Below are 72,089 nucleotides of genomic sequence, written 5' to 3'. Positions count from 1 at the left end.
GTGATAGATACTTATTTACTTCGGGATGTGGTTTAACATTTAGTGTAATATTCTAGTGTAGTTGTAGGGTATTCCTTGTATATTACCAATAGTGAGAATAATAGAGAATCCCATGACCTTCCCGGTCATGCACAGTGTAGTGAAGTAGTGGCATCCCTGGGCCTGAACGGCGCGGACTGAGTTAACAGTCGGGATGTAATAGCGTCTGCCCCGTATAGATCTATACATGTAGAGTCGTCTCCTGCTGGAACACTCCGGGCGTAGTGAATAGTGAATAGAGTATCTCATAGCGGGTTAGTGTATTATTGTTTGTTTAGTGTTTTCTCTGTTGTTATAGTGTAGAGATCTTTTAGTATTGATCATAGCGTATTCTCTTAATAGTGTACCATCTAGTAGTAGTGAGTATTATAGTGTAGGTAATAATAACCTTAGCGAGTAGTAGCGGTAGTGACCCTAACCATACCTATTATGGTTATTTAGTGGAGATGTTCCTTAGCACGTTAGTGACTTTAGCATTAAGTGAAAGCAGTGATATTCGTATCCCATACTGATATACAGATTATATAAGTAAGAAATCAACGACAGTCGGACGGATAACTACTACCCTAAGCCCACAATCAAACAAGAACAAGAAATAAGGCGAGGTATCGGTCCTAAGTCCTCCAAGTCTTATTTATATAAATATATCAGAGTGGTTACTTTTTATAAGAAAATTTATTTAAGTAAAAGTATTTTTCCAAAGAACATTTAAATTATGATTCACTGTTTAAAAATAGTTTGAAAAGGGTAAAACCCGTTTTTAAGGCATAGGGGCAAATCACATGTGATTTGAACTAAGAGTAGTGAATCGCATGTGATTAATCCTTGTAACTCGGAAATCGTTCTGTAAAACTTTGCATAAACATTTATAAGCAACTTGTATCTCCCCCCTAAAACAGTTAAAACATTTGAAAGGTTCATTAAGGGGTATGAACTCACCTGAAATCGCGGAAATCGGGTGAATCGGGTAAATCGGGTAATAGTGTTGATTGAGCGTTTGGTACCAAATAACCACTTGTGCACCTTTTAGGACCCTAGTGTCATATGAAATATGTATTTTGCAAGAAGTTAATCATCTTATGCTTTTCATTATAGAATTTGGACATTCTAGTGTCGTTTTCGGGGTTTTAAGTCCTAGAAAGGATTCCCGGGAGTGGTACAAGGCCATGAATGATTTACGGGAGGGTCCATGAGTTCACTCTTTTAGAGTTTATGGCCTAAAAGCCATTTGTTGGGAGTTTACGGCCGTAAGCCCCCTAGGCTTGGCCGTAAACTCTTGTGACACTCCCAAAATGTGTGTTTAAGGCCTTATCTCACTTCCTTGATTTAGTGGTGTGTGTTTTGGACCAAGAGGGAAGGATTAACATCTAAATTGGTGATATTTTTGGGGAGTTTACGGCCAAGACTTGTTCTTGGGCCGTAAACTCCTATAAGTCCCTCTAGATGATGGTTTTACTTGTACAACATGGTCCCAAATGGCTTAGAAAAATCCTAGAAGGCCCTATAGTGAGTTTGGAACAATTTGGCTTCAATTTTTGGGGAGTTTACGGCCCAAGAACATCCTTGGCCGTAAACTCTTCATTTGGTGTCAAAATGAAGTGTTTAATGGTACAACACACTTCCATAGGCCTTAGATAAATTCCTTTCATGCATTAGGGTAGTTTAGGGGCTTGTTTGACACAAAAGTTTGGGTGTTTACGGCCCAAGCTTAGCCTTGGCCGTAAACTCCACTTTTTATGTTCAAATGATGATGTTTAATGCCTTTAAGCCTTCCTTGTTGTCAAGTCTAAATTCCTAAACACCCTAGAAGTGTTGTTGGGGCTTAAAACATGGATTTGTGGGGTGTTTGAGGTGTTTACGGCCTAAGCACATGCTTGGGCCGTAAACTCCTTTTTAATCCTCATTTTCTTGTGTTCTAAGGTCCAAACCCTTCTAGTTAAAAGCCTTAATTAGCATACTAACATACAAGAAGGAAAAACATGGCCTTGGGCATGAATTTGGGGGTTTACGGCCTAAGGAGCTTCTTAGGCCGTAAACTCCTCTTTGAACCTTGATTTCTATGGTTTTTGGCCCTCAATTTCAATGAAGCATGTCTATAATAAGATAGGGGATGAGTACTTACGTTTGGAGGTCGGAATTTAGCGGAATCGGGGCCGATTTCAAGTCTAGAGAGAGAAAGTAGAGAGAGAGAGTGGGTGTGTAGTGAATGAGTGTTCAAATGATGTGCACACCCATTGCATATGTCTTGGGAATCGCACCCGATACACGGCTACCCGATGTTTAAAGTTAACTGGGTTAAAACTTTTTACCCGGGTGAAGTGGTTGAAAAGGTAAAACAACTCTATTAGGTTAAGCGGGGTTAACACATACGAGTTACCTTTCTTTTAATAATATCAAACCATGCTTAAATTTAGATATTCGGATATTGACGATTTCAAATATCACGTAAAATAATGTATAGTGACGCTTTCCGTTAGTGAAAATGGAATTTTTAACGGAATTAGATTTGGGGTTGTCACATCATCCCCCCGTTAGGGGAATTTCGTCCCGAAATTTAGAATACAAACAGATACGATATTACAATACTACTAAGCGAAGAGATGAGGGTATTTGAGTTTCATTTGATCCTCGCGCTCCCAAGTGAATTCCGGTCCTCGCTTGGCGTTCCACCGAACCTTCACAATTGGAATGCGGCTTTGTTTCGTCCGTTTTACTTCACGATCCAAAACCTCCGCAGGCTCTTCCACGAAGTTGAGGCTCTCGTTGAGCTCGATCTCGTCGAGGGGAATCACGAGAGTCTCGTCAGACAGACATTTCTTCAAGTTTGAGACGTGGAAGGTCGGATGTATGTTACTTAGCTCGTGGGGTAAGTTTAGTTTGTAAGCTACAGGGCCGATTCTGGCAACAATCTCAAAAGGCCCTATGTACCTTGGGTTTAACTTTCCACGCTTCCCGAAGCGTATCGTGCCTTTCCAGGGCGAGACCTTCAGGAGGACCCGGTCTCCGACCTGGAATTCCAAGGGTTTCCTTCTTTTGTCGGCGTAGCTCTTTTGTCGATCCCTAGCGGCTTTTAGTCGTTCACGTATCTGTACAATCTTCTCGGTCGTCTCTCGAATGATCTCTGGACCAGTGAGGGCGCTATCAGGAACTCGTCCCTTAGCTAACTGAGTGTCTCCCACCTCGGCCCAGCACAACGGGGATCTGCATTTTCGGCCGTAGAGGGCTTCGAATGGAGCTGCCTTGATGCTCGTGTGATAACTATTGTTGTAGGAAAATTCCACCAGAGGTAAGTGTGTATCCCACGATTTCCCGAAATCGATCACACAAGCTCGCAGCATGTCTTCTAATGTTTGGATCGTCCTCTCACTTTGTCCGTCAGTCTGCGGATGGTAGGCTGTACTCATATCCAGCCTCGTCCCTAGTGCCTTTTGTAATGACTGCCAAAATCTAGAGGTGAATCTACTATCTCTGTCTGATATAATAGATATAGGGACGCCATGCAACCGCACTATTTCTTTTATATAAGTCCTAGTGAGCTTTTCCATTTTATCCGTCTCTCTTATGGGTAGGAAGTGGGCGGATTTGGTCAACCTGTCAACGATGACCCATATGGTATCTAATCCACCTGCTGTCTTGGGCAGCTTGGTGATAAAGTCCATTGTGATTCGCTCCCACTTCCATTCTGGTATTTCTGGTTGTTGGAGAAGTCCTGATGGCTTTTGACATTCTACTTTGACCTTCGCGCAAGTAAGGCACTTACTTACAAAGGTAGCGATCTCTGCCTTCATGTTTGGCCACCAGTACAACTTTTTGAGATCCAGATACATCTTATCTGAACCCGGGTGGACGGAGTAACGAGTGTTGTGTGCTTCTCTCATAACCAAATCTCTGAAACCTCCATGGCGTGGAGTCCAGATCCGGTCCATAAGGTAATAGGCTCCGTCACCCTTAACCTCCAGATTTTTATCCATTCCACGCAGGAGTTCTCCCGTCACGTTTCCAGGCTTTAGAGCTTCCAGCTGAGCCTCTTTGATCTGCGTGGATAGATGTGAGTGTATAGTTATTGACAACGACTTAATTCTTCGTCCGGAATATTCTTTTCTGCTCAGGGCGTCTGCTACTACGTTGGCTTTCCCCGGATGATATCTAATTTCACAGTCGTAATCGTTAAGTAATTCGACCCATCGACGCTGTCTCATGTTGAGTTCCTTCTGGTTCAGTATATGTTGGAGGCTTTTATGATCAGTGTACACCACGCTCTTCGTCCCATACAAGTAGTGTCTCCAGATTTTTAGTGCGAAGACGACCGCTCCTAACTCGAGGTCGTGAGTAGTGTAGTTCACTTCATGGTTCTTTAGTTGTCTCGAGGCATAGGCGATAACCTTGCCTCGTTGCATCAAGACACAACCGAGCCCCTGATTGGATGCATCACAGTATACGACGAAATCTTCTGTCCCTTCGGGAAGGGATAATACTGGTGCGGTGCATAGGGCTCGCTTCAGGGTCTGGAATGCCTTCTCCTGTTTCTCCTCCCAGTCGAATGGTACACCCTTCTGTGTTAACGTGGTGAGAGGTTTCGCAATCCGAGAGAAATTTTGGATGAATCGCCGGTAGTAGCCAGCTAGGCCTAGAAATTGACGAATTTCCGTAGGCGTCTTTGGTGCTGACCAGTTCTCAATAGCCTTAATTTTGGAGGGGTCCACGTGGATTCCTTCCTTACTGACCACGTGTCCTAAGAATTCAACTCTCCGGATCCAAAACTCGCACTTGGAGAACTTCGCATACAACTTCTCGGATCGCAGGGTTTCCAGGATTAATCGCAAATGGCTTCTGTGCTCTTCCTCGCTTCGAGAGTAGACGAGAATGTCGTCAATAAAGACGATAACGAACTGATCTAGGTATGGACGACACACCCTATTCATCAAGTCCATGAATACTGCTGGGGCGTTAGTCAGTCCAAAGGGCATCACTACGAACTCGAAATGCCCGTAGCGGGTTCGGAAAGCTGTCTTTGGAACATCTTCCTCAAGCACCCGTAATTGGTGATACCCCGATCTAAGATCAATCTTGGAGAAGTAACTGGCTCCTTGGAGTTGGTCGAATAGGTCATCGATACGAGGGAGAGGATAGCGATTTTTGATCGTGAGTTTATTGAGTTCCCTATAATCGATGCACATCCGAAACGACCCATCCTTCTTCTTCACGAACAAGACCGGAGCTCCCCAAGGTGAGAAACTCGGTCTTATGAAACCCTTGCTAAGCAGTTCGTTGAGTTGACCGGATAGTTCTTGCATTTCAGCGGGCGCTAGTCGGTAGGGCGACTTAGCTACAGGGGTAGCTCCTGGGATTAGGTCGATTCTGAATTCAACCTGTCGTTTAGGAGGTAGGCCTGGGAGATCCTCCGGAAAGACATCAGGAAAATCGCATACTACTGGAATGTCTTTTGGATCTTTCGATTTCTGGTTAGTGTCGACGACGTGAGCAAGAAAGGCGCGATATTCCTTGCGTAAGTATTTCTGAGCCTGAATACTAGAGATGATACGAAGGTTTGTACTTGGCTTATCTCCGTAAATCAAGAGGGTCTCTCGATTCGGAAGGTTCAGGCGAATGGCTTTCTCGGAGCACAGAATGTCGGCGTAGTGAAGGCTTAGCCAATCCATACCAACAATGGCATCGAAATTTTTGATTGAAACTGGTATAAGATCGATTAGAAATGGGTGATCATCTAACGTGAGAGTACAACCTATATAGATTTCATTAGAGCTTTCTGTCTTCCCATTAGCCATTTCTACAACGAATGTTTCTTTTAGTGGTTGAGGGGTTTGTTTGAGTAAGTGTTTAAAGTTTTGATTTATGAAACTTCTTTCTGCACCACTATCGAATAAGACACAGGCATAAGAGTTGTCGAGGAGAAACGTACCCGTGACCACCGTGGGATCGGCTACTGCTTCATTGTGACCGATAGCAAGTAACCTTCCAGTTCCCCCAGCATTTGCAGCCTTCGGACAGTTCTTCTTAAAATGGCCCGCTTCACCGCAGCCATAACACGTCGGGGTCACTCCTGCACCAGGAACCTGTGTAATAGGTTTGGGAGGGGCCTTGCAAAATCGGACAGTATGGCCCTTCCGACCGCAGTTGGAACACTGCAATTCACGGCATGGTCCGTTGTGGTGAAAAGGGCACTTGGGACATTTAGGCAAGTTCCCACTATAAGCTTTCGGTGGGGCTGGAGCAGCTGGTACGGCCGGGGTGGTGGCAGCATGAACCGCCACAATTTGCTGATCCCTGGAGGCGGTTTGAGTTTTCTTGCCTTTCTTCTTATCCCATCGTTTCCTCTTTCTGTCGGAAGATCCCGATGGTGCAGTGGTTGTTGTGGTTGTTGTTGCTGGAGTGGAGGAGATTTCGTGGTTGATCAGACTCTGGGCCAATTCCTTGGCGCTGTCGAAAGTGGTAGGGCGTGAAGCCAGAACATTTCCTCGATACGGGGGCACTAAACCCCAGATGTAACGTTCAATCTTCTTGCTTTCAGAGGGGATCATGTTGGGACACATAGCCGCCAAGTCGCAAAACCTGGCCGTATAAGCTGTTATGTCGGTCCCCTTCATCTTGAGGTTCCAGAGTTCTTCCTCAAGCTTCTGAACTTCGCCCCTAGGGCAGTACTCTCCTCTCATAAGATCTTTTAGAGTGTCCCAGCCCATGGCATTGGCGGTGACCAAGGAGAGTGCGTTGACATGGCCATTCCACCATGACAAAGCCCTATTAGTGAGGGTAGCAGTAGCGAACTTGATTTTGCTCTCTTCGGGGCAAGAGCACATTTCGAATACAGCTTTAGTTCTTTCGAACCATTGGGACAATGCCAGAATTCCTCCGGTCCCATCAAAGAAAGTAGGTTTACAATTCATGAAGTCTTTATAAGTGCATCCCTGCACTCGTTGGTGGACTTCACCAAATCTAGAATTTCCACCGCTCGCATCACCCGAGTTCATCTGGGCCATGGCTGCTGTTACAGCCGCAGTCACAGCCGCTTGGAACAACACCGGATCGAACTGCGGAGGAGGAGGTGGTGGAGGAGGGGTTTGAGTTTCAGGTCTTCCTCTGCTGGGACGCTTTCGTGGAGGCATCCTTCACTGGAAGATCATAGAAATGATAGCAATAGTAAGAGCCTATTGCGAATATGAATAGTGTGACTCATGGATTAAATCAACATAATCCAAGATCAGGGTGAGAGTTATAGCAATAGAGAAATCATCTGCCAATATACTGGTATTAATGATGCAACAATAGTTCATGAAAATTGACCTAGCAGTAGGTCTTACATCATACCATAGAGAAATGTTGGCAGTTTAGTGGTTCAGCTAGAGTACTTTTAAGCTAGGAATGTTTACAGACAAGAGACCTACGGAACATAGAGATAAAAGGCTAATCCTTTAAACAAAAGAGTGAGGTAACTAGATGTCTTCTACTGGCGACGGCTGCTTGACGGGCGAATCCTCAGATCCTCTAGTTGACGCATGACTTCTTGAAGGTGTCGATCTTGAGCCCTTTGGTGTGCTCGGAGTTCCCTAACTTCAGCTCGGGATGCAGCCAGTTGATGCTGCAAAGCCTCGTTGGTCCTCCTTGTCCTGTCCATGGCTTCTTCGAGTTGGCGGATGCGAACAGTGTTGAGGTTTGAGTTAGCATCCACTTCTACAACTCGGCCAATAGCTGCTTGACCTTGCTCAACATTCCTGGCAATTCTTCGGATCATGATGGGCAGAACCCGATCTGCTGATCCTCCTTCGCTTATGTTATAGAAACTTCGGTCTCCATTGTAAGGTAAGGGCTGACCCTGCTCCTCGCTCCATCGACGCAAGGATATTGCCCACATAGGAGTGGGGCCCTGAAATGCGGGTCGGGGGTTAGGGTTCGGGGCATCAGGAGGTTGGTTGTTGACTTCTGGCTCGGAGCTCGAGCTATCCGAGAAGCCTTCAGCATGATGATCATCCAAAGGAATAGGGTGATCATCGTCTGACTCCTCTTCGAGCCATCCTCCATTGCCCTGGTTCGGAAAGTACGGATCACCGGGTAGGTGGAAGCCAGCCATGCTATCTACGCGAGAAGGGGGAAAGAAGATTAATAGACGCATTATTCTAAGATACTTATAGGAGGAATCATTACCAGTTGACCCAGTACTTGCATAGTGCATACCGATTACATGTAACCGAAGCAAGATAGTCCTTCGAATAAACCACCCTAACTTCAGACCCCCAATCAAACAAGAACAGGGAATGAAGCAAAGGCTGCAGATTCTGAGTCTATAGCGCCCCAATCACATGTAATCGTGGTGTATCCACTTAGCAACTATTGTCCTACTAGTAATGACCGTTTTTGTGAACACATATGTATAATCTAGAGATACAGAATACTCCTATAGTATTCTTATGGTAGCGTTATTGTGGTATTGTTGGTAAGTTTTAGACTTGTTGCAACATCACAACCGAACTTAGGCACATGCTAGTCACCCTCAGGAAAACGTAGTTGATCAGGCTACATCAGCCTGATTGTGACTATATGTCTCTAAACCCAATTGTGCTGCCCAACAATCTTAATACTTTTGTTTTGTTCTAGGATGATACTGATTCCTGTGTTTCATAGTGATGTGTGTATGTATATACTTAGTTAGATCTTTTAGATACTTAACAGTATATATTTTTGGTCAGAGTGTTTTAGTCCCGAAGTGTTTATAGTTTCGTATATCTTTTATAGGTTGATATACTTGATTCACTATAAACAATGCTCTGATACCAATCTGTCACACCCCAAAACCGATAACGGCGGAATACGTTTCGGGGTGGATGACGTAGTGAACAGTATCATCACAATTGCATAATAGTAAATACAAGAAACATACAACCAAAGCATTACATAGTGAAATTAATTACAAGAGTGTGTAGTAATGTTTAACAATCACCCAAAAGTAATTCAAAAATAAGAGATGGGTCTTGTGTGCTCCACCTTCTCCAAAATGTTGCGTCTGTACCTGTCTATCTTTGACCTGAAGATACAAGTTATTTTGAAAACGATTATCAGCATAAAGCTGGTGAGTTCATAAGAGTTTAGTGTGAGTTTTTGTATACAAAACATTAGTGTTAAAAATGTATCCTTTATGTTCATAAGTAGTAGAAACTCAGAAAATCCCATATTTTCCAGGAAATACATTGTAAATGACAATCTGTGAAAAGTATGCATTCTTTATCTCTTTGAAAGCAATTTATTGTAAAAATGCTTTAGCCAATTTCCAAATAACAAGTATGACAGGATAAGTTAAGCCCGTGATCCATGATAGAGGTGCGAGCTTCCTTTAGTGATAGATACTTATTTACTTCGGGATGTGGTTTAACATTTAGTGTAATATTCTAGTGTAGTTGTAGGGTATTCCTTGTATATTACCAATAGTGAGAATAATAGAGAATCCCATGACCTTCCCGGTCATGCACAGTGTAGTGAAGTAGTGGCATCCCTGGGCCTGAACGGCGTTGACTGAGTTAACAGTCGGGATGTAATAGCATCTGCCCCGTATAGATCTATACATGTAGAGTCGTCTCCTGCTGGAACACTCCGGGCGTAGTGAATAGTGAATAGAGTATCTCATAGCGGGTTAGTGTATTATTGTTTGTTTAGTGTTTTCTCTGTTGTTATAGTGTAGAGATCTTTTAGTATTGATCATAGCGTATTCTCTTAATAGTGTACCATCTAGTAGTAGTGAGTATTATAGTGTAGGTAATAATAACCTTAGCGAGTAGTAGCGGTAGCGACCCTAACCATACCTATTATGGTTATTTAGTGGAGATGTTCCTTAGCACGTTAGTGACTTTAGCATTAAGTGAAAGCAGTGATATTCGTATCCCATACTGATATACAGATTATATAAGTAAGAAATCAACGACAGTCGGACGGATAACTACTACCCTAAGCCCACAATCAAACAAGAACAGGAAATAAGGCGAGGTATCGGTCCTAAGTCCTCCAAGTCTTATTTATATAAATATATCAGAGTGGTTACTTTTTATAAGAAAATTTATTTAAGTAAAAGTATTTTTCCAAAGAACATTTAAATTATGATTCACTGTTTAAAAATAGTTTGAAAAGGGTAAAACCCGTTTTTAAGGCATAGGGGCAAATCACATGTGATTTGAACTAAGAGTAGTGAATCGCATGTGATTAATCCTTGTAACTCGGAAATCGTTCTATAAAACTTTGCATAAACATTTATAAGCAACTTGTATCTCCCCCCTAAAACAGTTAAAACATTTGAAAGGTTCATTAAGGGGTATGAACTCACCTGAAATCGCGGAAATCGGGTGAATCGGGTAAATCGGGTAATAGTGTTGATTGAGCGTTTGGTACCAAATAACCACTTGTGCACCTTTTAGGACCCTAGTGTCATATGAAATATGTATTTTGCAAGAAGTTAATTGTAACAGCCCAAAATCTCAAGTATTGTTAAATTGCATTTTGGGGTGTTTTAAAGGGGAGACTCGGCGAGTTGGAGCAAGACTCGCCGAGTAGGGTCGCAGATTTGGTCGCGGGTTCGCGACTGGACTCGACGAGTCCAGGTATGGACTCGGCGAGTCGACGCTGTTCAGCGGAAACCCTAGCCGTTTCGTATTGGGTCGTATATAAGGGTTGTTATGTCGTCATTTCACGTCTTTTGGCCGATTGTGGAGAACCCTAAACGACTGTGGCATCTAGAGCAAACTTGAAGGCCATTATTGACTTTGAAGGAATTGTGGTGCAAGAAGAGGAAGGATTTTGGCCAAAGGAAGAGCAAGGGGGGTCGAGTTCTGAGGTTTGGGGACACAGAGAGTACGTTTTCAGGTTATGTTTCGGATCATTCCTGTTATTTTGATGTGTACACGAATTTAGGGTTTATGAAACCCATTTGGGATTAGATGGATTGTTGTGTTACTATCCAACGTTTATAACCCTGTATTAGTACCCCTTAGAGGTCCAGAAGGTCCTATGTTTGTGTATTCGGAAAATATGTATCTCAGGAAGCAGTTTGATCGACTGCATGGCGTGGACTCGCCGAGTCGGATGATCAGACTCGGCGAGTAGCTTGAAGATTCACTGGGACTCGCCGAGTTGTTCTTCAGACTCGGCGAGTGGAGTCGGGGTGGCCCCGTGATTCTTCCAGGAGTGACTTGTCGAGTCAAAGAGGATACTCGACGAGTAGAAGGGGAATCTTAGAGGATTGAAGGACGACCAGACTCGCCGAGTCGCCAGGGAACTCGCCGAGTCCAGTCGAGCTGACAATGGACTGTTGACCAGAGTTGACTGGTGTGATTTCTTAGGGTCAGTTAACATGGAAGATAGAAGTAATAATAAGGGATATATGATGTTACAGGGAGCTTGTAGCTCGGAGGATCAAGTGCAAGGGATTTTAGGAGTTGCTATCTTCCAGTGTCCGCGAGGTGAGTCTTCTCACTATACCTCACCCAGAAGGGTTGGATTGTGTGACCGGAAGGTCAAGTATGTTATGTGTTATGTTTATATGCTATAAATGGAAAGTTAGCTGCTACGCGTGATATACATGCTTATATATGGGCCGGAAGGCAAGGTATTATGTGACAGAAAGGTCAGGTATGATATATGGTGTATGTGCTCTATGTGTTGGAATATGTTACGGGCCGGAAGGCAGGTTGATATATGATATATGTGCTTTATGTGTTAGAGTATTTGTATTATGTGTTATATATGTGTGTATGGGCCGGAAGGCAATTATCTTATGGGCCGGAAGGCAATTATCTTATGGACCGAAAGGTCCGGGCCGGAAGGCAATGTTATGTGGACCGAAAGGTCCGGGCCGGAAGGCAATGTTATGTGGACCGTAAGGTCCGGGCCGGAAGGCAATGATATGTGGACCGAAAGGTCCGGGCCGGAAGGCGTATGTGCGTAAGGTATATTGGGGAACTCACTAAGCTTCGTGCTTACGTTGTTTATGTTATATTGTTTCAGGTTCTTACAGTAACGCGGGATGGCAACGGTTCGATTGTACACACCGAAGAAAGAGTTGTGTTTGGAGGATCCTGGTCTTCTGTCATAATGAAAATGAATCTATGTTTTGTAATTCGAATGTGAATAAGGTTCTAAAACAAGTGTTTTTAATGTTAAACTGATTATTTAAATAAAAATTTTGTTTTTGGAAATCACGGTGTTACAAATTGGTATCAGAGCCTTGGTTTGAGGGATTCGGACGCGCCTACGGGTAAATCTGGACTCAAACTGAGGAGGTAAGAAAACGTTTTCCAAATAAATGGTTTTCTAAAAGTGAATAAGAGTTCAAAGAGAAAGCAAGAAAGAGCAGTGTGTACAATCAGCCAGAGCCAAACGGTGATTTCCCAAAATACCCTTACTTTTGTATTATGGAATATCTATTATGCACTTTATGAGACATTATTGCATGCTAGAGACAGGCTAGGTATTTCACATCTTAGGACTAGAGTGGCCTGATTTGTGATGCCTTAGTCTAGGGTTTGCTGTTATATGTGCGTTATGCTTTTGTGTGTATGTGATGAGTGAGAGTATCTAGTTAGAACGCACAAGGGGTAAAGCTACGGGGTACAGAGGTACTTCCGAGGATGAGCCGAGAAGGTGGAGCTACCACAGATGGGGAGTCCTATGTATGCTTCAATGCTCGAATGCTGCTTGCTTTGTGCTTTGTGGAGTTATCGATGATGGGAGTCAGCTACCAAGTGAGTATGACGATACTCAGGAGGTAGAGGGCTGGCATCATTAGGAACTCTTCAGCAGCTGATAGCAAAGAAGTGGGAGGACAGCAGAAGGGACTAGGAAGTAAACCTAGCCAGATGAGTGCGCTGGTAGAGTAGAGGATTTCGCTGGAAAGCGAGCACGCGCGATGAGATGGGTGAAAGAGCAGGTTTATCAGCTACTTGGGAACTCTGGGATGGTCCGTGTGGAAAGTATGGGTAGATGTGGCAGGTAGTATGGGCCCGTACTACTGAAAGCAGAGGACCCATACTTGATACAGGGGGCATTTTGGAGGTCCTAAGGAACAGATTGAGGAGTGATGTTATGGTTCGAATACCATACATCGGAGCGGATACAGAGTGATGTTATGGTCAGGGCACAATACATCGGAACAGTTTGAGATAGATGTTGTGATTCGAGTGCTATACATTGGAGCAGATTGAGGAGTGGTGCTATGGTTCAGGTACCATACACCGAAGCATGTTGAGGAGGGATGTCATGGGATGAGTACCATGGTTCGTAGTGGATGATGCTTGTGGCTATCTTGTTATCCGGTTATCGATCGGACGAGCACGAGCGAGCGGGATGCGAGGATTCGCGAGATCCGGCGTGATGAGGTTGCTGCATTGTTGCGGGCTGAGTCGCCAGAATTGTTTGGGTCGATCAGGACCACTATGATTGAAGTAGTTTGATGAGCGATATGCGGCTTTCGCAGAGACGGCTGCCGCGGCTGTTACAGCGGCTGTAGCAACGGCAAAGAAAGGGGCTAGTCGGGGTTTTCAGTATCGGGATTTCTATTATGCGAAGCCTCCCACATTCGATGGAGTTCAGGACTCGATTGTTGCTACGAGATGGTTATCGGACATGGAGGGGTGTTTCTCCGCGAGTTATGCCCTGCTGATCAGAGGGTGGGGTGTGCTCTGAACCTGTTGAGGCTCGGGGCGAAGGATTGGTGGAGATTGACCACGAGGTCATTTTCCGATGCGCAGAGGGCTGCGGTTTCATGGGATCAATTCAGAGGGATGTTCAGTACTCGCTATGTTCCGCGGGATGAAAAGGAGAAATTGGCTCGGAAGTTCCTTAAGCTGAAGCAGGATTCGGAGTCGATGACTGAGAGCACCGGGATGTTTATTGAGAGGGCGATGTTTTGCCCTGAGTTCGCTTCGGAGCAGGCTCAGATGTCCCGATATCCGAGTACGCTCAAGGGGGGGTATCAGACAGTTCGTGCCTGCGCAGAGGCGCGAGACCGTGTTGGTATCGCAGGAGGCCGCCATGTGGCGTGAGTTAGAGGTTGAGTTGCAGTTGCGTGAGATGAGGCAGGCCCCGATGCAGTCGCAGTCGGCGCCGAAACGGTCCATGACCGTAGACGTTAGAATGGGGGATCGGAGCGGTCACACTTGTGGGAAGTGTGAGAGAGATGGCACCGGAGCTTGTTGGCCCAGTGGTGCATGCCGCAAGTGCGGAAAGGAGGGGCACTGTGCACGGGATAGTTGGCAGTCAGTGCCAATTCGGGATTTGAGGAGGACAGGATGAAGCGGAGCCCCAGAGGGCTCAGGTTCGTGTTTATCTGCGTGCGACAGAGGGAGACGGAGCAGTGCCGGAGACAGCTGCGGGTATGATGCTTTCATGATGTCTTAATTGTCTGGCATTGATTTGGCGTATTGTTTGTGCTGGTATCTTGTGTGGATTTCGATGCGGTATTCGTTGTTTCGCGGGTCTGGCATGGTTATGGATTGGTGCTTCAGGTTTTTTCTCTTTGGCATTCGTTATTCCCTGATGGTTGGGTATGGTTATAATTGGTGTTTTAGTGTCAGTAGTCTTGTGCGGTTTTCGATGTGGTGTTCATCCTTTGGGCAGATTGTGGGTTTGGTTATGGGTTATTGTCGAGGATTCCGTTGGTTATCGTTCGTGAGGGTTGATAGTGGAGATGCGGCACTGGGTTGATTGTCGAGTAGCATCTACAGTCGGGGAGTGGATGATTGAAGGGCTAGATTCTTGTGAGTGGGTTGATCAGGGAGGAGGTGTGTTTTGCTGAGGGTTGCTTGTGCTTGTGGGAAGCAGTCAGTGTGTAATTGTTCTCTTTGTACAGGATTGTTCTGTAAGGTCGTTAATGACGACCGGTGGCAGTTAGTCAGTGCTTTAGTGGGGGAGAATTGTAAAATTCTCCGGGAGATCGATGAGTATGTGAGGGTGCTTAGCTGTTGGGATTCGGCAGTGTTTGTCAGCGCAAAGTATAGGCCGACGAGAGCGAGTGTTGGGTATGCGGGGCGAGATACAGACCTAGGACATTTGATTATGGAGGCCTGAGAGGAGGTCGGGATCAAGCTTGAGTAAGTAATCGGAATTTTGCGATCAGAGTATTGGTACGTTTGAGGTACGTGATGGGTTGTACTGCATTAATCCCACGGGATTATGTTGTGCATGTTTCTAGAGCTGGAACCGGAAGGTTCCCAGAGTCAGAACCTGAGGGTTCGCAGAGTTTGGGTGTACGGACCCACAGAGATATAGCCTCGAGTGGCTAGTATGTGTTATGAGAGTCGGTCCAGTCATACTGGAGACTCTGTTGGTATTGCTGGATTAGCTTATGTTGCAGTGTGATTGCATTGGAAGGTCTGGCCCCGGGTTATTGATCTTGTTTAGCGGAGGCAGTGATTTTGATTAGTGGAGAGAGTGCGTGGGATTGAGAGCCCCTGCAATGAGAACCAGAGTATGTGAATAGCAGTTACGCAAAAAGGGTGGTGTCGCTTGGGGCGAGCACCGTGGCACCGGTTGGAGTGGCATTAGGTTCAAGAGAGTTCCGTGGAAAAAGGAAAAGAGGAGGGTATGTAACTCCGAAGGGGGTGCAAGTTCACGAAAGTGAAAGCTGCCGAGCAGAGTTATGGTTAGAGTATTTCGAGTATGGTTTTGAGCATCGTGTTCGCGGCAGTGGAGTAGGAACCCATCCGGTTGGGATGTCTGTTGAGGCTCAGAAGGGATGCATGGAGAGAGAAAATCTTAAATTCTCAGTGTGAATCTGATCAGAGTGTAGGGTGGATGTAGTGGTTCATCTTGGGAGATGTTCGAGGATATCATCAGTGTAATCGGGTCTTTCCACCTGCGGGTGTTGGGACTAGTTCAGTAGGTGTATGTGATGGCAAGAGGGAACTTGTGAGAGTTGATCTGAGAGGGAGGACGGATCTCTCAGTCGGTCCGGAATGGGCAAAGTGGGCTTTGGATCGGGGATCCGGTGGTTCAGGGTTTCCTAACCCTTATGGGTTGAGTGATCGTTGAGATTTGGAGCAGAGTGCATCGTGGGTAATTTCCGGTTACAGAGAGTGATGAGCAGTTCAGAGTTCGTACTTTAGTTGACAAAGCAGACTCAGCAGGTTAAAGAGAGTTAGTGATCATCTGGAGTTAACAGGAAAGTTATGCAGGCAGACGCCGTTGCGAGCATGTGATTCAGGTCAGCGACTTCGTATTTCTGATGGGGTGCTTCGATTTAGGAAGAGGGGTAAATGGGGGGCCCCGGTATGTTGGGTTTTTTCGTGAAGGTGCGAAGGTAGGAAGGGTGGCCTATCGTTTGGAGTTGTCAACGGAATTGGAACGGATCCATGACACTGGTAGGTATCGCAGTTGGAGAGGTGTATAGCGGATGAGGCAGCAGTGGTTCTACTAGAGAACGATTAGGTGGATGCGAGCTTGTGTTGCGTCGAGAGGCCAGTGGCTGTCGGAGATCGGAAGATCAAGGTTCTGAGGAACAAGGAGGTACCTCTGGTATTGGTTCAGTAGCGGTCTCGGGAGAGATCGGTAGTGTCTAGGGAAGCCGAAACGTGAGATGCGGGAGCAGCAGCCAGAGCTATTTTCAGAGTGAGACTTCGAGGGCGAAGTCTAATTCTAGTGGGGGAGAATTGTAACAGCCCAAAATCTCAAGTATTGTTAAATTGCATTTTGGGGTGTTTTAAAGGGGAGACTCGGCGAGTTGGAGCAAGACTCGCCGAGTAGGGTCGCAGATTTGGTCGCGGGTTCGCGACTGGACTCGACGAGTCCAGGTATGGACTCGGCGAGTCGACGCTGTTCAGCGGAAACCCTAGCCGTTTCGTATTGGGTCGTATATAAGGGTTGTTATGTCGTCATTTCACGTCTTTTGGCCGATTGTGGAGAACCCTAAACGACTGTGGCATCTAGAGCAAACTTGAAGGCCATTAATGACTTTGAAGGAATTGTGGTGCAAGAAGAGGAAGGATTTTGGCCAAAGGAAGAGCAAGGGGGGTCGAGTTCTGAGGTTTGCGGACACAGAGAGTACATTTTCAGGTTATGTTTCGGATCATTCCTGTTATTTTGATGTGTACACGAATTTAGGGTTTATGAAACCCATTTGGGATTAGATGGATTGTTGTGTTACTATCCAACGTTTATAACCCTGTATTAGTACCCCTTAGAGGTCCAGAAGGTCCTATGTTTGTGTATTCAGAAAATATGTATCTCAGGAAGCAGTTTGATCGACTGCATGGCGTGGACTCGCCGAGTCGGATGATCAGACTCGGCGAGTAGCTTGAAGATTCACTGGGACTCGCCGAGTTGTTCTTCAGACTCGGCGAGTGGAGTCGGGGTGGCCCCGCGATTCTTCCAGGAGTGACTTGTCGAGTCAAAGAGGATACTCGACGAGTAGAAGGGGAATCTTAGAGGATTGAAGGACGACCAGACTCGCCGAGTCGCCAGGGAACTCGCCGAGTCCAGTCGAGCTGACAATGGACTGTTGACCAGAGTTGACTGGTGTGATTTCTTAGGGTCAGTTAACATGGAAGATAGAAGTAATAATAAGGGATATATGATGTTACAGGGAGCTTGTAGCTCGGAGGATCAAGTGCAAGGGATTTTAGGAGTTGCTATCTTCCAGTGTCCGCGAGGTGAGTCTTCTCACTATACCTCACCCAGAAGGGTTGGATTGTGTGACCGGAAGGTCAAGTATGTTATGTGTTATGTTTATATGCTATAAATGGAAAGTTAGCTGCTACGCGTGATATACATGCTTATATATGGGCCGGAAGGCAAGGTATTATGTGACAGAAAGGTCAGGTATGATATATGGTGTATGTGCTCTATGTGTTGGAATATGTTACGGGCCGGAAGGCAGGTTGATATATGATATATGTGCTTTATGTGTTAGAGTATTTGTATTATGTGTTATATATGTGTGTATGGGCCGGAAGGCAATTATCTTATGGGCCGGAAGGCAATTATCTTATGGACCGAAAGGTCCGGGCCGGAAGGCAATGTTATGTGGACCGAAAGGTCCGGGCCGGAAGGCAATGTTATGTGGACCGTAAGGTCCGGGCCGGAAGGCAATGATATGTGGACCGAAAGGTCCGGGCCGGAAGGCGTATGTGCGTAAGGTATATTGGGGAACTCACTAAGCTTCGTGCTTACGTTGTTTATGTTATGTTGTTTCAGGTTCTTACAGTAACGCGGGATGGCAACGGTTCGATTGTACACACCGAAGAAAGAGTTGTGTTTGGAGGATCCTGGTCTTCTGTCATAATGAAAATGAATCTATGTTTTGTAATTCGAATGTGAATAAGGTTCTAAAACAAGTGTTTTTAATGTTAAACTGATTATTTAAATAAAAATTTTGTTTTTGGAAATCACGGTGTTACATTAATCATCTTATGCTTTTCATTATAGAATTTGGACATTCTAGTGTCGTTTTCGGGGTTTTAAGTCCTAGAAAGGGTTCCCGGGAGTGGTACAAGGCCATGAATGATTTACGGGAGGGTCCATGAGTTCACTCTTTTAGAGTTTATGGCCTAAAAGCCATTTGTTGGGAGTTTACGGCCGTAAGCCCCCTAGGCTTGGCCGTAAACTCTTGTGACACTCCCAAAATGTGTGTTTAAGGCCTTATCTCACTTCCTTGATTTAGTGGTGTGTGTTTTGGACCAAGAGGGAAGGATTAACATCTAAATTGGTGATATTTTTGGGGAGTTTACGGCCAAGACTTGTTCTTGGGCCGTAAACTCCTATAAGTCCCTCTAGATGATGGTTTTACTTGTACAACATGGTCCCAAATGGCTTAGAAAAATCCTAGAAGGCCCTATAGTGAGTTTGGAACAATTTGGCTTCAATTTTTGGGGAGTTTACGGCCCAAGAACATCCTTGGCCGTAAACTCTTCATTTGGTGTCAAAATGAAGTGTTTAATGGTACAACACACTTCCATAGGCCTTAGATAAATTCCTTTCATGCATTAGGGTAGTTTAGGGGCTTGTTTGACACAAAAGTTTGGGTGTTTACGGCCCAAGCTTAGCCTTGGCCGTAAACTCCACTTTTTATGTTCAAATGATGATGTTTAATGCCTTTAAGCCTTCCTTGTTGTCAAGTCTAAATTCCTAAACACCCTAGAAGTGTTGTTGGGGCTTAAAACATGGATTTGTGGGGTGTTTGAGGTGTTTATGGCCTAAGCACATGCTTGGGCCGTAAACTCCTTTTTAATCCTCATTTTCTTGTGTTCTAAGGTCCAAACCCTTCTAGTTAAAAGCCTTAATTAGCATACTAACATACAAGAAGGAAAAACATGGCCTTGGGCATGAATTTGGGGGTTTACGGCCTAAGGAGCTTCTTAGGCCGTAAACTCCTCTTTGAACCTTGATTTCTATGGTTTTTGGCCCTCAATTTCAATGAAGCATGTCTATAATAAGATAGGGGATGAGTACTTACGTTTGGAGGTCGGAATTTAGCGGAATCGGGGCCGATTTCAAGTCTAGAGAGAGAAAGTAGAGAGAGAGAGTGGGTGTGTAGTGAATGAGTGTTCAAATGATGTGCACACCCATTGCATATGTCTTGGGAATCGCACCCGATACACGGCTACCCGATGTTTAAAGTTAACTGGGTTAAAACTTTTTACCCGGGTGAAGTGGTTGAAAAGGTAAAACAACTCTATTAGGTTAAGCGGGGTTAACACATACGAGTTACCTTTCTTTTAATAATATCAAACCATGCTTAAATTTAGATATTCGGATATTGACGATTTCAAATATCACGTAAAATAATGTATAGTGACGCTTTCCGTTAGTGAAAATGGAATTTTTAACGGAATTAGATTTGGGGTTGTCACAATTGAGGTCCCCATTGAGTGTATGACCTCAAAAAGAGCTTGGATTTGCCTTTTGGAGCTTGTAGGGCCATGCATGCACATAAAGTTTGCAACTTTACGTGATAAGCATGCCCTAGGAACATAGATCTATGGTTTTGAAGCGTTGCATGTCTCAGATTTGGTCTATATGGGAAATCGGTCGAAGGGACTCGGCGAGTCCCAAAGTGGAACTCGGCGAGTTCTATGAAGATGGCCTTAGACTCGGCGAGTTGGATGAACAACTCGGCAAGTCCTATGAAGATTGCCTGTTACTCGACTAGTTATTCTTCAAACTCGGCGAGTCAGATGAACTGTTACTGAGTAAGAGGGGTTTAGGTGTTGAAGGTCCAACCCTTCGTATCTGCACGCGGAATTAGCAATTTAACGTGTAGCAATAGTCCCAGAAATCCAAATCCTCATAAAGGATGCTCTGGTGAGGATTTGGAAGCGAGTAGGAGATCTACTTGTATGGACTCGGCGAGTTGTTCTTGGACTCGACGAGTCAGATCGCGAGCCGGTTCTATCGTCCCAAGTAGTGAGTTAAGGCTGACTCAGTGAGTGGGATGAGGGACTTGTAGAGTAGGACCGGGTTAGTGGGAGAAGGACTCGGCGAGTCGGTGCCATGACTCGGTGAGTCCAGTCAACTAGAAGTTGACTTTGACCAAGGAGTTGACCTTGGACCAGGGGTAAGTCAGTCATCTGACCTAAGAGTGTGTATGAGTGGCTAATCTATGTTTATGATTTATAGCCGGAGGATTACTGATTCAGCAGTCAGGCGCTTAGCAAGCAGACATTCAGCAGCTACTTTTCGAGGCGAGTTACCTTCCAGTAGCGGTGGGTCTAAGGCCACAATGCCGGCCCACCAGTAGGAGACGTATGATAGATGATTGTCTTTGTGATATCATCTAGGTTTTCTACTACCAGATATGTTATATGCTAGCATGATATGCTGTATGTGATAGTAGTAGAGTTCGGTTGTTAGGACCGAAAGGTGGTCAGACACCCCCGGTACGTCTGACAGTATGTGATGATATGCTTGCATGTTGGCTTGCTATGTTATATGCGATAGAGGTAGTATGAGGCGACCAGTCGCCGAGGTTCGGTTGTTAGGACCGAAGGGTAGTCAGCACCCCAGAATGGCCGCACGGGTAGGTCGGCACCCCAGAATGGCCGTACCGGGTAGGTCGGGCATCCCAGAAATGCTTGGCAGTATGTATGTGACTTGATTGTATGGTATGTGGTATGATGGGGGGGACTCACTAAGCTTCGTGGTTATAGTTTTCAGTTTTGGTTTCAGGTACCTCTTCAGCGAAGGGGAAGGAGCCGGCGTAGTAGCGGCACATCATACACACACACATTGGATTTCCGCATTATGATATGTTCTGGGATTGTGCTCTGACATTATTATTATTTTCATGTTTTGGGTTTTCAGACACGAGATATGTTTTTATGAAATGATATGATCGGATGATGGTTTACTACAAATATTTTACAAACCACTTATTTTAAATGAAATTTTTGGGAGTGAAAATTGGGTCGTTACAAATACCAACTTGTAATGTACCAAAATTCAAGCCAAAGTTTTCATTTAAAAATATAAGTAAACCATTCCAAACATTTTCATAAAATACTAAGTAATAAATTGTTTCCAAAACATCATCATATCATAGTGCAAAAATGAATTAAATCATCATACCAGTGGAAGTCTAAAATTAATAGCGATGTGTATGTCGTACAATCAAGTTGGTGCCTTTCCCCAAAAACTACCTGTAAACCTAAAATCAACAACTGTAAGCATAAAACTTAGTGACTTCCCTAAAATACCACATACCATAATACACAAGCAATGCATACCAATAAGGCTCTGACCTCTAGTGCTAATTTACCATACAAACGAAGGCTCTCGGCTCTAGTGTCGATTCGTCTGGTCAATAGCTCTCGGTTCTAGTGATGATCCACCATCAACCTTGGGAATCTAGGTTCTCAACTCCAATGTTGATCCACCGTCAACCCTAAGTATCTAGGCTCTCAGCTATAGTGTTGATCTACCATCAACCCTTCTAGATGATACGTCGACATATCATACAATCAAACAATAAAAAAAATCAACAAGTAAAAGGCTATATTAGCCTGCTTACCTAATCATCATACCATAATACATCTAAATCCTATCGCATAAACGATATATATTGTAACATATAGTATCGTTAGAGAACTCACTTGAATTAGAAACTGACAAAACACACTAAGATGCTCGAACATGCAAGAATCAGTCTCACAAACCAACTAGATGACAAACAGGGCCAAACCTCAGTTTACAACTCGTTCTTTAAAGTTACCCCAAACCCAAACCCAAACTTCAGTCTAGGGAAGACTAGTTGACGAGAGTATGTAATATGATAGTATATGTTATGTGTTTATGTTACCCACGCCCAAACTTATTCATGCACCTTGTAGGTCCTAAACAAGTCCAAAATTCACCCAACATGAACCTAATGGTTATAGAGTTCTCCAAACTCCAAGAACTACACAAAATGGGTCAAGAGAGATCAAAATATCTCCTTGAGTCTAGATCCAAGCATAAATTATTGAATAAAGTATGAAACTTTAGCTTTTACAGTGCAAATAGATTTTATAGAAGGTTGCAACTTCAGTTGGAAATCTCTCCTCTTAGCACCACAAGATTCTTCCTCTTTAACTCAAATTAACGAAATCCTAAAAGTTAGCACTATTGTATAGGGAGTAATACCTGGGATCTAGGGTTTTAGGCAATTGAGACACCATGTTGTGACCAGTATAAGGCCACATCACTACTTAATCACATGCTACGTACTGCTTATATAAACCTCTTGTCATGAACTGCCCAAAAACCCCAAATCTCAATCTTATCTTGAAACAACACAAAAACAAATCATACCTTCAAAACGGATGTAAGGTCTCAAAAAAATATAGAGAAAATTTTGTTCATAAAATAGATTTACTAATTAAAAATTTTGATTCAAACCATACACTATCAGAGTTATATTTACAAAACCACAGAAACGGATATCTTTGATGCGTGTGTATAGTCCCACCGAGTTCTTCTCATGAATGACTTGAAAAACATTTAACCCACAACTATAAGCATAAAGTTTAGTGAGTTCCCCAGTATACCACATATTCCATTATACATACAATGCATCCATATAAAGTTATCGACTCTAGAGATGACCTAACATTATACAAACAATGTACATATCGGTATAGAGCGTGTGAATGTTATAGTCCTCTGATAGTCTTACAATTACTCATTGTTGTAGTCCTCCAGCAGTCTCAAGTTCTATTGTCCTCTCATAGTCTTACGTACGGTTGCCATTGTCTTCCCATGGTCTCCTCGTAATGCCAATTAGCCACCACCTGAATACCATCACATGTGACGAGGCTCAGATAATCCTTCGAGTAAAAGACTCGTCCCCACAACGGTTAGACTCAGACGAGAGCTGCGCAATACGGCCAAATCTAGCACTTTGAGATTATTCAACCCTGATCACATGTGATGTGATGTATTCACCTAATGGCTAATTCCCATCACTCAGAGTCCCACTAAGCACAGAGAAAGCAACATTCGGATAAAGGAAACATACTCATGCAAACTATTCTCACAATCAAGAAACTGTACTAGCATACAATGTTGAACTCATACTATCAGGCATAACCTAAACAGGCTATCCTACTGCTGTCTACTCAATACTAGCATGCAACTCTCATAAGGCTGAAACATATAAGCAGGCACATAAGGCATCCTCCTAGATCCTTAGTCCTATACTAGCATGCTGCTCTACTGAAACTGAAACTGAAACTGAAACTGGAACAAAAACTAAAACTGAAACTGATAATCATAAACTTGTATGGGTAATTTGGGAGTACCTTCTTGAGCTCGGTTGATTTCATGCACCACACCCTTTTTCTCTTTTCAAGTTATTTTCCTTCTTAATATTCTTTTCGCTTTTTCTAAAACTCTTTTCTTTTCTCAAAATCCTTTTTACCAAAAATTCCTTTTGAAAAGGTTTTTCTTTTGAAAACTTTTTTCCCGTTTCCTTAGTTTGAGTCCAGACACACTCTCAAGTATTTCCGAATCCCTCAAACCAAGGCTCTGATACCAACTTGTAACGACCCAAAAATCACGACTAAAAATTTCTTTTAAAAACATTACTAAACCATATTTATAAAAACGCATCATAAATCATAACATAATTTCTGTGTATTAATCCAAAACATAATCTTATTATCAAAGTAAACATTCCCAGGCTAACTGACTATGGTGTGTGCATTGTAACCTCTCCGAGCTCCTCTTTGGAAAATTGAGTACCTGAAACCAAAAACTGAAACCGTAAGCACGAAGCTTAGTGAGCTCCCCCAAACTACTACATACCATACAATAACATATAAAGCACATACTGGGCCATGCCCACTGCATCGGACCGAGGTTCGGAAACTGACTGGGACCTTGTCCCTTGCATCAGACTGAAGTCCGGACTAACTGGGGCCTTGCCCCCTGCATCAGACCAAAGTCTGCAAACTGACTGGGACCTTTTCCCCTGCATCGGACCTAAGTCCGGACTAACTGGGGCCTTGCCCCCTGTATCGGACAGAAGTCCAGAAACTGACTGGGTCCTTGTCCCCTGCATCGGACCAAAGTCCGGACTAACTGGGGCCTTTCCCCCTGCATCGGACCGGAGTCCGGAAATTGACCGAACATAGCATAACATAAACATATCAACTAGCATGAACACATATACTGCATACTGCATCGGGCCGTAGCCCGGAACACATAACACATAAATACTGTCTGAGCCACGAAGGCATCAAAAATACTAATAACTGCATCGGACCAAAGTCCGGAAACTACTACTAGCTAAACGGGTCAGCATTGTGGTCTTAGAACCGTTCCTACTAGAAGGAAACTCACCTGAACTGTTGTGCTCTGTTGATAACCCTCTGGCTTCTAACCGACAACCCTCTGAGGCGCTGCTCCTCTAGCTCTCCGTGCTACCAATATCAATATAACACTTAGTCTGACAGTCCTCCAAAAGTCAACTAAGTCAACTCTTGTCAAAGTCAAAGTCCTGGTCAAATTCAACCTTCCAGGTTGACCCTACTTGCCGAGTCAGCCTACTAACTCGCCGAGTTCATAAGCTCAGAAACCCCTTTCATTTGCGACTCGAATCGCCGAGTCAGACCATGACTCGCCGAGTCTACTGATTTCCAAGTCCCGACCTGTCCAAGTCACTGAGTCCCCACTCAACTCACTGATCCGAGTCTTAACTCGAAGGGTTTGGGGTTTCACGACCTGACTCGTCGAGTCCAAGAATAGACTCGCCGAGTCTAAGGCAATCTTCAACAGGCTCGCCGAGTTGTTCTTCCAACTCGTTGAGTTCCTGCCCATCTTCATACAACTCGCCGAGTCTATCCATGTGACTCGCCGAGTTACCACGCGACTTAAGACTGATATCTAGCTCGACTCGCCGATTCATCTCCCAGACTCGCCGAGTCCATACGTGCATTCCCATAATTTCAAGTCACAGAGCTTCTCCTTTGCTCCAAACAATAGATCTAGTCTTCTAAGACTATCTGAACACGTAAAGTTGCTATCTTTACGTGTGTCTATGATGCAATGAAGCCAAAACACTACAAATTAACTACTAAGGAGGCTAATTGGGCTAGAACAAGGTCATGGCTACCAAAAGATGTCTTTCTTGAGCTCCTGGAGCTCAAGGTTGTCTAGATCTACAACATGAACCGATATAACTGCTTCATCATTTCGAATTTATTGTTTTTGAGCTTAAAACCATCCATTTGGGGGCAAACTAGATCTAGAAGTACAATAGCCAAGGTGAGAGCTTTATTACCAGAAAGTGATGAGATTGAGAAGCTAATCCTAGACCAACAAGCTTCTCCTTGGACCTCCCAACTCCCTCTCCTTCTTCTTCTTCTTCTTCTTCTTCTTCAAAGCTTGCAAATTACTTCTCCAAGGCTAGATCTTACTCCAAGACATGGTGGCTAGGGGTTGGGGTTCTGGACTATAGGGGCCGCAAACGAGCCCTGGGGAAGAGAATAAGTTGCTTAAATATGGTACCAAGTCCCGGAATTAGGGTTTCCCAACCCATACCAGACTCGCCGAGTCCATTTGCCGACTCGCCGAGTCGGTCACTTACTTTACACCAGGATCCTGCTCCGACTCACTGAGTTCCTCCCTGGACTCGACGAGTCGACCCGCTTTAACTTATGGTTTTCCTTTCCTTTCTTGACCTTTCTAATTTCGGGTGTTACACCCATGTTATACCCAACATATTTGTAGATATAAATTACATATACAATTTAAATCATTTAAAAACCTGTTTAAAACATTCATTCAACAACCATCTCAAATAAACAAACAACGTATAGACACATAACACGTATTTCATAGCAAATACTTCATATCTATGCGGTAAAAGAAAGTAACTACACACTCACTCATAATATAGATATAATACATTCAACCAATACTTGTATTAAAATCGTGTTTATGAAAGGGCCTATACACTCACATGTTAAGATGATGTTCGGATAGCACTACGGCTCTCCAAGTAGCATTCTTTGATGAATCCGGGATATCTTCATACACCGGGCTTCTCGCGGGCAGTGCTTCGGCTTGAAACTTTTTTCTCCTCGGGATCTTCGGGGATTTGGGACGTGATTCGGGTGTCGGGGTGATACCGGGGATTTGGTGGTTAAAAGAGGGCTTAGAGAGGGTATCGGGAGTGAGAGAGTGATAAAGTAGCAACCTAAATCAGCAACCTTTCGATTTCGATTTATAGGGCTGATTTTCTGGATTCACATCGTGAATCTCAAATATTCACGTCGTGAGTTCAGTCTTCATCAGGTGTGTCATCGCAACTCGCGTCTTTCTGGCTCCAATAGGCGTCATAAGTCAGTTCACTTCGTGAATACCGTTTTCACGTCGTGAACTCTGACACAGCTTTGGGGTTCGCGCCTCGAACTTCATAAATTTATAACTTTTGCATACGAGCTCCGTTTTCGATGTTCTTCATATCTATGCGTAGATGAGATTATGCTCTACAACTCTCGTTCAGACTCCGTTGGCTACTTTTGACTTTATTTTTAATATATTATTAATATATTATTTTTAGTAGGCCGGGACAGGAAAACTCTGTTATAAACTCATAACTTCTTCATCTGTCGTCCGTTTTCGTCTGTCTTTTCACCGTTGGACTACTATCGACTACATCTTCAATTCTCGTTTAGATTGTTTCGGCTAAATATCGCTCGATCTCATATTCGAACTTCGGGATGTACACTGCTAAGCTGAAACTTAGAAAAATCATAACTTCCTCATACGAAGTCAGATTTGGACGTTCTTTTTATGCACGCTCTCGGTTTAACGTATTATACAACTTTCATTTAGATCTCTAAGGCCAAATATCGCTCTAACATAAATTCACTATTTACGTCGCGCTATGTCGTGCCGGTTCTGTCGCGAAACTTCGACAAGCCATAACTTCTTTGCTATAACTCGGATTTCGGCGTTCTTTATATGTACGGAATCCTTGTAACATATACTACAACTTGGTTAATATTAATCCTTCTAAATAATCTTCCATAAAAATTCATTTTTGACGCTTATCGTCTCTCAATTGACTAGCCTAGATCTACGGGCGTTACAATTATCTCCCCTTAGGATGATTACGTCCCGGAATCATCAATGAAAATAGGGCTTTTATAATGATTGCATACGTTATCTTTCCATCCTAGGTATTAATCGTAACTTCTATGTTTCTTCGAATGAGCATCTAACTCTTGGACTTCTTAACCGCAGGCGATGCTCAATCTTGCATTTGCTCTTCGTACTATGTTGGACTTTCAATCGCAACATAACAGTTACAAAATAAATCCTTATTTAGGACACCTTATTCTTAGGATAAGTATTTTCCCTTATCTATTGTCACAGATCGATGGGTCATGCCCTAATGATCTCTCATCGTATGATGCAACACTTAGACTCAAGTCTCTTAGAGTCAAATTCCAGAATGGAATATACCTTCCTTCATATTCTAATGTGATATAATCACATTTTTGAATATAGGATTTCTAGCTACAAGCTTCCTTAATAACGAGCGCGATGTTATTGATCGCATTGATTTCAATCTTTTGTCTTGAGTCAGATGTTACATCGATCTTGGTTCCATGAACCATGTAACAAACTCCTCGTAGTCGGACTCAATTTGATATGACCACTAGGGTCGGAATAAAAATCACCTCATTAGTCATTACCAAAACGATGGTAACGACATACTTGAATAAAACGAGACCAATCACCAGCGTCTTGGTAACCTTGCAACTTTCCCTAATCCAAGCGTGAGTCCTGTGCTTCCAGTAGTATAGATCTCTACTACTATTCACACCTACTCATACTCGTCCCAAGTATTGTCTCGTAGTCCCCAAGTCCTAAAATCACCAAACAATTTAACACATACTAATGTCTCCAATTAATCATACAAATTTTCCTAAACTCTACTAGGACTTCTTCCATGCGCATCTTCACTCATCAATTCTACTTCAACTCGGTTGGTGGTGGAAATTCCAGATGATGGGAAAACTTCAAGAATTACACCGGTCGTTCCATCATCCTGCCAATCAAAGTTGTACTTTAGACGTACTGTACTCCTCTAAATATTCCGTTATTATCTGACATATTCTAAAGGCAAGATACCACTCTTAAGAGATCTTCTGATAGGCGTCATTCACTATTACAAGCCTTTCATTTCCTCCATTTACTTAATTCTCTATGATTCTTCTCCATGATGTTTTGCACATCCAAGCAGACGTTCAGTGTATCGGGCGAGAATTTAAGTTAAGAAAGCTTTATTTACGATAGACGTATAAATCTCCTTATGACTCCGAAATGTTTACATGCTAGTTCTAATACCGTAGTCGTACGCTTAGAATCCTAAACACATAAGGTTTACAGACCCGATCGGCAACAGACCATAGATCCGAACAAATAATATCATATATGGAAAACATATAACATTTAGCACATAAAAGCATTTTAGACAACTTTCCTAAAATATACTAGTGCTCGTGTCTAAAATATGGTAGACACTCATCTCACAATCATTGCTTAGCATTCTAAGTTTAAGTCTAGAAATCCTACAAATTTCTAGTTCGCTTAAACTAATGCTCTGATACCAACTGTGACATCCCCAATTTCACGGCCAGAAAAGACCGATTTGTTTATCCTTTGTTTTATAAAATCATATTAATCATTTGATTAAAAGAGTTGCGGAATTTGTTCCCAAAACAAAATATGATAAAATTTATCAAAACATTTCTCAAAGCGAAAGTATTTTCATTAAATAACAAAATCTTGGGATGTCATATTTCGATACAGACCAAAAGCATATACAGTACAATACAGACCTTACAACATAACAATTATTTATAACTGCTGGTCTTTAATCCAAAATCTCTCGTTAAGTCATCCGACTTATACTCTCGTTTCATTACCTGTAATACAAAGAAAACTGAGTGGATTAGACTTGGAAGCCTGGTGAGCATATAGAGTTTTCAACCCACAATAATATAGTTATTATTATATTTAATCATCACACAATCAACCCCAATTACCCACCCCATTAACTCCTTTTTATTTCTTAATGATTACCCTAAGAATCAACTATTCCTCATTCATTTATTCCTAAGGATTATCCTAAGGAATCGGCACGAAATCCATCGTTGTCAGGGTTTTCTCAACAGACACTATATTCGTGGTTACTAAGCACTAACTCTATAGTCGTCGGGGTTTATCTTGTTTATTGATAGTATTGGTTCCGATACTTCTCTAGCAATACATATCAATGGGTTTTTAGAGTACACCGGTGAGCACATCGTTCACAACACCTACAAGTTGCGAGCTTGCTAGTGTTCCACAAGACTGTCTAGAATAGTCTGTGGTTGTCATCCCTACTCTGATGAATGACGGGGGCCATCATTAGGGTAAAGGTTTCACTCATTTTTCACCCGTCACCCTCATCTCATGATCTATATCATGTTTCGTCTCATCCTCAAAGTAATCTTTCCTCACACACCAACTATTTTATCTATCCATGTTCTACCCAACATATTTGTAGATATAAATTACATATATAATTTAAATCATTTAAAAACCTGTATAAAACATTCATTCAACAACCATCTCAAATAAACAAACAACGTATAGACACATAACACGTATTTCATAGCAAATACTTCATATCTATGCGGTAGAAGAAAGTAACTACACACTCACTCATAACATAGATATAATACATTCAACCAATACTTGTATTAAAATCGTGTTTATGAAAAGGATTATACACTCACATGTTAAGACGATGCTCGGACAGCACTACGGCTCTCCAAGTAGCATTCTTTGATGAATCCACGATATCTTCACACACCGGGCTTTTCGCGGGCAGAGCTTCGGCTTGAAACTCTTTTTTCCTCGGGATCTTCGGGGATTTAGGACTTGATTCAGGTTTCGGGGTGATACCGGGGCTTCAGGGGGTTAAAAGATTTTTTTAGAGAGGGTATCGGGAGTGAGAGAGTGATAAAGTAGCAACCTAAATCGGCAGCCCTTCGATTTCTATTTATAGGGCTGATTTTCTGGATTCACATTGTGAATCTCAAATATTCATGTCGTGAGTTCAGTCATCATCAGGTGCGTCATTGCAACATGCGTCTGTCAGGTCCCAAAAGGCGTCAGAAGTCAGTTCACATCGTGAACACTATTTTCACGTCGTGAAATCTAACACAGCTTTGGGGTTCGCACCCCGAAATTTAGAAATTCATAACGTTCGCATATGAGCTCCGTTTTCGACGTTCTTTATATCCACGCATAGATGAGATTATGCTCTACAACTCTCGTTTAGACTCCGTTGGCTAATTTTGACTTTATTTTTAAGATATTATTAATATATTATTTTTAGTAGGGCGGGACAGGAAAACTCTGTTATAAACTCATAACTTCTTCATCTGTCGTCTGTTTTCGTCTGTCTTTTCACCGTTGGACTACTATAGACGAGATCTTCAATTCTTGTTTAGATTGTTTCGGCTAAATATCACTCGATCTCATATTCGAACTTCGGTCTATACACTGCTAAGCTGAAACTTAGAAAAATCATAACTTCCTCATATGAAATCAGATTTGGACGTTCTTTTTATGCATGCTCTCGGTTTAACGTATTCTATGACTTTCATTTAGATCGCTAAGGCCAAATATCACTCTAACGTAAATGCACTATTTACGTCGCGTTGTGTCGTGCCGGTTCTGTCGCGAAACTTCAACAGGTCATAACTTCTTCATTATAACTCGGATTTCGGTGTTCTTTATATGTACCGAATCCTTGTAACATATACTACAACTTAGTTAAGATTACTCCTTCTAAATAATCTTCCATAAAAAATTCATTTTTGACGCTTATCGTCTCTAAATTGACTAGCCCAGATATACGGGCGTTACAGCTGAAGAGAATGACCTAACACTAAAGTTAAGGTCCTTAGATATGGAGGGAAACCCTAAAAATCATGGGTTTGGGCTGCAACAGCTGCTACATTGTGACCATCCACTTGCCATGTTGTGGTAACCATGCCAGATGTGATCTCTAGTAAATTGCCATGTCACGTCATGGTCATCCATGCACCACATCGTGGCATAGTTTTTTTCTTAAAAAAAACCATCGTTGATATCTTTAAATCTTCAGTTGATCCATTCTGGAAAACGGGTGTTACAGTTTGTTAGAATTGATTTATGGGTTTGTAGATGAAAATTTGAATACTTCATCACACCCTTGCCCACGATTTATCCTTTTTTTTGTTTACCTGCATGAAGAAGACATGAAGAAGACAGGTCCCCGGCATCATTGTTCATCGGTTTTCTTTGGAGAAAGCTATTTGAAATCAATTAAACAACAACGGTCACGTCTTGGTTTTCGACTGAATAATCCCCCTTTATTTTCTTTTGCTGCACTTGGAATACACAAAAGAGGGAGAGGAGATTCTTTGGGAAAAAGGAGACACATAAAAAGGAGGCAGGTTGGTTTTTTAGTTTATGACTTTGACCAACGAAGAAAAGGGCCTTGATTCTTTTTTTACTTTGCCACATAAGCAAAAGATGTGATCGCTTAAGTGATAGCTTATGTGACATCCAAGTAAGCACAAACATGGCATGTTGGCTTCCAACATAGTGTTAAAGATCATCACTAGCCCAATAGATCAAATATTATCTAAAAGACTTTAGCTTGTTCTAGAATACTCTAGAAGATTCTAGAACATTATGGAAGACTATGGAAGACTCTGGAATATACCGGAACAGTCCAAAATACTCTAGAACAACATGGAAGACTCTAGAAGGTAATGGATCATTTTAGAAGACACTGGAGCAACCTAGACCTCTCCAGAACATGGTAGAACATTCTAGAAAAATATGGAAGCATGTAGAGCATGTTAGATAGTTCTAGAGTTATCTAGTATGTAGTAAGGTATGCTAGTATCTAGAACCTTCCTAAGAGGCCTATAAATAGGTATGGAGCTCATTTGCTCCAAACCATCCAAGAAAGCCTCAAAGAAAGCAAAGTGTGTAGTAGTCTCACAAAGTGTAAGTTCTCCTTAAGTGTCTTAATAAAAGTATTGTTGTTTCCCATATAAAGAGTCGTGTTCAACACATGGATCCCACCATCATCGTCTTCTCTGTCATTCTAACCTAACAAGACCTGCATCAGCAAAACACAAAAATCAAAGAGAATGAGTCTACTCATCATTAATCAAAGCACGTACACACACATATAAAACCCATTGTCGTTGCTATATTATATTCAACTTCCAAACTGAATTGTCGGGAAACAAGCGATTCCATTGACTCTCTTCATGCTCGACCCTGAAAAATCTCCACCTGATTAAACGCATCTTCTGCTTTTTTTTTCTTTGTATCTGCGATTGTTTTTAAAACCTGATAAACAAAAAGAAACCTAAAAATCAAATTTTGGTTTCTTCTTCTTTTCCAGAAAAGATTTCTAGGACTTGACTTATGGGTTCATAGATGAACACAATGAACTCCAATTACTCTATTGTGGAGAAACCTACCAAAAATTGATTTTACATTTTTTGTATGGACCATGGTAACCGACGAATGAGAAAAAACCGGTAAAAATCTTTAAATAAAAAAATCAATACAAATATAAGGTATCAATGGACACATAAAATAACTAAAGGTAAAAATAAAGAAAATTACAAATTTAAGCGTTTTTATGACATTTCTCCGTTTTGTTAACTAGATTCTCTAAAAATCTAAACTTTAAGCTTCGTTGTTTTTAAGTTTTAGCTATTAAAATAAATAACACAAAGTGCATTTGGTTCTCATTTGAGACCAGAGAGGTGTTCGAAAATACATTTTCAAAATGATTATCGCAGCATATTTATAAATCAAAATCCAAAGAAAATAAGCAATAAGATATTTGATTTGAGTTGAGGATAATGATTACACTGTTTCATGTAAACCAAAAACCAATCGTGTATTGCATGTTTATGAAAATCTTATTCTTGGGAGAACACATCCAAACACCTAGAGACAAAAAGAGGTAGTTGGTACAAATGAAAGCTGCTTTGAACGTTCCTACTCCACACGAGACTTTTAGACTATGTTCTTTTGGAAAGTCGAGCTAAAAAGTTCACATCTTATCTCTAAAAAAGCGTTTAGTTGCCATAAATCGACGTGGACGCACACTTGTTTTGATTATTAAACTTGGTTGTGGCAACAGAGAGGTAAAAGATTATTATGGCAATTATGGACTGGAGGGTTACTCAGGCAATTGTCGAAAATGACACAGTTTCCTTTAAGAATATGGTTGAACAAGATGAACAAGTGCTCGACAAAAAGATCGGTAACACAAGTGTGTTACACCTTGCTTCAAAAACCGGACATGTTGAAATGGTGTCACTTATTTTGGAACTGAGACCGAAAATGGTGGCTGCTGAGAACTGCAACTCAGAGACACCAATCCATGAAGCGTGCAGGATGGGACACGAGATGGTGGTCAGGCGACTCATGGAGGAGAACAAATGGGTGGCTAGCAAGCTCAATTGTGAGGATCAAAGCGCCTTGTTCCTGGCTTGTACTTACGGGCATCTTAACATTGTCAATTACCTTCTTGATCACACTAGTTGGTTGATGAACATCATAGACGATGCAGCTTGCATCCATACTGCAGTTTCAAGAGGCCAAACAGGTATGGATAATTCTTCTCATTTTTGTTATTTATTTATTTATTTTTTACTTGGCCAGCAGGGTAACTTGGCTTTTTGGCCTAAATCCCAAACAAGCCCATATACTCATAATTACAACACACTTTATAATAGGCAATGCACCGCTTGTCATTTTATTTAGGATGTTACTATATGTATCTTCTTTGCTACATACTTAAAAATAAACCTTTATTTATCAATGGTTAAAAAAAATGAACCTTTATTTATCATGGTTAAAAATAAGAGAAATAAAAGTGTTAGGGGTTTAGTGCTATCAACATTACAGCAAGTTGTCAAGCAATACCAGTGCTACTTTTTAATCACATTTTTGCCGACCATACAGTTACAGATCAGATTTTTTTTGGAAGTAAAGTTGACCCTTTTTCCTTTTTCTTTTCCAGACGACTTTGACTAGAAAAGAAAATTTGACTAAAACGACTCCAACTTCTTTATAACTTTCATTTCTACATATAATTTCTTCGTGACCTCGTTACATTCATGAAGGAGAACTAAAGAATTAAATGACGTTGACTCAACACTATCCCATGGATTGCAATTAAATTATGTGTCATTTCAAAATTACATATATTATATTATGTCAAATTATATATATATATATATATATATATATATATATATATATATATATATATATATATATATATAGGAAAAAGATCAAATGAGAACACCTAAAAGGTTGAGAACGCGAGAACAAATATATTCATTTCTGATTCCATGTATTCATTTGTGGAGAAATGATAAATTTTTACGCATAATCAACATGAATATGCTTTTTCTCTTCAATTGAAATTAAATGCATAAAAATTTATCATTTCTCCACAAATGAATACATGGAATCGCAAATGAATATACTTTGTTCTCGCGTTCTCAACCTTTTTTGTGTTCTCATTTGATCATACTCCTATATATATATATATATATATATATATATATATATATATATATATATATATATATATATATATATATATATATATATATATATATATATAGGGCTAGGTTCAAATGTTCTTGACATCTATTGTGTGCACGTAAGCACAAATCTGAACCAACGGATGGAATAGAATCAATGATCTTGATCTGAGGGTCTATGATATTAAAATAGGGTAACATGTACCATATAATCACATAAATTTCAACATAAGGTTATTTTGGTCAATTAACCTATATTAAGAAAATGAAATTTCTAGATTTTAAGGGATAATTAATACCCTTATTTTTAAAAATCTGAATTTTTTAAATTTAATTCAAATATAATTTTTAATAATATCCGATTTCATTCTGTTAGAATGACATAAAAATCAACCATAAACTAGTAAATATATTTTTGATTTTATTCTTGCAGAATATGATTATATTCAATATTTATATATGTTAACATGCTTAAAGAATTATAGAACATATTATCAACACTAACATTTTATAAAGAATACATGTCTTCTTGCACTAATAATATATCAAATAATTACATTGTATGATTGTGATACAAAAGAACATTCTTGAATAATAACAAAATTCTAAAAGAATAACAAGTGTAATTCTTTAAAACATAACAAGATTCTTAAAATGTGAGTGTGATCGATCGTTGATTCATTCTTCAAGCATTTCCTATCATGTCTTCAAACCATTCTTCAATCAATTCCTATAAAAAATGCAACAAAAACTAAGAATGGTTAAAAAAAATATTGTATTCTTTAAGAATGACTTTAGTGAACCTGTTCATTCTGTGGAAAAATATCATAGCAAATCTATTACAAAAAAAGCAAACACAAATTCTAAAAAGAATCATTAACTCTAAAGTGCAATTACCATTACTGCACTACCATTATTCTGACAGAATATATATATATATATATATATATATATATATATATATATATATATATATATATATATATATATATATATATATATGCCATTTTAAATTTTGGCAGAATGCATACAATATTTTAAATTGGCAATGTGGGTTGTAATTCTGATAGAATATAGCAAACATTAAAAAATTGTAACTTATTCTAATAGAATGTAATCTTCAAAGTATAAATTTGATAGAATGTAGTAAACATTGAAAAAAAATGTATATTACTCTAACAGAATGTAATCTTCAAATCAATATATTCTAACAGCATGTTATTTTACTTATCTTATCTTGCAATGTTTTTTTATTTTTCCTGTCTTGACAAATAAACTAATTGACATATAAATAACTAACCAAAAACATAATCGGAAGACATGAATAAAAAAATACCTAGATTTCACCGGAGAAGAAGAATCAGCGACCACCACCACATCCTCTCCACCTCCTGACCTTCTTCGATCGGAGCAACAACCCCACCCCGCTGCTTCTCCCTTTGTTCTTCGGTCTAGTCAGTCATCGGAGATCGATACCTCCTCCCCTCACTTTCTTTCTCTTCTGTTCCCATCGATCAAGGCCTATGTAGATTCGACTTCATCGTTGATTTCTTTGCCCCATCGGAACCCCTCCTGCCCTCTGAGCGAACCTCTAGCACATCTCCCCTTCTACGGTAGCCCAAAACCTCCGAAACCCCGTTGAATAGCAGGGACCAATGCTGGGAAAACGAAAGGGAGGATAAATCGTTGTATACATGATCGGCTAAGGTTTTTTTCAATAGATTTTGACTACATCCCATATTTAAAGGAATAATAAAAGAACATATTAATTATCTACCATATTTAAATATGCCAAGATTACTATAATACCCTTAAATGATTTAATTAATAATTAATTATTTCCTGAATTCTTATTGGTGCACACAGTCACACAATAGTTGTCAAAAACATTTGAACCTATCTATCTATCCATCTCTCTCTCTCTCTCTCTCTCTCTCTCTGTATATATATATATATATATATATATATATATATATATATATATATATCACCACATAGTTTGCTATTTCAAATCATAGTGATGACTGCTATTTTAGTTTGCGACCATTATATCATGCAACAAGAACATAGGAAGCAAAAGCTTATAGATATACTAGATTGGATCCCTAGGTTAAAAAATATAACAAAAACATATGGTATTCAAAATTATATCTTTCTTCACTTGGGTTGATATAGGTTTGACTTTCCAATAAGGACCAAAACAACTCCCATGCCTACCTCACATGTACATGGTGTCATGGATGTGACCAATAATCGGGTTCTAGCCCATGGAAAACTTCAATCAACAATTAATTATTAACTAGGACTAGCTAGCAGACATCACGAAAACACAATATATATATATATATATATATATATATATATATATGTGTGTGTGTGTGTGTGTGTGTGTGTGTGTTGCTATAATCAGTAGAAAACTATAAGTGATTAAGTGCATTGCTAAAATAGGTAAATGTAATATATATTATATTGCCATGGTGGTATAAAAGACAAAGGAGGTCGATATTTTCAACGTTTTTCCCTAATAAAAGTTATTGTATGTGGTGATGATGCAGATATTGCTAAAAAGTTGCTAGAAAAGTTCTCATATCTTGCTGACCAGAAGGACAGAAACGGATCCTTGGCGCTGCATGGTGCTTGCAGGAGCGGACAATTGGAGATTACAAAAATGCTTTTAAGGATGGACCCTAACCAAGCTTTAGAATTTGATAACAACGGTTACACACCGTTGCACTTAGCTGCTATAAATGGGAACCTGGACGTTTTGGAGGAGTTTGCTTCCATAGCTCCTTCGTCCTTCCAGATTTTGTCTAAAAATGGAAAAAACGTGTTTCATCTTACCGTAAGATACAATAAGTTTGATGCCTTCAAATTTCTTGATTGTATCCTCAAGGGAACAGACCTATTTTATCAACCTGATAAATTTGGTAATACCATTCAACATCTTGCTCAGAGTAGATGTTTGAACCAGGTAGGAATCTCTATCTGTATATTCATTTCCCTTTAGCAATCTCTATCGTTCCAGATGGACTAACTAGTCTCGACACTTTTCAGTCTAAGGGCTCGTTTGTTACGCACCACAAAAGTCCATGGTTCAAAAATTGCAAATTTTTTGTCCCATCCAACCGTAAAACAAGGTAGGATTGGGACTTAATCATTATAATTTCTCAAGAAAAAGGTATTATCAAGGGCATCTCTTGTGAAATGATTCTAAGTAAATAAAATGATAGTGTCATACCAGGACTTGGGTGCTTATTGAAGTCCATATACAACCAATTAATGCCTTGTCTAAACTGGATGTTTATGATAGGTGGATATAGTTCAATTAAGAGTTAATAGTTCAATTAAGAGTTAAATTCTCTTTGTTTTATGTCGTTAACTTCATTTAAGTTCATTGCAGTTCACACAATACATCAAGAATGAAACAAAAGAGCAAACTAATCTTCAAATCATAGGGAATCACACATACAATCTCTATCAAACTGAAGTGCCTACAACAGACATGGCCATAGCCAACCTATCGGAAATTCATGTTGATGTAGTCCCTCTAGACTCAAATGTGATTGTTGAGAAATATGGAGACACAAGCTTTGACAGCCAAACAACCGCACAAGAAGAAAAACATATCAAAGCTCACAAGAAAAGCCCAAAACGAGAGCATATAAAACTGCATAGAGAGGCACTACAAAATGCAAGGAACACAATCACACTAGTTAACATCTTGATAGCCACCGTTCACAGCTGGTATGAACCCTCCTGGTGGTGTCTACCAGGAGGGACCTCTAAAGGGAAAGTCAATTATGGGAAAAAAACGATCTTTCAAGATCTTTTCCATCAGTAATCACATTGCACTATTTGTATCCCTATGCATCGTTGTAGTGCTAGTCAGCATTATCCCTTTTGGGAGTAAGCAATTGAAACGGATACTAGCTGCTGCTCATAAGGTAACATGGGTGGCACTATCATTCATGGCTGTGTCATATGTTGCAGCAATTTGGGTGATTATGCCAGTGCCTAATGCCATCCACTTCAGAGACTGGATTTTAGAAGCTCTTCTGGCTATATGTGGTGGGACTCTTGGGTCCACTTTCTTTAGCCTAGGGGTTATGCACATCAGACATCGGTTCAAGAAACACAAATGGAGGAAGCACGAGATAGAAGCTGGAGTCAAGGAAGCTTCACATAAGAATGCTTCTTTCTCAACAAATTCAGATTTTTTTAGTTGTATTCCAGATGGATTCATGCCCTCTGATCACAGATGTATCATTGCATATACGATCCACATCTTCTTATATTAATTTATGTTCATGCATTTTAGTATATGCTAAATATTTGATAAGTAAATGCACCCAATCTATGTTCTACTTCTATCAACTACACATCTTTTTTATCCTCGATTCCAGACAACTGTATGGAATGGAATCATATATGGTTAACTGGCATTATCGAGTCATCGTTCAATTAAAATCAACTAAAGATTTCCACAGAAACCACCTCTGAAAATTTAATTTAAACCACGAGAAAAGACGTTCAGTAGACTTCAACTGCTGATAAGACAAGTTTACAATAACGACCTCAACAGAAGATATACTGAAACACCATTGCGCAACACCGACACCTCGCAAAAGAATTTTTCAAAATGAAAGATTGACATTGGGTCCTCCTATAAACACTAACAAATTGTGTAGGTGTGATGATTGTAGTGGTACCATATACCCCATCAGTCATAATCATTGTCTATTTGTTATTTCTTTTAGCCCTTCAAGTTATTTCAATGTTTTAAATTTAACCTTGTATAAAACGGTTACAGATGATATACTACAAATTTATAGATGATGTACACCATATTTAATCTGCATATATTATATTATAATGAGATTTTTTAATATTTGTTATAAAAATAATAATTATAAAAAAATTACAATAATTAAAAATAAATTTCATTAATTATAAGAAATATTTTGTTATTGAAAAATATAAAATGCATTATTAATTATGGAGAATACCTTTTTACTGTAATATTTCCTTTTGAGCACATGTTATAAAATATCTATTATAATATATTATTGTTAAATATATATTTTCAAGGGGGTATATCCGGAATTTTACGAAATTCTTATTCAAATATAAATTTTTTTGGTTAGTCCTTATCTTAATCCAAATTATACTAATCATTTATAAATACATAAGAAACTGCATCAAACAAGTTACATTCTCAAGTTATTAGCTAGGGATAGAAGCTCTCGATCCAAGCCGTAACCCGACACTGATTCAACCCGAAAATAGACGAGTTTAGGTTGAAATTTTTGACCCGCCAACCCGTTTATTTCATGGGTCGGGTTGGGTTATCTGTTTATGTTCGCGGGTCAACCCGCCAACCCATATATATATATATATATATATATATATATATATATATATATATATATATATATTACATCTAAAAAATGACATATTTAATTATTAATGAAATTTGATTTCCATCCGTACATAATATTCAATATCATTGTATTCCTTCCATATTTGTATGTGACTAATCTGCATTTGCGGTTCATTAATCAAAAAAGAAAAAAAATACATGTCGTTATTTTCACGAGTCACGAACAAAGAACACATCCACTTTCTATGAGTGTTTTCATTTTCCATTTATTTGGATTTTATTGACTTTATAAATTTATGTTGAAAACATTTTTTTATGTTAATTAATTTAATCATTTTATGAATTTATATTGAAAAAAAACCTCATTTCTTAAAATGTGTTGCTCATTTATTAAACGTGTTATATGAGTTGGGTTTGACCCATTAATTTGTGAACCCGTGAACCCATATACTTAAACGGTTTATATGGGTTGGGTTGGGTTGAAGTTTCTAACCCATCAGCTCGTGACCCGTCAACCCATATATTATATGGGTTGGGTCGAGTTTATGGTTTCTGACCCGCTAAATCGAATCCAACCCAATTACCAGGCCTACTATTAGCTATCTTAATGTATGGGATTATTCTCTTGCACGATACTGATTTTATCATTAGAATGTATTATTGGGTTCAAATCTGAGATAAAACTTATTGGTTCATTACAAGTATTACGATGAACAAAAACACAGATGAAAACAAAGAACAGTTCTCGTAAAATGAAAGAACCAATTCAAGATACAAATACAACAAGAAACATTGCTCAAACCTATACAATAATTTTATCCTAACTCTCAAACTCGCATATTAACTCATATGGATCACACACACATACAAAATAATTAGATTTTAAACTTTACATAAAAGAAACTTGTAAATGAGAGAAAAACACTTAGGTGTGTTCGGCAAAACTAGTGGGTACTTGTAGTTTGTAGCGTTTCGTTAAACGCTACGTGAAGTAGCTTTTGGATTTGAAACGTTTTGTTTAAACTAAACTCTAGAAGCTTGTATTGTCAAACAAGACTTTCTGTTCACAATGGAGCGTTTTGTTAAATGCTAAAAATTAGAAGCTCTCAAATGCCCTGTATCGAACACGCCTTTAGACGGTGAAAAATAGATCTACTCTCACTCATAACCGATGCAATTCATTTATATCATAAAATATTACAAGATAGTATGCCAGGACTATCAACATCTTGCTCCGCACCACCTTTAAGTATGCCAAGACTATCAACATCATCTTCAACATCAAATTTTACCAAGTTAACCCTAAAAATGACAATACTTTATAATATAGGTTGAAGATATTAAAAGTTTATACTTTTAACAAACGGACTTGAGATTGAAGTTGTTATCCACTCATAAACTTCCATTAATGATCCATATATTCATCATTTATCAACAATATACGTTCCAACTCTCAATTCTTATGCGCTCTATACATGTAGTTATTACATGAAAGTCTTATTACCACAAATTTTAGAAGCCTTTGTCTCTTAAAATACAAATATTGTTTGGTCGTAGGAACGATTAAGGACCAATTGATGAAAAAAATTAATGGATATGATTCAGGGTGTATGATATTAAAATATGAGAGCATGTACATTATAATAACACTAATATCATTGTAAGGGTATTTTAGTCAATTAAAGTAGATTTAAAAAGGGAAAATTTCATATTTAAGGACAAATTATTCTCTTAATTTTAAAATTCTAATTTTAAGAAAATTTCTGGATTTAAACCATATATAAATATACATTCTAATAGAATACATATTGTAATAAAATATCTATTATGATAGAATGAACTTATTATATAATAACATTATTTTTGAACCATATATCAAATAATAACATCACTTTTATACGTAGACATCATGACTTAAATACAAATTCAAACATCTTCATACAAATTTGTAACACCTGGTTTCTTGGTACGTATTTAATTTAATTAATTAATTATTTTTAAAGAAGGACTTGATGAGATTGTGGCCCTAACTCGTCGAGTAGAGGGCAGAGTATGTGCGGGGTTAGAGTTATCTACTCGACGAGTCGAGATCCCCAACTTGACGAGTAGCTCATCCAGGGTGAAACCCTAAATTCGGGGTTTTGCACCCTATTTAAGCATCCTAATTCTCACCCCTTGGCCTCATTTACAGCCTCCTTGTCCTAAACCCTAATCCACAAAACCCTAGAGCATTTTGGGAGTGTGTGAGCCATCCTTGAGTGGTTTGTGTGTTCTTGAAGCCTAAAAGAAGAAGGAGCTTGACGGTTCAAGGATAAGGTTATAGATCCAAGGATTTCATTCCATTCTCATCACTGTCTGGTAATCAAGCTCTTAACTTGCCTTGTAGTTCCTTATATATCTTTATGGTCACTTTTATGGGGTTTTGTCCAAGAAGTATGATTCCTGAGTCATAGATGTCCCAAGTTGATTATAATTTTAGATCTGAAGTCATTAAGGACTGTAAAGGCATAAAGGTGCAAACTTTATGCGATTTGAGTCCCATACAAACTGTAATACCCTGTCCTGAAAATATACGCTTATGGATTTCAGAGGCCAAGGCTAGGGGCGTTTCGGTCTTTTATGGGTTTTGAGTTTTTATCTGAGAGGTTTTGGGTCGGGGTGTGTCGCTAGAGGCGTAGGGCTTCTCGCCACCTTTTCATGGATATAAATTTCGTCGAAAACGGACTTGGAACGAAAGAGTTATGATACTTTGAAGTTATTGACAGAGGAGTGTATTTTAGTGTTCTTGAAGAGGAGTGGTCATCTTGGAGTCTCATTGATCAAGGAAGAGCTATTGGATCCAAGTTCTCCAGCTCATTTACAAAGCCCAGAAGGTATAAAGCTTCCAACTTTCCTTATAGAAGTTTAGATCTAAGTTCACGGAGCTTTGGACCTTCTTAGGTCCAAATAATGGAAATTTTTGGTGAAACCTGGTGTTTGAGCTTGGGGTTGCCACCCTCAGAGCTAAAAAGGTCCCATAAGCAGTAAAGTCTCCATCTTGAATGTCTTAATGGGTTCATGCATGAGATCTAGCCCTCTTTATGGAAGAACAATGTCAATTTGGGAGCTTAGGCTTGTTTAGGACAAGTTAAGTCACAAAGTCAATGACTTTATGGATTAAGACATGGAAAAGGACCATGATCTGTAATTGTAGCTTCTGAAGTGGAGTATTAAGCACTTAATGAGAAAAGGGCTTAGCAGGGGAGGTTACGCTGAGCGTACATGCAGGTATGCCCAGCGTACTCACCATCGGCTAGTACGCTTAGCGTATGTTGGGTCAAAATATGGTTTATACTTTGCTTTTCTGGGCAATTATATTTTTTTGTAATATTTTTGGAGTTTACGGTCATGTTTATGGTTGAGTTTACGGTCGTAAACACCTTACGGCCGTAAACCCATTTACGGCCCATGTTATCTGGCCCATGTTCTCCAAGTATAAATATAGGTGTTAGGGTGAGGAGTAGAGATGGATGAACCCTAGAGAGTTTACGGCTAGAGAGGCAGAAGAACTATTGTGTTAGTGTGTGTGAATCTCTTGTATCCGGATCATCATTCTATTCATTAATACATTGAGATTCATCTTATTTCTCTTCTTCTTCTCTTCTATTTGATCTGACATCATCCGTTTGATTGGGATTCCGCACCATCAAACAGATCTGATTGATACACTGGCAAATTAGGGACTTTACAATTGGTATCAGAGCCAAGTTGTATCAGTCAACTTTGTCAGATTTGGAGCATTATTTGATCTTATTTTCGAAATATTCTTGCGTTTTTTGATAGATCTCTGAAAAATAAGGGGGGGTTTGTTCTTCGTGTTTTTCATAAAAAAGGGTTTTTGATCAAGTTTTGGAGCAAAAAAGGGCAAAAATCGGTGTTTTTGGTCGTAATCAGCGAGGGGGTGGCAACCAGCAGCTAGGGTTTCCGAAGTGTTTGCGGTCCGAGGCCTCGCACGTTTATGGTCCGAGCTTGCGGCCTCGAGGTTCACAGTCCGATATTATGGGCCTCGCGGTTTCCTTTCTGCAACAGATCCTGGCATCGCGCGTCGCACCTCGGCCTCGCAACCAGCTTCGCTTCGCACTTAAAAAAAATAAGACGCGAGTTTAGGGGCTGCGAGAATCGAACTCGAGACCTCCCATTCATCAACCAGCGCCTTAACCAACTCCTCTAGCATCACCTTTGTTCCTTTCCTCCGCATTTTTACTCAAAAACACTCCCTTTCAGTTCCAAGTTTCGCAAAATTGTCATTTTTAGCCCAAAAATTAAATTTCTTTATTTTTAAAGTCCTTTTTCATGAAAAATAATAATAATAATAATAAAATAATTAAAAAAATATTTATTTTGACTTTTTTTTTAACTTTTATTTTTGATTTTTTGTTTTAACTTTGACTTCCAAGTTTGACCTTTGACTTTTTCGTTTAACTTTTAAACTTTCAAATTTAGTTTTTCGGTTTGATTTTTAAGTATGACTTTTCAAGTTTGACTTTTGAGTTTAACTTTTTAAATTTGACTTTTAAGTTTGACTTTTGAGTTTAACTTTTTAAATTTGACTTTTAAGTTTGACTTTTAAGTTTGACTTTTGAGTTTAACTTTTTAAATTTGACTTTTGAGGTTTATAATCAAAGGGTTTGACTTTTAAGTTTGATTTTGGTCTTAGTTGTGCTTTTTAATTGATTTTAAGGTCTACGAGGGAATTAAAAACATGAAAGAGAGTCGTCAGGAGATGTGAAGACAAAATTTCCACATGTTCGATTATGTCCCTGGAGAAACCCTAGAAGCCCATTTGCAGCGATTTACTACACTTACTACTGAAATGAATATAGCCAGGATCTTCTTGACTAAGTCCGAGATAAACAAAAAGCTGCTAAATTCACTTCCAAAATCGTGTAATATGAATGTAGTTGTCATCAAGAAGACAAAAGATCTCAATCGTCTTAGTATTGCTGAAGTAATTGAAGAGATTGACGCTTTAAAGAGTTCTGTAAAACTTCCGGTCAATGAAGTGTCATGTTCTCATTCATGTGAAGTTTCATGTTCTCAATCATGTGAAGATACGATTAAATTTCTTCGGGATCAAATTGATTTATTTAAAAGAGAAGTTGAGGACCTGAGATATGAAGGATATCAACTCAGGAAAGGACAGAAACCCCTGAAGGCTGAGTTAGAAGCAAAAACCAAGGACTTTAGGAAACTTCAGGAAGAGTATAGCAACAAGTATGAAAATTATGATTATGTTAAGAGACAACTTGTTGCTGTAACTGAAGAACTTGACGCTTTAAAAATTAAGTGTGGAAAAACTGATGTCAGTTTCAAAACTTATACTGCGTCAAGTCAGACAGTCGAGTCCTTATATGAAACCCAATTAAAATTCAAAGAAAATCAAAACAAGGGTCTAGGGTATGATAGTGTACCTCATCCTTATAATCATAACTACACATCCATCCCTATGACACAAGACGAAACTGACAGGGAGCCACATCTTCGATATGACAAACGAGCTGGATTTGTGTAAGGAGGAGTTATTAATGTTGAAAATACTGATGTTTCTGTTACATGTGCAGGTAAAGTAACAGAGGATGAGAACAAGGAGAGCTCTTCTGATCAAACCAATGACTCCTTGAACTCTGAATCTATTGCTTCGAACTCAACTGCTTCTAATCAACCTGCCGTTGGTAAATACAGGCCACCATTTCAAGCTAAACAGAGTGCCTATTACAACTGTGCGTGTGGGAAAAATCAGAGACAAGGCAAGGATACGCCGCCAGGGGCAGGAATAAATAACTTCACTGTGAAGAAAAAGACTTGTTTTCACTGTGGAACACCTGGACACATTTCCAGAAATTGTCCTAATCGTGTATACGTTCACGTTCAGACCATGATGACTGGAATGCGCAGAAGGCCAAGAATCAAACCCAAAAGGCCAAGAATCCGAATCCCAAGGGCAAGAAGGGAATGTCGGCCAAAGAGTCAAATCCAAGAGATGCTCCCGTGAAGCCAAAATCAAAGTCATCTCAACGGCCGATATCAAGTTCAAAAGCAAGTACTGAGCCACCCATCAAATCGAAAAAGAAATGGGTTAAACCCAACTACAAATGGGTTCCAAAGGCTCAATCTCCCAAATCTTCTAATGATTCTAATATTTCTATATCTTTTGTTTGTGATAAACAGGACATGTCATGGGAGAGAGTACCGTGCAAGGATGACAAAGGTCGACCCAGTTTCAAAATGGACTGGGTTCCAAAGACCAACTGATCCCGCTCTGTGTCGGAGAAGCTATGGAGGCATATCATCAGGCATCGGTTTGTTGGTAGTGGCTGTTCCTGGCACTTGATAAGGGACATCTCTCAACTGTACAACACTCAAAACATTATTTGAGAGTATGTGTCCTTTGCGGGAAGGGAAGAAAAGAAGTGATCACTCACGGGGTTTGTGCTTAATGACATGAAGAATTTTCGGATTTGTTCTGAGTTTACGCGTGCTGTTCTCAGACCTTCTGGATGCAAATTCAATCGGTGACTTACGGTTTGAGTTTGCTTCTCTAATACTCCTAAGTTTTTCTTAACCTGATTCACTTTAAAGACTAATTTTTGTTTTAGGATAGTTTAAATTTGCGCATTAACTTTTGTTTCTCTCCTATGCACAAATTTAGGGGGAGAAATAAAAACAAAACAAAAATTAAAAATTTTAAAAAACCCAAAAACATTAGAAAATCAGAAAATCAAAAAACAATTGTTGGTTATGAAATGTGCTGCTTGAGGGAGATGTTTTGGGAAGTGATATTATCAAGTGATAACAGGCAACCTGAGTCTGCATAACGTACCCAAAGTTGAAGGGTCTATGCTCTGGTTTGATGCGTCGGTAGGCACGAAATTTTTTAAAATGGACATGACTAGGCAGAGTTGAATTTAGGAAATTTATAGACTTGACAAATTTTGACCTAGTTAGATCCATTCAGCCTGACAATACGAGGCTCGGATAGGTTGAGCAGGGAGATATGTATGGGTATCTACTCGTCACATTAATCGAACCCGTACTTGGAACCGTGGTTTAACTTTTCCTCGATGTGCGGATTTTGTCCTTAATTCCGGTTGGATGGGGCGACTGGTAAATTCCGATAAATTAGGTCTGTAGAATATCATTTTCTTTCTTTCCGTCTGTTAGTCATATGTTGTCTCCTTTGCATGACTTCCAATCCGACCTGGTACACAACATATGCAACTCTATTTCTCTGCAGGCTATATATGTGAAATACTTCTTATCTGTTAGCCATATGATGTCTCCTCTGCGTGACTTCTAATCCGACGTGGTACACAACATATGCAACCTTCTTCTTCTCAACCCCTCTGAAGTGATAAGTAATAGAATTCTGAATCTATCTTCTCTCTGAATGGTTGTTTGCTCACCCGGTGTAAGGAGTACTCTGGAAGTTCTTGATGGCTGGGGCATATCGGGAAGCGGGAAACACGTTCTAGTACACTTAAAATTGAACACATACAGATTGTTTGTAGATCTCGCTGCTCAATTTAGGTGGACAACAATATCCTTGGTCGTCGTCAGATGAATGGTCCTTAAGATATAGTATTTAAGGAATTAGGATCAGATATAAATTTTAGGATTTTAAGTTCACCCTATCTTGTAACAAATAGTATGTCCTAAATCTGTCATAATTTTTCGTGTTTAAGTGGACCACAATACCGACGATCGACCAGACAAATATGTGAATATGAAAGGTACCGACAAGTGGATAAAGGCTGTCTAAAAACTTTGATCCCAAATCACTCTTAAAGTTAGATATCATTTTTATTTTTGTTAAATTTGTCATAGTTTCTTCTAATTTAAATATTAGGGGAGAATTAAAAATTAAAAATAATGAAAATAAAAAAAATCAGAAAAATTCAAAAAAAAAAAAAACAAAGAAAAATTAGAAAAATTAAAAATCCAAAAATAGTGTTATTTCTGTTTTATTTTTTGTTCAGAAAAATCAAAAATCCAAAAATATTTTTGTTTCTGTTTTAATTTGTGTGTTAAGTTTTCTTTTAGTTTTGTTTTGTCTTGAAAAGTGATTTCAGGTATAGATAAGACTCATGGAGTTTGTGTTGAAGATTTTTGAGCCAAAGCTTCATCTGTGAGCATCGAAGAATTCGCATTTGGAGGAGCAAGAAATGAAGATTATTCTTTCGACATTCAATCTTTCAACCCCAGAAGCAAGGTGAAGCTGAAATTGAAGAATATATGACGAATTGCATTGAAGCCTCCTCAATCAGTCTGCTGCTATCGTTGTACCTGCTAAAGTGATCCAGAAAATTATTTCTCTCTGAAGATTATCAAATTGAAAGCACCAATTTTCAAGAATCGGTACATCAAGCATCCTCACCCAATGTGCGTCAAATCTTGAAGAAAAGTTCAAGTGCTCAAGATGAAGTCATTCATTGAAGATTCATCAAGTTCATCTTGAAGTTGTGAAGAATTTGAAGATAAATGCTGAAGCAAATCTCCAAATGAAGATCAACAAGAAGAGTCAGCTACTTTTTAGGGGGAGCTTGTTGGGTCATTTAAGAAAAGAAAGCTATAAACCAAGGGGGAGATTGTTGGGTCAAAATATGGTTTATACTTTGCTTTTCTGGGCAATTATATTTTTCTGTAATATTTTTGGAGTTTACGGTCATGTTTACGGTTGAGTTTACGGCCGTAAACATCTTACGGTCATAAACCCATTTACGACCCATGTTCTCCAAGTATAAATATAGGTGTTAGGGTGAGGAGTAGAGATGGATTAACCCTAGAGAGTTTACGGCCAGATAGACAGAAGAACTATTGTGTTAGTGTGTGTGTGTGTGTGAATCTCTTGTATCCGGATCATCATTCTATTCATTAATACATTGAGATTCATCTTATTTCTCTTCTTCTTCTCTTCTATTTGATCTGACATCATCCGTTTGATTGGGATTCCGCACCATCAAATGGATCTGATTGATACACAGGCAAATTAGGGACTTTACAACGTACGTGGATGTACGCCCCACGTACTCTGGTAGTTTGGGATTTGCGTTATTGGGCCTCGGTTTGGGCTGTGTTTTGGACTTTGGGCATTTATGCCATAGTGAGTCATCAGGAGTCAGTTATTATGGGCCAAATATATTATGGGCTTAAGGTAGCGCCCATTAAAGGGATTGGGCCCAATGTAGCAAATTGGGCCATTAGTGGGCCACTAGTGGGCTTGGGAAGCTTACCTAATATTGGGCCTTGGGTATCATGGTAGTGGACCTTGGATATGTATGAAGATTGGACTAGGAGGGGTAGAATGGTCATTCTACCCTATGAAGGATTATTGTGTTGAACTAAGTGATGTTTTGGTATTGATAGCTCGGGGAGCCGAAGGAGCAGCGGTTCGGGAATTGTCACATAACAGCCAAAGGGATATCAACATGGGTTCAGCAGTGCAAGGTAAGTCTCCTCATTGTGTGAATGGATCTAAGGCCACAATGCCGGCCCATGTAGTTTATGAGTAGGAAGACCCGGGGGTTAGCCCTAGGCACTGTATGCTAGTATGTTATTCCGGACCAAGGTCCGATATCGGGCGGGTGCCCGGAGAATGTTTATACATTAGTTTATACTTGTTGTCTGTGTGATACTCGTATGTGCCTGGTAGGGAAGTGAACGTGGGCGAGGTCCCATATCTCACCACTAGCAGAGTATGGACGGGGTTCCGTATCTCATTGGTAGCAGAGCAGGGGCGAGGCCCGAGATAGGAGAGAGGTGAATGTGGGTGGGGGCCCATATCTCATTATCGACAAGAGCGTGGATGGGGTTCCATGACTCGTCAATAGCAGGACAGGTGTGAGGCCCTATGTAGGCGAGGCCATAGATCAGGAGTACAGTAGAGTATGTTAGCTACTTGTTATGTGTTGTGTTATATGTTCATACGTGTTTAGCGGGTGGGGCCTAGAGACAGGCGAGGCCTAAGAGAAACAAATATGTACAAGCGAGCGGGGCTCGAAGCCAGGTGGGGCCTGGGGTCAGGCGGGGTCCGATGTAGCGAGCGAGGCCCGATGTAGCGGGCGAGGCCTAGTGCTTACAGTATTTGATTATGTATGGTATGTGGTAGGTTGGGGAACTCACTAAGCTTCATGCTTACAGGTTTCAGTTTTGGTATCAGGTACTTCTGGTAGCGGAGGGAAGAGCTAGGGGTGATCACATGACACACACCATTGTTTATTCAGCCTGAGATGTTTACTCTGATAAAATAAAATAATGTTTTAAACATGATACTATGATGTGATATGTTTTGAATGAATTGTTTGCACTTGTGGTTTTATTATTAAATTAAAATGAACTTTTTGGGTCGTGTTTTTGGGGACGCTATACAAACCCTAAGGATGATGTTATTGTTGGATAAGTGTCTAAACCCGTAACTATATTTGGTATGTACTTGACCCGGTTGTGCATGGTCCTTTTAGGTTGCCTTGACCAAAGCAACTTGATAGGATGATTTATGGAGAAAGAGGATTAATTATGATTTATTAATATATTATATGAATAATATATTAAATGAGAAATCATATTGTTTAATTAATATTAGTCAAGAATTAATTGATAGTTAGTTTTTTGACTAAAAGACATTAATTAAACTTAGGAGATTGGAATTGTAATTATAAGATAATTGCAATTGGGCTATGGATCACCTTGGAACATAGGTTGGACGAATTCTATGGCAAGCCCATAAAGAAATCGTCCAAGGGGTGTTCTAAAGGGAGTCCATGGGCTGCTTAGGGCCTAAGCAGTCAAATTAGGGTTTCCTAGTTGAAAAACCCTAATAGCCTCACTATATAAAGACCACTATGGCCCTAAAAACGTGGTGAACTCTCTTGGAAGAACCCTATGTCGTTTTTGGTGCTCCTACTCCTTCTTATAAGTCATTCTCTTGCTTGTGGTGTTTGTAAGCCATTAGAGGAGTGACACTTGTGACTCTAAGGTGTTGTTTGTTTTTTAACGTCTGCAACATGTAATAAAAAGTATGTTTGTTTTTTAACGTCTGCGGACTGCTAAACTAAGGCGTGAAGAGGTTTGAAACAATTGGTTTAGTGTTGCGCCACACAACACACACACACAGCAGTTTTTAAGCCAGAAGTCTACTGGAAAACAAACAGCTACGAAGGGCCAAGTGTTGCGCGTGTGCTGCGCGGCGCAACAATAAGTGGTCTGAAGTGGTTTTTTAAAAAAAAAACAAACCGCACCTAAGCTCCAAAGACAAGAAGATTCAAGCCATTAAAGAAGAGGTAATCATCTAGATCTGCTCTTATGTGATAATTTCGAAATGCATATGCTAGATTAGGGTTCTCGAGTCTTTGATGAATTGCATGTACAATAAAGAAACCTAGATCCAAGCATTAAGGTTTGCATGAGCACATAGGATGTTGTTTTGGCTTAAACCCATCAGTGGTATCAGATCCTTGATTGGTTTCAATTGTATTTGATGCTAATATGTTCATTCATTGCATGATATGAAAATCGTTTTTTCTGAAAAATACCCAGCTCATGACGTGACTCACTGAGTTCACGACGTGAGCCCAGTCTGTCTAACAGACTCGACGAGTGCAGTAGGCTACTCGACGAGTCTCTGGATCAGATGGCTCAAAATTCGGATTTTTTTACTGATTTTGTGTTTGGATAATCACCAAAATTGTTTTTGAATAATAAAATCCGATTTTTATATATATGTTATTATTATCCTTACCAAATTAAAAGATACTTACCATTTATTTGAATAATAACTCAATTATAAGATAATCTTTGATCATTTAATTTATTTGGTGAATTATCTTGTAAATAATCTTGATTAGGTCAAATTTAGATAGTCATTAAATTAATTGTTTAATTTAAAATTATTTGCTATTTGATCCTTTGTGTTTTGAAAAGTTCAAAACTTGCCCTCAAGTTTTGGAATTTAAATTTTTTATTAAAAAGTTTAATTTTGAAATATTTAAATTCTAAACCCTATTGATTTGAAATGTTTCAAAACTTGCCCTCAAGTTTTGGAATTTAAATTTTAATTAAAAGTTTAATTTTAAAATGTTAAATTCGAAAACCCTAATTTTTGAAAAAGTTCAAATTGAACCCTTATGGTTTTATTAAATTAATTAAATGTATAATTAAAGAGAGTTGATAAATCCATAATGATATGGTTTACATTTAATTAAATTAAAAGTGTAATTTGTTAAATTAGAAAACATAGTATTTTAAAAGTGTAAAATACACCCTTATACTATATATAACATTAAAAGTCAATATTATTTATGTATAAGTTAAACTGCTAGTCTTACCGTTAGTATGCCTCATTCACGAAGCTGATCTATAAGGGGGGATATAAGGTTATGGACTATAAAATGGCCGTTTAATGAGTGTCCACTCTCACCCATCGCTTCCTTGATTGGTGGATGGTCGTTAGCCAAACGGGTAGGATAGAGCAAACCCTCTCCTCATTAAAAGTATAATGAATGTTAAAGTAACTAAATGTTTTACAAAATTCCCAATATTAGTTACTTGATGCAAAAGTGAATTGATGCAATTCCATGAAATTACACTTTGTACCCTTGCTAAGACGTTAGTGGAGCGTGTGTGGTTAACCGAGACGCTAAATGGGTTCTAAGTAAAGGTAGCAAAGGGTGTCTCGATATTTGTCATAGTTCGGTAGAGCGTGTGTGGTTAACCGGCATATCGAATAGGTGACTGTAACACTGGGGGCACTTGATGTTTGTCATGATCCCTTATCTAAAGGACAGGTTACTAATAGGTTCAGAGTTCGATAGCGTCTTTAAGAGCTACGATTGCTAATCGGATAATACTTGCATTTATAGTTACTAGACTTATCCCAGTGGGAGACTGTTGGATTAGTGTCTAAGCCCGTAACTATATTTGATAAGTATTTGACCCAGTTGTGCATGGTCCTTTTTGGGTGTTTCCTTCACCAAGGCAACTAGATAGGATGATTTATGAAGAAAAAGATTAATTATGGTTTATTAATATATTATAAGAATAATATATTAAAGGAGAAATCATATAGTTTAATTAATATTGGACAAGAATTAATTAAGAAATTAATTATGTGGCTAAAAGAGATTAATTAAACTTTGGGGACTAATATTGTAATTATAAGATAATTGCATGTGGGCTATGGATTCCTAAAAGGAAGGGGATTGGACGAAATCTATGGGAAGCCAATGATTTTCGTCTAAGGGCCTTCTAGAAAGGTTCCATGGGTTTAAGGCCTAAGTAGAGAATTAGGTTTCTCCTCAAACCCTAGCAGCCCACACAAGTATAAATAGACCCCTAGGGGTCCCAAAAACGTGGCTAAGTGTTCTCTAGCATATCTTGGACGTTTTTGGTGCTCCTCCCCTCTTTCCAATATCATCCTCTTGCTTGTGGTGTTTGTAAGCCATTAGAGGAGTGAAATTTGTGACTCTAAGCTCCAAGGAAAGAAGATTCAAGCCATTCTTGAAGAGGTGATCATCTAGATTTGTTCTTATATGTTAATCTCGAAATATGTATGCTAGATCTAGGGTTCATAAGTCTTGGATGAATTGCATGCACAATAGAGAAACCTAGATCCAAGGTTTAGGGTTTGTATGAGCATATAGGATGTTCTTTTGTATAAAACCCATCAGTCGTAACTAACCAACTTCTCCCATGAGCACAACCATGCGTAATATCAAGATCCATATGACACCTAGGCTCCCAAAACAACATATGTGTACAATCTTCTACAAAAAAACTCCCAAGGTACTTATAACCACCCACCTCGCCAGTCATCTGGTATTTCAACCAATATACTACTACCCTTTTGTCCATCCAATTAGTTATGGATTATCATAAACCCTGGGACTATCAAAATTCTCGAGGACTATCAGCAATCCTGGAGTTACTAGCAACTCAAAAAATACTCATAACAACCATCAACTACTAAGACTAGGCTAGTCTAGCATGCATACCACTATAACATAGGTAATATAAGGAAAGAACTCACATGAAACCTCATCATAAATTGAACACGAGTCTGTTAGGAAGAATACCAGTAACAAGCTTCCAATATACCACCATGACTTTCCCAACAAGTCAATACCATGCAACTGCCTGACTCAACCTGTCGATTACTATGACACTAGAGATAACACTATACGACTCATACACCTACCACTTCCACACAATTAACAAATCAAAACGCATGTCTCTGCTACATAACTGTCAACCCCAATTATAATAGTAAAATCCATGATGGCTCATGGCATGCCGTGACACCATTCAACCATTGGGATGAGAAGCATATGGGTCCTCACCTTTCTTTCCATCATCCAACCACAAACATGAAGACTACCGATCCACATCCAATAGTCCTAAGGACCTACTACAATCATTTCACTAACCATTAGGAACCCAGTCAACATCCTGATAGATTATTATGGTTACAACTACAATGCTCTAAGCGGAAAACAGTTAAATAATTCAGATGATTAGGGCATATGCAACCTAATAGGATCTATGTCTTTCACATATAGGCAACATACTATGAAGTATCTATCTACAAAAAACTTCCCTATGAAAAACTAATCCATAAGACAAGAATACTAACCTTAAAGATTGTTATTGTAAACAACCTTGAATCCTTCTTGAAAAAACTCTTGGGAGCAAGCTCCACAAGTGTCGTGCCTCTAATGGTTCACACCCGAACCCTAGCAACCAAGGAACTAGAAGAGAGAGAGTGGAGATAAGAGAATTTCATCCTAACTTCTAAGGAATGACATCAACAAAATCTCTAGGTATAAGGGCCTTTATATAGTGCACAAAGGAAACCCTAGATAAGTCCCAAAACCATAAAATGGTATTATCTTATTTTCTGGTATTTATTTAGCTTCCTAATTATCCTCCAAGGATAATTCTAGATCTTCTAGAATCTCCATAAAACTGTCCAAGGCTTCTAGGATGGTTCTGGAATGCCTATTGCTCAACTATTGAACAATCACACTATAACCCCTTATACTTTTAATTAACCCAATTAATCCCAAAATTAATTCCAATTAATTTTTCATTAATTCTTAATTAAATATTACTATTTCCAATTAACATATTATTCTCATAATATATTAACAAATTATTTATTTGATTTCAAATTAATTTATTATTCATATAATAAATTATTAAATTAGTCTCTCTCTCTCTCTCTGTCTCTCTCTCTAAAGTTTATCCTATTCAATTGCTAGGTTTGAGGGAAACCCAAAAGGGTTGTGCTACCATCAATTCAAGTTTACACCAATTATAGTTATGGGCTTATACACCTAATCCAACACATCCCACTCTTCACTTGCCAAACTACATGAGCCATACCATTATTAAACGTGTACTCTTTTACAATCCAACTACCACTGACACATCATTAGACGAAACATGACTGCACATAGTCAAGAAACAAAATAGACAGCAAAGCGCCTGCTCCAATTTGTAAACCCTACATGCCATACTCCCTAGGAGAGAACACAATACTCCTCAGGCCAATTATATTCCTTCTTAACCATCAACTTACCCAAAAGTTGACGTACCCATGAATCGAACAAAAAACAAAGCTCAACCACTATCACACACATTCTTCTAGCAACCACAACAAGATCCTATACCTTGATGAAGCTGAACAGGTCCTACCAATGCACAAAAGACTAATAAAAATTTCAATTTCATAGAAGAACTAAAAAACTATCCATAAATACTACAAAAGAACCTGGTCAAATCAATCCAAAAACCAACCCGGCCAACACAACCTACCAAAACCAAACTTTGTGCAACCACGATGATACCTAAATAACTGAACAACATTGCTCTGATATCCTATCTTCCAATAACTAAGGCCAATTTACAACTCAAACCCACTAGGAACAACAGTTCCCCATCAGTTGATACCGCCTGAAACCTTCAAATATTCTTAGTAAACTCTGAGGTCGCTCAACAATTTCCCATCTCATCCCAATATAACTAACTCCTATCATGGGCCAACCATGTTTCCTATACCCGATGCACAATTATAGTTGTTTAGTCGCTTCCAACCATGTTAATGGAGCTACCATAAAGGAACTACTGACCACAACAAATTCCTTACCCAACAGTTTCCTGTTGCGAGGGCGACACCCACACGTAATTGCAACTTACTATGCACCTACGATCTAACCAAACCTTAAATTCTCCGTGTCAGTGGAGGACTCTGGCGGATCCCTAAGGAATCCAACGAGAAACTTCCCAACCATGAACACTTGATGACAACCCACTTCTTTTTCCCCATGCAACAATAAACCATGAACCAAAAATCTAACTTTCCTGAACGACAGATTACTTTGACCCAACGTGATGAAACCATAAAAATTGGACCAATCGACAATCATCCAAGCATAATACCTAGTTCTCCCCAACTTAGGGTTTGAAGCATCATCGACTGATGTCTACAATACCAAAGTCTCAGACCGGCTTAACCTTGAACATAGTTGAATTCACTCTCAGATTATATAACACAACACAAGATGATCCTTTGAATAAGAAAACTCATGTTCTCAGATGGAGACTTCAGAGGCCTTTTCCCCAGCATCACCAACTAAACTTTGAGAAATTGATCAGAACAACATTTAATAGACTGAACACCTTCCTAACTGAACTTATGCATAGAAAACCTTACACATAGAGAGTTGATTCATAACCTCATCCTCCTCTTGAAGATTCAAGGATCCCCCTCAGATGCTCAAAACACAACCTCGACAAGCTTAGAATATCTATAGAACACTCTCCTGTCCTAAAACAAGAACCACTCGAAGCCCCCTCGGACACGCCGAACCTTTTAGAATCTGTGATACATATTCCGCTTGCGACATGGCCTTCACCATGGCCATCGAACCACAAGAACGATCAAGTCTCAAACATTCCTTTACTATGACACAGAGATGATTTATTACGAACCAAACTTCACCCTCTTATAGAAAAACTAATGACGAGATCACCATCTCCTATCTTAACCATCAATTGACCTACATCTGATCTCTCCTCCTTGATTACATGAGGTAGGAAAACACAACCCAAAATGCATAAAGTAACATCCCTTGTCATCGGTTGACCACTCAGCTTCAGGCTGTAATCCTCAAACCGATCATTACAACGACTTCCTTCTTGAGTCTTGCAGCTCCGGTTGGCACTATTTCGAGCATGGTCCTCAATATGTCTAAATTAGCTACCTCTCATAGGAATGCACCAACCAGGCCCAAACTTCCACAAACACTAAGGCCTAAATGATTACCAGTCTCATTCTAACTACCATAGCTAACAAGTTGACAATAACGGGAACTACTTCAATTAATGCTATTGCTATACCATACTATTTACCCTTTACACCCCACTCCCAAGTTGAAGCAAAGAAAAGAAGAGAATAGAAAAGAAAGTAAGGAGAGAAAAGAAGAGAAAAGAAAGGAAAACAAATTTGTCTTTTGTGCTCCCGAGTTGGAGAGAAATGGAAGGAAAGTTAAACATTTTATTCTTTCTTCTCAAATCCTCCCAAATCCGAAGGAAATTTAGGTGGGAAAGTGATCCTTCCATTTCCTTCCTTTAATGAAACTCGGGAGCATCAATCTCTCTTACTTTCCTCTCATTTCCGTCCATTTCCTTTCTTTTCTCTCCTTAAGTCGAACTCGGGAGCGGGGTGTTAATAGATCCTTAGAAACCTTTATGACCCTTCTTGATCCCCATATGGATCCTGTACTTTCAGTAGTATAGGCCCACACTACCTTCTACACTTATTCATATGTGTCCTAAGAATTGCCTCAAAGTCCCTAAGTCACTACACAAGACCACTAAGAATCTCAGATACTTGTGATACCTCATGCACACACTAGCGCTCTTCCTAGGCTCTCCCTGTAGGATTCTTCTCACGCATGATCATACACTAGAATGCTTTTCTAGGAAATCTACCACTGCCAAGTGTATCAACACAACCATATGCTTAGAAAAGCCACCACAAACCACCTAGATTCCCAACTTAGACTCTGTAATACGTAAGTATTCCCACCAGCACACTTTAGCACTCCTCAAAGATCACTAGGAATACTCACTCCCGCCCTGCTATCATTTGTGACAAAAACTTCTACCAATATCAACTAACTATCTTACAAATACAATTACATGCAACAAGGATTAAACAGTCCTTCGACTAAAATATCCTGCACTACAATGGCTGGAATCAAACAAGAGCTGCAAAATAAGGCCAAATCAACCATTCTAAAACTCTTTAATCCTTGTGGCATGCAACTTATTGTATTCACTTAATAGTCAATTAACATCAATATAGGTTTCACATAGCATAAAGCATGCAGCATTCTACCAAAAAAACCAACAGGAAAAAAGGCATCATAAGGTTCAGGCAATTCTAACACATAATTCCTAAGGATCCTTAGACTACACACTATAATGTATCTGTATTAGCCCATATATCACACAAAAAAGGCATCTCTCCTAATCAGGCTCTCTAGCATGCAACCCTGAGTAGATGTTTAGCCTAATTTATAACATGCACATCATTATATAACATATATAACAACAACTCAATTAGATCATATAAAGAAGTATGGATATTTTGGGAGATCACTTTTCTAAGCTCCGGTCGATAGTACACATCACATCTTCTCTTTTATTCTCTTGAAATGAATCCTTTCCAAAAAGGCTTAGTAAGACTCTCAGATCCATAATTTGAGTTCGAAATCCCATGAGTGTTCATCTAAATCCCTCAAACCTAGGATCTGATACCAACTTGTAACATCCCAAAATCTCAGGATAAAATTTTCATTTTTAAAATACTATACAATCCATTTTTTGATAAAATTACATTCAGGAAAACCATTTGTTCATAACCATTATTCAAAAATCAGAGTCATAATGAAGACAAAGCGGAAATCTCGAATCATAAAAACTTTGATGTATGTGTATAGTCTCGTCTTGACAATCTGATTGATACTTGAAAGATAGTTAATCAACAACTATAAGCATAAAGTTTAATGAGTTCCCCCAAAATATCACATAACTAAGGGTTATCAACAACTTTGGGGACTATCAGTGGTCCCAACGGGCTAACGGCATGCCTTGTGGATTAACAACACACCTCATGTGTTATCAACAACCCTGGGGACTATCCGCATTCCTATGGACTCATAACAGTCCATGAGTTATCAGTAACTCAGTTCACATATAACATAAATTAACAAATAAGACCTAGTTGGTCGACGTGCATATACTACCACACAGGCAAGTATAATGAGAAGACTTACCTTGCAAGTAGCAGCTAAACACCACATACTTCACCTACAAAAGACTGATCCTACAAGGCACCTAACAATAATAAAGGGTACCCTCTCAGTCTTCACTCCAAAACCCTTAGTTTGACCAAAAGTCAACCTACACCGAAAGTCAACAGCCAAAGTCAAAGTCAACAACCACAATACCAAAAATTGATTCTCACATCACGACCAGCCCATTGCTACGTCGTGGGAAACAAGTTCAGCCCCGATCTAAACTCTGGATTTAAAAACTCAATCATGACCCAAAACCATCGTCACGTCGTGAAGACGATGCCCTCACATCGTGACTAAGCCAACCAAAATAATCGAGATAAATCTCATAGTCACGTCGTAACTACATCAGAATGGGACACTTAATGTATTCATCCCTTAATCCTTAAGGTCATCCATTCCAACTTTCTAGAGGGTCTTCTTACTCCAAAAGCATCCTAAACATCGATGCTTTATAGGCATGTCCAATGCATGTCTTGATCTCATAAAAGGTCAAAATGAAGAAGAAATGGAACCACACTCACATAAATGATACCAATACTCAACTAAACCTCATATCCATTAAGCATAAACTTCAAGGGACCATATGGACCCCTAAAGTTTCTAAATTTATGGAATCCTTCCCATTCGAACTTTCACAATATGAAGAAAGAAGAACAATAAGTCTAGATCTAGAAGATAACATCATAAAGTTTAGATCTTTGATACTTACAATGCTCCATAAATGGCTCAAACTCAAACTCGAAGCTTGCCAAGAGGTATTCAACATCACAAGGGTCTTCTTTTCCTTCCAAGGACATCAAAACTTCAAGAATAAGTGCCTAAATGAAGAGGAGGCTATTAGGGTTTGATCAAAGATCTAGAGGGTGATGCAGGCTATAAATAAAACCGTAAATTTGAGATTTGGCTCTTAAATATGAAGGAAACCCTAAAAGATCATGATCTTAGGCTGCAGCCCCTGTTACAATGTGACCATACACATGTCACATTGTGGCAAGCCTCCAGTTACACGTTCTCATTCTCTATTTGTCACATTATGACCTCATTATGGTCACGTCGTGACTCATGTTTTTTTCTTAAAAACCATGTCTTTAACTCCTTAATGCCCTATACTGAACCATTATGGAAAACGGGTGTTACATGTTTTCTCAATTAAAGAGTCACATATATTATTTTTGATTTTTTTTATGTTTATGTAATTGAGTTCATGATATAAGATTAGGATTCAAATTATGTATATTGTATCATGTTGTTTTGCTAACATTAATAGCTTAAAACTCCATTAATGAGGTAGACAGTAAGACTAGAGGCCGATAGCATCCATGGGTTAAAAATAATAGAATTAAGTTAATATTCAAGATTTATTGGATATATAGTTTGGAAATTTTAAGAAGTTGTCAGGACCAATGAGACTGATCATACAAATTGAGGCTTGCATAATATGAACTAATAGACTGAGTCCAGGGAAGCAATCATCGCTGGTAGACAACTTGGAATCATAGGATTAGTGGCTTAACCATCTTATCTAATCAACTTATAAATCAATCAATTGCTATCAAGAGTACTCAATTGCACTCTGCATGAATTAATCATAATGATATAATGATTCAAAACCAAATCAAAAGCACCATTAATAAAAAAAAGTAATTTACTTTACTTTATTTTATTTAAGTTACACTTTAATTCTCATATTCTTTTATTCGGTCCACTTCGATTCCCCTTCGTGTTGACACACTTACCATCCAAGTTATATTATTCATGATCAGGTACATAATTTGGTGTTGATAATCAGTTTGCTTTGTTAGGTTTTATAAATTTAAAACTACATTTGTATTTAAATATGTTTATTTTATTATACTATACATAACACATCAATAGGGCGCCTTCTACTTACATTATCTCTCCTCAACGGCAAACAACTTGTCGCCTCCACTATAATTTTGTCTTTTTTCTATTCGTCATTTGTGCTCCATCAACAGTGCATAAACAACAACACTTGTAGGTATATATACTAATATTCTTCTAAGAGAGTTTTTCTAGATGGAGAAAATGTGATTGATTCCTCCTGAAATTTTGATAGCTAACTTTTCAGTATCGAATATATTGATGCTTGAAATAGAGATGGCTAGTGGGTGGTGATAGTTGGTGTACTTTAATAATCAACATAAAAGTTGTTCAATATATATGAGTTAATAGTTCATCAAGAATGAGTTGATAATGTTTCAGTTTATATATATATATATATATATATATATATATATATATATATATATATATATATATATATATATATATATATATATATAAACTGTCTTGTTAGATATATTTTTAGATGTATGTTCAATCTTCCGGATTGGATATGGATTACATAATGCTTAAATCAACATGTTTAGTACTTTGTTGATTTTAGTGGCTTTGGTATTCGTAATGTCATTGATTGTCTTATATGGTTACCAATTAGGTGTTCTTTAGAAATTAAAATTTTGATTTGTTGTTTACATGTCAAAAATTTGTTTTTCGTTTAACATTTATCCCATAATTATCTTAAATTCTCTTAAACACAATCTAATAATATTTTCAAACATCATCTTCATGTTATCCCAGAAAAATGTTCACTTTGATAGTTGTACAAAATAATGCCATGAAAATATAGTGTTCTGTTTAGTCATTTAGTTGTAAAAGTCGAAGCATTGTTTGTTCTATTTCGCATGTATTTATTTATTAAGTCTTTTTATGTCGAAGCCTAATGTTTTGACTAATTAGTATTTTTTGTACACTCATGTTTCCTATAAATAGGGGCTGAGGATAGAAGTAGAGGGACGAGTCTTTCTGCTTATTTTGGTAATCAGTATTATATTAGAATTCTCTGTTTAATACAAACTTGCTAATTAATATTTACATATGGTGTTCATATCATTCATTACTCATTCATCTAGATCATGATTGCTTTCTAAATCTTGATTACAATTCTCATCAATTGGTATCAGAGCAGGATTCAAACTGCGGTGATCTGATTTTCATTCTAGAATCATTTGCATTTTGAGTTACGAGTTTATTCAAAATATTTTCGCGCTTTTGGTTCTGAAAATCTCTCTTGATCTTTAGATTTGAATCGATTCTGCATCTGAATTGTTTAGTCGAGTAATTGATTAGCAATTTGTGATCAATTCATTTGATCAATTCAAGAATTCATCAAGTTTTTCATCAAAATCCTCATGTTCAACAATGACGAACTTTAACATGAACACTGTGACCTCATACTCTCATTTGTTTGTTTCATCTACTAAGATTCTGATGTTGATTCCGAAATATTATGATCAATGGGCTGACAGAATGGAAGATTATCTGAATGGGATTGATGAGGAGCTCTGGAACTGTATCAATGGAATAGTTCTACCTCCTGTGAATGTTCAAACAATAGGAGCTTCTGGAACTTCAAATCAAGTCAATGATCAAGTTGATCATATGAAAAAGAATGAGAAGAGATGTATGCGAGAGCTGAGAGGTGCATTGCCACCTGTGGTTTACAACTACATCCGTGGTTGTAAAACAACTAAAGACATCTGGATCACATTGAAGGAAAAATACCAGGGTAGTGAAAAGACAAAGATCAATTCTATTAAACAATGTCTTGTTGAGCTTAAGGAGTTCAGACAGAAGGATGTTGAGACGATTGAAAATTACTATGATCGTCTGAATGAACTCATTTATCGATGCAACATATATGGAATCACAAGGTCTCTTATTGAATTCAATGTTACATTCATCATGGGGCTTCGCAAAGAATGGCGAAGTGTGAGCATGATGATAAAGAATCAGCAGAGCATTGATACTTTGAGTTTGAATGATCTATACAATCAGCCGAAGACACACGAAAACGAAGTGGCTGAAATGTTAGAAGAGTCGAAAAAAAGTTTGAGTGGACCACTGGTGTTGGTGTCGAAAATGAATGAAGTTGAGTCTGTTGAAAAGGAAGGCTCAGATGATGAGGGGTTCCTGATGAATTCTGATGATGAGGCGGTTGCATTTTACTCAAACAACAGAGTAAAGAAATTTTTTAAGAAGCCATTCAACCCAAAGGGTATGCAAGGAGATGCGGAGAGTGGTTTTGTGAAAGCTGGAGTAAAGGCTGGAGGTGAGGAGAAGAAGAAGTATGAGAAGTGAAGGTGGATGAAAATGTGAAGGAATCGAAGGCAAAGAAAAAGCTGAAACGTGACTTAGGAGTCAATTGTCATTACTGTAACGGAGCTAACCACTTTGCAGCTGACTGCATGTTAAGGAAGAAGGATGAAAAGAAATCCAAAGTCAAAGACGAAGCTTACTATGCTGAAAAGCTTGAGGAAGTTCGTGCAAAGGAAAAAGGGCTATCTTTGGTTGCTACGGGAGAGATAGACGAAGATGAAAGTGGAACCTACTAAATCTGGTCTTCGGGTTCAGATGATGAAGAAATGAGGCACCCTACACACGGTGCAATGTTCGCTAGTTTTGAGGAGAATAGCGAATAAGAAGAAATCTCTGGACATTGCTTCGTGTCCAAATCCACTGATAAGTCTCCTATGACCACCAAGGTACGTGCTATTCTTGAATCTTTTAATATTCCTCTAATTGCTTATGATGCTGAAATAACTACTTTCGATGATATTGTTGCTTATTTTGATGTTGTTATTGTGTCTGCTAGTACTGATGCTCTAAATTTAAAAACACAACTAGTTGAGACACGAAGACAGTTAGACATAAAACGAAGCAGGGTAGATTATCTTGAACTACAGATGAAAAATGTCAATTGTGATAGGGATAGTCTAGATAGAGATGTTAGATTGTTGTTAGCTTAACGAAACATCTACTGTAATTCTGCTAAGAGACTATATGCAAAGTTAACTGCTTTACATCATTCATCTGAAATAAGCAAAGAACAACATAGAAAATTACTACCTTTTCTTGCTTATGAACGTGAAAAGGTTGATGTTATATGTCACACCCCAAAACCACGAACGGCGGAAACGTTCAGGGGTGGAGGACGTCATGTACAGTATCACAACAGTGTAATATAATAAACAAGCAACAACATCATCCATTGCATTATAAGTAAAGTTTTAATACATGTGTGTTTCTTTAATTGTAGTAAGACACCAAAAATATACAATCAAAATAAAAGACGAGACTTGACTGCTCCGTCTTCTCAAAACCTGGCCTCCGTACCTGTCTACTGATGACCTGAGAATACAAGTTATTTTGAAAGCGAGTATCAACTTTAAAGCTGGTGAATTCATAAGTATATAAGTGTCATTGCCTTGTTTGTGAAAATCTGTTATGAAGGCCATGTAAATCGTTAAATGAAAATGTTGATGTAAGTATGAAATCCCTAGAAAAACCCTTATTTTCTATAAGTATGAAATGTAGTCTTCTACCAAGACCCGAATGTTCTGTAAGTATGAAGTGTAGTCTTCTACCAAGACCCGAATGTTTTGTAAGTATGAAGTGTAGTCTTCTACCAAGACCCGAATGTTCTGTTTGTAAAATGATAGTTTTCCTTTGGTTGATTTGTACTAGAGTACTTAGTCTAACTCCTCGTTTATGTGAAATTATCACAAAATAAAGTAAACAGGAAAAATATAATCATGTAAGTGTTGTCACTGGGTACTAGGACCAACACAACATCGCATTAAGCGAAAGGTATAACCTAATGAACATCCGAAGATTGTCCAAAACAAGTATTAACGTAAGTGTCATCACTGGGTACTAGGACTGACACAACATCGAATTAAGCGAAAGGTATAACCTAATGAACATCCGAAGATTGTCCAATTGTCCTCTGTAGCAGCAGCAGGTGGGTGGAAGGGTTAGTCCCAAATCGATTTCCTAATATAAGTAGTAACCTTAGACCTCCGAAAATGGTCATCGACCACTGGTGCTAAACAGTGGGGTTCGGAATGGTAAGTCCCGTCTAGTTATTCCCATTGAACCGGGATAGGAAAGACAATTTACACAGTAAGTACTACTAAATCATCCTCATAGTCCTAAGTACAAGTATCCAGGTAAGTGAATACAGGATAATGCACCTATGTAAAAGTGTTCCTGTATGGTGTTCATGTATGTGTGTCCATGTAACAGGTAAGTATATGTAAACATATTCATGTATAAAGTAAACATCTGTAAGTACTCATGTATCAGGTAATGTACTAGTATAGACTCATGAATGAACTGACTCTTGTGTGACTCCTTGTAATAGAAGTAATGTTTGATATCTTCCCATTATCCCTATGATAATCTACTGTAATATAACTAGTTGATCATGTAAGTTTACACACTCTTACTACTCAAGGGTGTGAGAAACTAAATGAAAGATGCAAACCATAACATCAATACATATATAAGAATATAAGTGTATATGCATAGTTTAGTTCAAGAATGTAAAATGGTTTTGTAAGACATCTTATGGGTTTTGAACAATAAATAAAAATGACTTGATGTCATTTGAATAAACATTTCAAAAGTAAAACATTTGGTAACAATGTGCTTTTAGGATGTAAAACCATTTCATGCATCACATTTTGTAGCATGTGAAATCTGTTAAATGACAAACACAGTTATAAAATACATATCAATGATTTAATAACATGTTTGTTTCTACTTGTATTCCCCCCATTAAAGCATTTAAAATCATTTAAAACATTGATTAGGGGTATGAACTCACCTGTAGTTGGTGATTGGAATGAACTGAACGGGATAGGATGGCTAGGTGTCAAGCGAGGACTTGTTTACACGCACGAGCCTAGTTATCATATAATAAGCATATATATAACTAATTAGCCAAATAATAACTTAACAAATAAGTTAAGACACTTAGGAACATGTAAAACACTTTGCATAAGTGTTAAAGGTCCTAATGGTTGCATCTAAGTTGCTACGGGACAAGGCAAAAGGGTTTGAAGCATCAAATGACCTTGTATAAGAGTTCACCACCCAACTAATCCCACCTTTGGAGTTTACGGCCGTAAACTCATGGGTTTATGGCCGTGAACTCCTCACTTGGTGGTTTTGGGTGTTTTAAGGTGTTATCTTGATCCTAGAATTAGCCTAGCTTTGATGGAATAATCCTTGAAGTAGTTTAAGGCCCTAGAATGCTCCATAGAGGAGTTTACGGCCTAATGTCCATATCCCCTAGAGTTTACGGCCGTAAACTCCTATGGGGTGTTGGATTTTAATTCATTTGAGGCACTTGCACATGTAGGATAGCTTCTATGTTTTTATCTAAGGCTAAAAGGGACAAGAGGCACACATTTGTGCCTTCACTTGGAGTTTACGGCCCAAGTGATGTTCCTTGGCCGTAAACTCCCTTTTAGGGATGATTCTTATGTCTTTTACTCCCCATTCAAGTCCTATGTGTTCAAGGGTAATTGTCTTAAAGCCTTAGAGGTGTTTATGGTACACTTTGCCTTAGAAAAAGGGGTTTACGGCCCAAGAGCATATCTTGGCCATAAACTCCTAAAACTTAATGAGTTTGGAGTGTTTTGAAGTCCAAAATAGCCACAAGCATTAGAGGGTAATTGTCCTTAGGCTTTAGGGGTGGTTTAGGGCACTTAAAGCCCTTGAAAAGGGGTTTACGGCCCAAGAAATGTCCTTGGCCGTAAACTCCTATTACTTGTGTTTCTTGAATGATTTCTAGCCTCTAATGATCATACACTAGGTCCTTAACTAGTTGCTTAACAAGAAAATAGGACTAGGTAGCCTTAAAGCTCCATTTTGGAGTTTACTCCCCAAGAACGTTCTTGGGCGGTAAACTCCCGGATCTTGCATTTTAAACATGTAATTGATGTTATAAAGCATATAACAAGTAATGAAACACATCTAGGAAAGTAGACTCACAATCTGGGATGAAAACCCGAAGAGCCGTGAGAGAGAAATTGGCTTTTCTCTAACTGAAATTTAAATAATGAACTAATTTGGTTCAGAATTCTATTTATAGTCCTGAGATTTTTGGCAGAAAATATTTCTATTCTCGGAATGGATTCTAATGACCTAGAGCAATGGAATTACAGTGTTGCACAAAATCCTAGTGCATCCACTCTCCTAATAACTCTCTAGGTGTGAAACCCTGAAACTGCCAAACTTATACCTTAAGTCTGAAATTTTACTGTAACTGCTCTACTTCTATTGGATTGAAATGGTTTGATTAGAATGGAAATTTCGGGTTGTCACATCATCCCCCTGTTGAAGGGAATTTCGTCCCGAAATTAGAATTTAGGCAAGGTAGTATGCACGAATGATCGAGTCGTGAGTAGGAAACTTCCTAACTGATTGGTTCTAGCGCACCTAAGTGAAATCGGGCTCTCGGTTGGTATTCCAACGAACCTTCACTAACTGGCGACGGCGTTGCTGTTGGATTAGTGTCTAAGTCAGTAACCATATTTGGTATATACTTGACCCGAGTGTGCATGGTCCTTTTGGGTTGCCTTCACCAAAGCAACTTGACAAGGTAATTTGATATGAGAGAGGAGATATTATGATTTATTAATATATTATAAGAATAATATATTAAAAGAGAAATCATATTTATTTAATTAGTATTAGTCATAAATTAATTAGGAATTAATTTGGTGACTAAAAGAGATTAATTAAATAAAAGGGTATAAACTGTCAAATGTGTGATAGTTGAGTTTTGGGCTAGGAAACCTAATGGACTAAAGGGGAACGAAATTATGATGAAGGATCATCATATTTTCGTCCAAAGGCCTCATTCCATAAGGCTCCTTGGGCTGCTTGGTGGCTAAGCTGTCCATTAGGGTTTTGACTGAAACCCTAGCACCCCATAGTATAAATACATGCCCTATGCTTCAATTTAAGGCCACTTGATTCCAAGGAAACCCTAGGGCCGAAATTAGCATCATTCCTTCTCTCTCTTAGTTGCCTTCTTGCTTCAAGGTGTTTGTGAGCCATTAGAGGCACTACAATTGTGGTGCTTGCTTTCAAGAGTTCAAGAGAGTTCAAGAGATCAAGGAAACTAGTTGTTATTGCTATATAACAACAAAGGTATGTCTACTACACTTCTATGTAATTTTCGAAAATTATAGAAGCATGCCAGGGTTTATTTTGTGTTCATAAAGTTGTATGTCTTATAGTGAAAACATAGATCCAACTAGGGTTGCATGCACACATAGGATTGTTTGTATAAAACCTAACAGTGGTATCAGAGCCATTGGTTTTTTGTTTTCAATTGGATTTGATGCATATTATGAATTTGACAAATTAGGGTTTATGGCAAGTAAACCCTAAGGCTTGGTGATTTTCGCAAATTAGGGTTGCAAAACCCTAGTTGGCGATTTTTTTTGATAGGGTTCTTAAACTCTTTTTGCCTAGCCTCCAAATTTCGAAATTAGGGTTAAGAAACCCTAGGGATTTCGAAATTCCCTTGCCCCCCAAGATAAGATCCCAAGATTTTAGGGATTTGGATATTGCTATCTTTATGATTATCCATTTAATTGTTTAAACTAGATAATTGAAGATCTTGTATTATCCTTTCCATATATTTAAAAATCTAGGGGATAAAAGGATTAATTAAATTAATAATTTAATTTTATGATAAACCTTAAAGATTTAATAGTTCAAATTAATTGTTTAATTTTGATAATTATTAAATCAAAGTTTTCTTGGTGTTTAAAATTTTTTAAATTAAATAGCCTTAATATTCGAAAATTTTAAATACACATTAAGATACTAGTATTTTGAAATGCTTTAAAATACACCCTTATACAATTATGATATTATAAGATTAATTATTATATATGTATAAGAATAAGCTAGTCTTATCGCTAGTAGGCCTCATTCACGAAGCCGGTCTATAAGGTGGGTATAAGGTTGCTGCCTATAAAATGGCGCTTAATGGATGTACACTCACATCTACCGCTTGCTTGACTGGTGGAGGGTCGTTAGCCGAACGGATAGGATAGGGCACTTAATTCCTCATTAAAAGTATAATGGAAATATTAAAGTAACTACATTGTTTTACAAATTCCCACTCTTAGTTACTTTAGGGTAAAATGTGAAAATGATGCTAATCCATGGAATTACACTTTGTACCCTTGTCAAACGTTGATGGAGCGCGTGTGGTTAACCGGCACATCAATTTGGGGATGACATAGGTAGCGAAGGGTGACTCGATGTTTGTCATAGATCAATGGAGCGTGTGTGGTTTACCGGCACATTGATTAGGTGATAGTGACTTTGAGTGCACCACGTTAATTCGCATGGTTATTCACAAATTTGTTTGCGATCCTCGACATCCCAGTCGCAAATGTGAAATGCATATCGAGATTTAAACATGCCATTGAAAAGTTCAATGAATCTCAAAGATCTAGGAGTTTTCAATACATTTAAAACCTAAATTGCTTTTTCGTTTTTCATGGTGAGAATTAGTGAATCGTCATTCACTTACCTTCAAGTTATTTACTTTTAGAGTACGACATCCCTTTCTAAGTTGTAAATAATGTTGTTGGATCCTAGCCCTAATTTCTCATTTGGGTGTTTAATTAGGGATTCATTTCTAATCAAGCTTTGTCCCTTTCTTTTTCAGATGTCTGCTAACAACAACAACAACAACGCTTCTGGGTCATTCTCGTTGATGAACTTGTGTCAGAAAGTGACATTTGATGGTTCAAACTTCAACGAGTGGATGAGATACATTCGCATGATCACACGCTACGAGGACAAAGAATATGTCCTCGATGAAAAGCTTGAGAAGATCATCCCAGATGTTGCTACTCCTGAGGAACTGGCCGCCTTTGAGGCCCACGAGCGTGATGCCACGAAAGTTCACTGCATCATGCTGGCCACCATGAACCTCGAACTCCAAAAGTCCTATGAGGACATGTATCCATATGAAATGCATCAGGATTTGCTGGACAGGTATCACCAGAGCGCGAGGCAAGAGCGCTATGAGATCATTACTAGCATGATCACCGCTAAGATGGGGAGTGGAGAATCCCTAACCTCTCATTTGCAGAAAATGCAGAGGTATGTTGATCGTCTTCTCAAACTTAATGTTAAGTTTGATGAGGATTTGGCTATTGACATAATCCTCCACTCCTTGCCCTCCTGCTACAATCAGTTTAGGATGACCTACCATATGAACAAAGAGGAGGTCTCCTTGAGCAAGCTCCAAGGACTCTTGAGGACTGCTGAGAGCAACCTCAAAGACAAATCCGTTGCACCGTCACCTGCTGTGGCCGCTCCCGTGATGGCGATAGGTCAAGGAAAGGGTAAAAAGAGGAAGGCTCCATGTAAAAGCCACCATAAGGGGAAACCCCGTGATGGTTCGTCATCAAGTGGGACCAAAGCAGGCCCCATTAAACCCTCTTCCGATCCTAAAGAAGCAGAGTGCTTCTATTGCCACCAAAAGGGCCACTGGAAGCGAAGCTGCCCACAATATCTGCAAGACATAAGAGATGGGAAGATCAAGCCCACATTTGCAGGTATGTATTCTATTAAATCTAATAACTCATCATTTGCTACTTCATGGGTTCTTGATACAGGATGTGGTTACCACATTTGTTCTGATTTGCAGGGCCTAAAAAGAAGTAGGGAGATGGAGCATGGGAAGATGAACCTGATTATGGGAAACAGAAGATCGTCGCCTGTGACCAAAGTCGGTGTTTATTCTTTAGTGTTAAGTAATGGGTTAGGAATAGATTTAGAGAATTGCTGTTATTCGCCAGATATGGCAAGAAACATTATTTCTTTTCATGGGTTGTTTAGACAAGGTTTCAGATATTCTTTTGATAATAGTAATGGTTCTATTAATGTTTATTTGAATGGTGTCTTTTATTTCAATGCATTACCTTGTAATGGGATTTATGAATCAGTGATGATTGTTGATAATTTTGGAAATAATGTTTTGAATGTTGATTCGTCTACTAGTCTAGACAAAGCATGCTTGTGGCATTGTCGTCTTGGCCATGTCAACAAGAAACGCATAGCCCAACTCCAAAAGGATGGAGTGTTGGAGTCATTCGACCTTAGGGACGATGACACGTGTGAGTCTTGTTTACTTGGGAAGATGACCAAGTCACCCTTTACTGGCACTTGTGAAAGGGGTGAGGGTTTATTGGATCTCATACACACCGATGTGTGTGGACCCTTTAGATCCACCACAAGGGATGCTTGCCGCTTCTACGT

General features: G+C 39.1%; 1 pseudogene; it reads left to right on the top strand.

The window, feature by feature from the left end:
- The first annotated feature begins 33,597 nt into the window (after positions 1-33,597).
- LOC111900193 (ankyrin repeat-containing protein ITN1-like) lies at positions 33,598-39,527 on the top strand (annotated as a pseudogene).
- The last annotated feature ends 32,562 nt before the right edge of the window (positions 39,528-72,089 follow it).

The sequence above is a fragment of the Lactuca sativa genome, chromosome 4, assembly GCF_002870075.4.
Source record: "Lactuca sativa cultivar Salinas chromosome 4, Lsat_Salinas_v11, whole genome shotgun sequence".
Classification (NCBI taxonomy): domain Eukaryota; kingdom Viridiplantae; phylum Streptophyta; class Magnoliopsida; order Asterales; family Asteraceae; genus Lactuca; species Lactuca sativa.
Note: the sequence above shows the minus strand (reverse complement) of the source record. Positions and strands in the feature narration are given on the sequence as shown.